Here is a 72,089-nt window from a genome sequence, read left to right on the forward strand (position 1 = left end):
GTTATACTGGCATATTGTGAGGGCAAAGGCATGAAAATGTGCTGGGAAACGAGTATATGTGCTCTTGATGATTTGCATCTTTTGGATTTTTTCAATCCAATTGCAAACTGTCTTTTTTTTTACTCAATTTTTTACATGTTGTGTGCTGTATAATTCCCCCAATTTAAACGACTATTCAAAAAGATTGGCTGCTACATTTGGCACCATCCCATTGTTTCTGCGCATTGTGAAAGACTTAAGCTTTGACTAAAAAAACATAGGAGGTCATTACAACCCCGGCGTTAAGGGTTAACGACGGCGTTAACCCTTAACGCCGTATTCCCACTTTAACGCCTGCTTTTGGCAGGCGTTAAAGTCCATGGCGCTAACCCGCCATGGTGCTAATTACGCCGCCGTAATTTACGGCGGCGTAATTAGCGCCTTCCCCACTCCCATTATGCCCTATGGGGCAAAAATGGGAATGGGGAAGGGAAAATGGGAAATGGGGATTTACCGCCCCACTCACCTTGGAATGGGGCGGTAAATCCGCCATCCACCATGGTGTAAACCTAGTTTACACCATGGTGGCAAAGTTGGTGCACTTAGCACCAAGGTTGTAATGACCGCCATAGTTTCATATTTTACCTAGTGCAGTGCACAGTGTGCCCCTGCCTCAGCATGGTCATCATGGGCATTGCACATGGGTGGTGGTCCAGGCCAGCCCAGAGTGTGAAGCAGCCCCTGCTTTGTTGAGGAGGTTGAGGGTGGAAAATGCACAGGGAGCTTGGTTGCAGAGGGCTAGACCCTCATTGCAAACCAATGGGACAAACACACCAATCAGAGTCCAGGGTCAGGCATGGAGGCGGGGCGGAACAAAGGTACAGTGGGTAGAGAGGGAGTCAGGGAAAGCAAACGCTGGGCCGCAGACAATGGACAAAGATGCCTCAGAGGTCAGGGGAAGCAACTCTCACCTGATGCCTGTGGTGGAAAAAGCACAGGGAGTTCGCTTGCAGAGAGATAGACCCTTGTTGCAAACCAATGGGACCAACGCACCAACCAGAGTTCGGGGGCAGGCATGGAGGCGGGACAAAGGGATGGTGGGGAGAGAGGGAGTCGGGGAAAGCAAAGGGTGGGGCGCAGGGATAAAAACAATGGACAAAGTTCACTCAGAGGGCAGGTGAAGTGACACTCACCTGATGCCTGGGGTGGAAAAGGCACAAGGAGCTTGCTTGCAGAGGGCTAGACCCTTGTTACAAACCAATGGGACGAACGCACCAATTGGGAGTCTGGGGGCAGGTCTGGAGGCGGGACAAAAGTACGGTGGGGAGAGAGGGTGTCGGGGAAAGCAAACACTGGGCTGTAGGGGTGAGAACAATGGACAATGTTGCCTCAGAGGGCAGGGGAAGCGACGCTCACCCGATGCCTGCGGTGCAAAAAGGCACAGGGAGCTCACTTGCAGAGGGTAAGACCCTTGTTGCAAACCAATGGGACCAACGCACCAATAAGTGTTAGGGGGCAGGCCTGGAAGCGGGACAAAGGTACAGTGGGGAGAGAGGGAGTGGGGGAATCAAACGCCGGCCCGCAGGGGTGAAAACAATTGACAAAGCTGCCTCAGAGGGCAGAGGAAGCGACTCTCACCTGATGCCTGGCATGGAAATGGATTTGGATGTCATCCTGAGGGGATCCCCTTCCCATGAGGCCCTGGGTGGTGTACTCAGCAGGAGGATCTCATGGGGAAGGATCCCACCCTATGGGACTAGGGATGACTATCCAGGGAGAACGTAATATGCACACTGACCACCGCACCCTCTCTAACCCTCCTCAGACACTCTTGTTACTTCAGTACCTCACACTTCCATGTGCATGTATAAAATAGGAAACTGAATTTCCTTCTTGAAAAGTACTGAGACGAGGAAGAGCGTGCAGACTACACATTTGACACAGCCTCAATTACTGGAATGAAGAAGAATCCACATGACCCAGTGAAGAACCACAATGGTAATGTTGGGACGAGGGAGAAGTGCAGTGCCCTGAAGATCAACACGGGAAACAACTAGAGCAGCGGTCCAGTTGCTAAAAAAAATCAGTGCAAACCACAACTTAAAACGTATGAGCGGTCGACCTCTGGTGTCATTCTGGCCCTGAAGGATCTTCAAACAGGGGAGCACAGCAGCTCTGACAGGAGACGCTGCAGACCAGGACACGTGCAGCAGAAACGTGGCGTCCAAGATAGATGGAAGAAAGAATAGTTTACTAGAAGGTTGGAGAAACAGAGGAGCAGGGAACCAAGCGGTCTTCAAGAGACCCGACGTTTGGGGAGAGACCAGTGTGGCAAAGCCCCCACAGCACGAGAACGTATTGCAAGAGCAAAGGGGAAGCCAAGGCAAACCACAGACACCAGATGATACTGGAGGCCCCGCAAACCAAGCCAAAAGGTATGCCCAGGAAGGTGCTGGGGAATTCTGAGGACTCTTGCCAATCGAGGGAGGAAGAGTGGAGAGATTTTCCTTGCCCCTGCGGGGCAAACCAAATCTTAGAAAACGAAAGATACCTGGTGAGAGGTCATCCTCATGAAAAGCTATCAAGAGAAACCAACCATACTTGGCTGGAGAGTAAACCAAGTTAGTGGAGCTTGGGAGAAGAAGAATACCCAAAGGCCTTGAGATTTAAAGAATGGCCAGAGGAAGGGAGACATTCCTTCTGGACCTGTGAATTGTAAAGTATACTGAGAAGCCTGAAAAAGGCCAGGGGAAGGGAGTAATTCCCCTGGCATTCTGAACTGCTTTAAGACATCTTATAAAGGCCAGGGGGAGGGAGTCATTCCTCCTGCAACTTTGAACTGCCATGAGAAGCCTGAAAAGGGCCAAGAGAAGGGAGAGATTCCACCAGGTATTGAGAATTGTGAAAGAGAGCCCAAAAAAGACCAGGGGAAGGGAGTCATTCCCCTTAGTGTGGAGAGCGGGTGCTACTTGAATACCAGGAGAAGGGAGACATTCTCCTGGAGCACCTAGTCCAGGGCGAAGGGAACCATTCCCCCTGGTGGTAATAAATCAAGAGGCGAGAGAGGAGGTGTTTTCCAGGAACCCAATAGGGAAGAACATATGAGCCATAAACAATGGTGATGTTCTGAACTGGAACTGGACCTGTTGAGAATGTTACTATTTTGGAGCTTCCAACCTGGAACTTTGTTTTGTTCTTTTGAAAAGGGATTGCAAGCTGGGTAAGGGAGTCATTCCCTCAGAAACAGTACCGCCTAACCATTGGAACTATATCCCACTGTCCAGATGAAGGGAGTTATTCTTCTGAACCAAGGAGAGATACCACTTCTTTAGTTTAGTTATAAGTGTAAGGGAAGGAAATAGTTTTTTCAGACAGGACGGTGGACTCTTGATTTTATTTCATTTATTGGGTGTTTATAATGCACCTATAAACAAAGACGCAACAAGATAAGAGGGTGGGGAAACAGGGAGGACAAAAACAAAAATGATCCTACTAGGCCTTGTGACATTCGGATCATGCAAGTGCAGTAAAGAGAAGTGTAGGGGAGGAGGGGGGAGTGGCAATCAGGGCGGCAGGGCCCATGAGGAAAGGTGAGTGTCAGGGGAGACCAGGTGGACAGAGCCAGGGGAAAGCAGAGAGTGCCGATGAAAGAAGGTACACAAGCTAATGGCGAGTTAAGGGGGTGGAAGGGCTATACCGGTGGAGGCCCAGCCAGGCTAGTGCAAGGGTAGGGGCCCAGATGGGCAAGTGCAGATTGGGGGGGTAGGGGAAACCAAGTGCAGGGGTATAATGGATTGGGGGGGTATTAGAAATGAAGTGAGAGGCCAGAGAAGAACAGAGTGCAAGGCAAGGCAGAGGAGAAGTGGAGACTGTAGTAGGGTTGGTGAGATCCATCCAGATTTTGAAAAGTTAAGTCGTGTTATTTGTGGCCGCAGAGATGCAGGCTTGGATATAGGCCCTCTTCTAAGAGCAGATGGAGAGTCTGTATTGCCTTTGGAGCAGGAGGCAGGCCAGTTTCTCAGAGAATGTACTCGATGCCTGCCACTTCCACTTAGTCTCTCTGGACTTGCGTTTAAAAGCGGCCAGGTCGGAAGTCATACCAGGAGTTGCACTTGGAGGCAGGTTTGATGCAGATCTTCATGACGGGGGCAAGGATGTCCAGATTGTTGGAGCAGGAGAGTTGAAGGTTAATTAGGGCTTTGTCTGAGTGAGAGACAGTGGCAGGAGTAAGATGGGGAGAGAGGATGGCAGCAAAAAGGGGAACTGACACTCCCTTCATAGGTCGAATGACAGAGAATGAGGTTGGCAGTGCCCTCAGAGCTTAGCTGGGGGACCCAGGAGGTCCGGATGAGAGGACAGACGAGCATGATAAGACCATAAGAGAGGAGGAATGAGAGGGTTGGAGCCCTGAGGCAGCATCAGGGGAGTTGAGGTGAATATTGACATCTCAGAGCAGAAGAAGCTTGGAGGAGGAGGCAAGGAGAGAAGAGGTGAGGTCAGCCCTTTCAGAGAGAAAGTGGGAGACCTGGCTAGGGGGCCTGTAGATGGTGGCCAGATTCAGAAAGAGGCCAGGAGAGACTTCAAGCATGCAAACAAAGCATTGTAAAGAGGAGTAGGCCTGCAGGCATATGATAGTAGCAGGGACCCACTCAGGGAAGATCAGGGCAACTCCTCCCCGGGACAGTTATGGCTGGGTTTAGAGAGGATCTTGTACCCCTCAGTGAGGAGAGTGTCAAAACATGTTACAGAGCTAGCAGTGAACCATGTCTCGGTGAGAGCGAGCACGTCTAGGTCGAGGTCTTCAAGGAGGTGGCAGATGTCAGAGGCATGTTTGACAGCAGAGCAAGAGTTGAGGGTAGCTAAGTGGAGTATGTTGCCACTTTTGAAGGTCTTCAGAGGAGGGGTACCGGAGTTTGGTACAGCCATCGGAGGTGGTAGAGGGGCCCGAGGGGTGGCAGAAGGAGTAGTTGCAGGAGAGGTGAGGGAGTTGATGAGAGAGGGAAGTCACCTTTAAAGAAGGCATAGGTTGGGCTGAGGGCTCTAGGCCATGACAGTGCCATTTAAGTCGACATTAATGAGATCCCTAGAGGACAGGAAGGATACCAAGAGTACCTACAGCAATAATGGGAGAGGAATGGAAAGGGCAGAGCACAGAGACCATAAGGGGAATCCAAAGGTTCGGCGAAGGGACGACAAAGAGGATGTCAGTGATAGTCTGCCTGTAAGAAGCATTGACATAGGTGTCAGCGATGGGCAGGCCTGGATTGGAGACCAGGAGATCCTTGTTGAACTTTTTCTTTTCAGAGGGGCAGGATAGGAGATAGAAAAGCAATTAGAGAAGATAGGGTCGATTGAGAGCACCATTGAGGGAGAGTGCAGAGAGAAGGAAGGGGGAGAGAAGGCGGTACTGCAGAGCACGACACCAGCTGCAACCAACAGCACTGACACAATCTAGAGTCAAGTGTCTGGGAGGGGAAAAAAGGCCTACGTTACAACATATAGCAGAAAGCATGACACCTAGAAGCGAGGGAAAAGCCTAATTATAAACACAGCAGCAAATGCAAGAACACTCAGATTCGACTTTCCTAGAAAAGATGGAAAAACCTAATTTTTAAACCCAGCAGCAAATGCAAGAACATACAGAGCCTCATTACGACCTCGGCGGTAGCCATGCCGCTATTGGAAATCGCGTCTGGGTCCGGGTTCCCAGAATGAGGAATTACCGGGCCATTCCGAGTTCGGAGTGCCCGGTAATTCCTCCCTCCAGGAACGCGGGCCCGGACCTTTCCCATTCCCATTTCAGCCCTCATAGGGCTGAATGGGAATGGGAGAGCGAGCAAACAACGGGCCGATTACGAGTGGCCCGTTGTTTGCTCCCTCTTCCCCTCGCGGGACGCGGTAACGACGCCTGGTTTTACCAGGCGTCCTAACCGGGTCCCGCGAGGGGACCTCGTAATGTGGCGGAACGGGTTTAACGGGTCTGCCTCCTTTTGCGGAGCCTGTTAACCCGTTCAGCCAGGGTCGTAATGAGGCCCACAGATTTGTCTTTCCTAGGAAAGAGGGGAAAAGACTAATTTTCAAACAAGGCATGCAAGAACTCACAGATTCGACTTTCCTAGAAGGAGTGAAAAGCCCTCAGGTTAATTAAGACAAATGACTGATGCCAGAAAAGGATATCATACAACTTCCAAGTGCAGCAGACTGAAGTATTAGATAATAGCAGTAATAAGATAGAAGGACAGTTAAATAGGGAGCTGTAATGGCTGTTCCCCTGCCCAACCCTTTCTTACCTTGTCAGTCGCTGCTGGTGGACGACTGCACTGCATACTTCCACGGCAAACACCGGCAACAGTGGGAGCTGCCCTTTTCCCTGGGGCCCTTAGCTGCAGGGGGACTGCACGGGCAATTGGTTGCCCTAGGATCTTGACTTAAGGGGCAACTCAACCAATCAGGGCTCAGGGCTGGCAGGGAGGAAGGTAACCGGAAAAGGGCCCAGTCAGGGAGCCAAGCCAAGACACATCTAGAAGGCTACTAATGGAATATTTTAAATCAAGAATTCTGGCACAAAAAGCAGGAGCTCCAGACCTTACCACGAGGATGGTGGCAGCATAGAAAGCGGGCCGCTCCTCATATCAAGTAATTAACACAAGGTTCAATGGAGCCTGGGTGAACCAGTCACAGGTCAGAGCAGGCTGGGAGGAGGGCGAGGAGGAGGGAACCTGGAAAAGCGCTCAGGCAGGGAGCGAAGACAAGCAGAGAAGGCTACTAATGGATTTCATGGACATCCTGACATAATCCTTAGTGTTTAGTTGAGGCAGAGAAACCTGTCTTAGAAGTTAGGGACACATAGGGTTTTCTATTTATTTTTGGAATGAATAAAATACTCTAGCCAATACCATGCCACTTGTGTGTCAGTCCCTTCCTTCTGCACCCATACAATACATAAAATGTAAGTAAGGGAGAGTGGACAAAGTGCAACTTTATGAGGTTTAGGGGACAGGGAAAAGTACAGTGGCCATTGCGTGGATAAGTCAGGAGAGAGGCACAATAGGTGAAGAGATGTTAGAACGACTCCACCCCTGACAGTAGGAGGGCATTTAGGTTGGATTTAAATAGTGGTAGAGAATGAATTGAGCGGAGTGGCAGAGGAAGTCCATTCCTGAGTAAGGGAGGGAGAAGAGATGGAGATCAGAAATGAGAAGGAGCACAGAGGGGAGAAGGAGTGGCGGCCAGATGGTGTGCCGAGGATGATCTTAAAGGGCGTGGGGGATTTAAAGGGGTGAGGTGGGCAGTTAGGTAAGGAGGGGCACTGGCATTTATCATTTTTAAAATGATGAGAAGAGATTTGTGTTTAGCTCCAAGTTCCACCAATTAATTTGGTGGCGGGACAAGGAGGTAGAGGTAAATCAAGGAAGGTTCCAAAGTGTGTGGACAGCAAAGGTAAGGATGTTGTCCAGTGGTGAGAAAGCATAGTTGGGAAGGCCATGAAGAAGGCTAGCACAGTAACCCATTTTAGAGAGGATTAGGGTGGTTATTATGTGTTTGGCAGTGTGGAAAGAATGGAGATGGTGTATTTTGCTGATACAAGGTCTAGTCTGGCAGCCGTAGCAGATTTCAAGATAAAGAGAAAAACATTGTGAAGTGGGTCAAATACAACACCAAGGTTGTGAGCAGAAGGAGAGTAAGGATGGTAGTCAGGGGTGTGAAATAAGGGAGGGGGAGAGTGGGGGATTGTGTGTTGAGTAGTTAAGTAGATAACTTTGGTTTTTGTGGAGTTGAGTATGAGCGAGTAAGATGCTTCCAATATTGTATGGCGGTGAGAGATGCTGTCTCTTAGTTTGTCAGATAGGGAGAGAAAAGCTAAGAATATCTGGGTGTCATCAGCGAAAAGCTGATATTTGAAGCCGTAGAAGGAGTTGAGAGCACAAAGAACAGAGGTTTAGAGAGTGAAGAGAATAGGACCTAGGAGTGACCCTTGGGTAACCTCAACAGTGAAAGTGGTGGGTGTGGAGGAAAGGTTATTCCAGGACACATGAAAGTGCCTATGGGCAAGGTAGGAGGATATCCAATCAAGGGATTTATCTTTTATACCAAGGAAAGACAGTTTGGCTTGGAGGTCAGAATGGTTGTGTCAGACCTGAGTATCAGCACTCTAAACCCAACTACAAAAGCTGCATGCACACAACCCTCCCACCTTGGTTGACAAGAGATGTCTATTTTGAATATACTGGCCACCTCCATGCAACCAATTGGGGGAAGAGGGTTAGGTTGAGGTTGTGGATGTGTATGGAGAAGTTAGTGTAACCAGAAAGAGTGTTAGGAGCGGTAAATGGATAGGCAGGGGGGGAGTAGGGTAAATACATAGAACACAAACATGGAATTACACTGAAATCCTGTCTCACACATTTACTCTGTTGCCTCACTTTTTTCCGGACCTTCCTTACACCTAGCCACCCTATGCATGTCCTTGCAGTATACAGTGATTCATTTGACCTTGGCCAACGTGCTCTTCTTTAAGCCAAATTCACATAGAACTCCCAACCAGAGTATACATGACTACCTTTTTTAACTCCTGTTCCTTAAATGTTCTACTCATTTCCCAAACACTTGCACCCCACATTCCCCTCTGTTGCCAAATTCATCCTACAAGCCCCCAACCTACCAGCACTGTAATGCCCACACGCCATGTATGATCCACAGTCAAACAAGAAGCCTTTGCCCCAAAAGAAATCAAAATAAAGTTGTCATAATTTTCCCTCTTTTACATTCAGAAATTATAACGTGCACTGGGTGTGAAATGCCTCTTAACTGAGACCCCTCAAACCATGCGCGAGTCCAGGGGCATGGGTGAAACAGTGTTGAACATACAGGCTACCCTAGTCCTTGTGCAGAATGTTTGAATATGTTGAATACTCCAGCATGAACTGGCCAATACATCACCGTTACTACCAATCAAGATTACCTCATGCGCGAAGTTCCCTCGAAAGTCTTTTCCATAACCAAGTTTAACATTTTGGGGTCTTTTGGGGTATGGCCCTCCACCTAGGCACATGCAGCAGGCATCACCAGTGAAATATTATTCTCTCAACACAGGCCCAGCACAGGTGATTACTTGGTTTATCACCCTTCCTGTCTACAAAGCTCCTTTAAACATTTCACAAACGTAATGTTTACTTAGGTTTATACAATATTTAAATGAGTGTACACCTTGTTTGCCAATGTTTTACAAAAATGTAAACCACATGCAATACCTTGCATTTACAATGTTTGCTTTTTTGTAAACCTAACCAAAATTATGGTTCGAAAGGGTTTACACATTTTCGTGTACCATTTAAAAAAAAAGGTATGCAACATCGTTGTAAACTGCTGTACATGTTTTGTTATTGGTTTGCAAAACTTTTGTAAATCTTTCAAACCATGGGTTTGGTATGGTTTACAACCAAGTAAACAATTGTAAACACAAGGTTTTGCACATAGTTTACATTGTTGTAAAATGTTTGCAAACAATGTGTACACTCATTCAAATGTTTTGTAAACTTCAAGTAGACATTATGTTTGCAAACGATTTACAATAGCTGTGTAAACTGTTGTAAAGATGAGGTTATGCAATGGTTTACCAATCTGAGAACATTTGTAAACTATCATTTTCATGCAGTGTGGGGGCGCATATAACAGCTGCCCGCCAGAACGGTCAAGGGAGCGAAAGTGTGACTTGAGCACTACGAATGTGCGCTCCACTATGCCCCGGGTTGCAATATGGGCTGTGTTGTATCTTACCTCGGGAGGCGTGATGGGGTTCCGAATTGGCGTCATCATGTGGGTCCTCAGAGGGTAGGCACTGTCCCCTGGTGAGGAGGTGATGGGTATCATTAGTGGGGTAGTGACATAACTCTGCATCTGACATGCATGCATGTGCAGTGGCATTCATACTCACCAAGCAGCCATGTATCGCCATGCCGCCCAGCTTCTAGGTCCCGGCTTAGGGTAGACATCTGGTAAATGAAGCTGTCGTGGGTGGACCCTGGATAGTTGGCATATACTGAGGTGATGATTCCCTTGGCATTACATACTACCTGCACGTTGATGGAATGCCAGAGTTTGCGGTTCCTATAGATGTGCTCAGATGCCCTGGGGGGACGTAGTGCCACATGGGTGCAGTCAATGGCACCTAGCACTTTTGGGAATTGTGCCACACCGTAGAAATCCAGGGCGGCAGCCTGCCTTTCTGCAGGTGTCCTGGGCAGGTATATGTGCCTGCGGACTGATGGGCGTGCAGTGATGATGTTCAAGACCTGGTGTAGGCAGCGTGACTGCGTGGCCTGTGACACCCCACCCACTATGGCACTTGTCCGCTGAAATGATCCAGTGGCCAAGAAGTGCAGTACATTAAGGACCTTCTCCAGGGGGCTGAGTGCTTGGGAGCACAGGGTGGGTGATGTGAGGTCATCCTCCCACTCACTGACTAGGTCCAGTATTATGTGTGGTGGAAACCTGTACCTCCCATACACCTGGTCATGAGGCATCCCAAAAAGGCTGGTTCTGGGAGTGAAAATTCGGGCCCTCACTATCCTCCTCCTCCTCCTTTGGTAACCCACGGCCACTGCTGCTAAGAACGGTATATTCATCCTGGCGTCTGAGCTTGTTTGTTGCTTGCGTTTACTTTTATGCTGCGCGGGTCGACGTACGCCTGCTTCATGCTGGCGTACGTGTTTCAGGATTGGACCATTTACTTTTCAGCGCGTTGTAGGCGACCGTGTGAATCTTCCCGCCCACCCCAGGAATACACGTAACACGCTCTCCCAGGCCCAGTCGCGAGCAAATATTCCCGCCCACCCCTGGAATACACGTACCCCACCCTCACAGGCCCAGTCGTGTGTGGAAGTTCACGCGCACACCGAAATACATGTACCCTGCAAAATCACGTGTGAAACTTCACACGCACCCCGAAATACACATACCCAGCGCAATCGCGTGTGGAATTTCTCGCCAACCCCGTAATACACGTAGCGTGCTGGTATCGCGTGGGAGACTACCCGCGCACCCCAGGAATACACGTACCCAGGCAAATCGCACGGCTGGGGGGTGGGGGTGATGGGAGACATGAGTGGGGGCCTGGTGGAGGGTGCCCCTGGATGCTGGTGGGTGGGGGTCCAGGGGGACATGAGTGGGGGCCTGGTGGAGGGTGCCCTGCACTGATGGGGGGTGGGGGTGATGGGAGACATGAGTGGGGCCTGGTGGAGGGTGCCCCTGGATGCTGGTGGGTGGGGGTGCAGGGAGACATGTGTAGGGGGCCTGGTGGAGGGTGCTCTGCACTGCTGTGGGGTGGGGGTGATGGGAGACATGAGTGGGGGCCTGGTGGAGGGTGCCACTGGATGCTGGTGGGTGGGGGTGATGGGACACATGAGTTGGACATGAGTGGGGGCCTGGTGGAGGGTGCCCTGCACTGCTGGGGGGTGGGGGTGCAGGGGGACATGTGTGGGAACCTGGTGGAGGGTGCCCTGCACTGCTGGGGGGTGGGGGTGCAGGGGGACATGAGTGGGGGCCTGGTGGAGGGTGCCCCTGGATGCTGGGGGGTGGGGGTGCAGGGGGACATGAGTGGGTACCTGGTGGAGGGTGCCCCTGGATGCTGGGGGGTGGGGGTGCAGAGGGACATGTGTGGGGGCCTGGTGGAGGGTGCCCTGCACTGCTGGAGGGTGGGGGTGCAGGGGGACACGTGTGGGGGCCTGGTGGAGGGTGCCCTGCACTGCTGGGGGGTGGGGGTGATGGGAGACATGATTGGGGGCCTGGTGGAGGGTGCCCCTAGATGCTGGGGGGTGGGGGTGATGGGAGACATGAGTGGGGGCCTGGTGGAGGGTACCCCTGGATGCTGGTGGGTGGGGGTGCTAGGAGACATGAGTGGGGGCCGGGTGGAGGGTGCCCCTGGATGCTGGTGGGTGGGGGTGCAGGAGGACATGAGTGGGGGCCTGGTGGAGGGTGCCCCTGGATGCTCGGGGGTGGGGGTGCAGGGGGACATGTGTGGGGGCCTTGTGGAGGGTGCCCTGCACTGCTGGGGGGTGGGGGTGATGGGAGACATGAGTGGGAGCCTGGTGGAGGGTGCCCCTAGATGCTGGGGGTGGGGGTGATGGGAGACATGAGTTGGACATGAGTGGGGGCCTGGTGGAGGGTGCCCCTAGATGCTGGGGGGTGGGGGTGATGGGAGACATGAGTGGGGGCCTGGTGGCGGGTGCCCCAGGATGCTGGGGGGTGGGGGTGCTGAGAGACATGAGTTGGACATGAGTGGGGGCCTGGTGGAGGGTGCCCTGCACTGCTGGGGGGTGGGGGTGATGGGAGACATGTGTGGGGGCCTGGTGGAGGGTGCCCCTAGATGCCGGGGGTGGGGGTGATGGGAGACATGAGTGGGGGCCTGGTGGAGGGTGCCCCTGGATGCTGGGTGGTGGGGGTGCTGGGAGACATGAGTTGGACATGAGTGGGGGCCTGGTGGAGGGTGCCCCTGGATGCTGGTGGGTGGGGGTGCTGGGAGACATGAGTGGGGGCCTGGTTGAGGGTGCCCCTGGATGCTGGTGGGTGGGGGTGCAGGGGGACATGAGTGGGGGCCTGGTGGAGGGTGCCCCTGGATGCTGGGGGGTGGGGGTGCAGGGGGACATGTGTGGGGGCCTGGTGGAGGGTGCCCTGCACTGCTGGGGGGTGGGGGTGCAGGGGGACATGAGTGGGGGCCTGGTGGAGAGTGCCCCTAGATGCTGGGGGGTGGGGGTGCTGGGAGCCATGTGTAGGGGGCCTGGTGGAGGGTGCTCTGCACTGCTGTGGGGTGGGGGTGATGGGAGACATGAGTGGGGGCCTGGTGGAGGGTGCCCCTGGATGCTGGTGGGTGGGGGTGATGGGACACATGAGTTGGACATGAGTGGGGGCCTGGTGGAGGGTGCCCTGCACTGCTGGGGGGTGGGGGTGATGGGAGACATGAGTGGGGGCCTGGTGGAGGGTGCCCTGGATGCTGGTGGGTGGGGGTGCAGGGAGACATGTGTAGGGGGCCTGGTGGAGGGTGCTCTGCACTGCTGTGGGGTGGGGGTGATGGGAGACATGAGTGGGGGCCTGGTGGAGGGTGCCCCTGGATGCTGGTGGGTGGGGGTGATGGGACACATGAGTTGGACATGAGTGGGGGCCTGGTGGAGGGTGCCCTGCACTGCTGGGGGTGGGGGTGCAGGGGGACATGTGTGGGAACCTGGTGGAGGGTGCCCTGCACTGCTGGGGGGTGGGGGTGCAGGGGGACATGAGTGGGGGCCTGGTGGAGGGTGCCCCTGTATGCTGGGGGGTGGGGGTGCAGGGGGACATGAGTGGGGACCTGGTGGAGGGTGCCCCTGGATGCTGGGGGGTGGGGGTGCAGAGGGACATGTGTGGGGGCCTGGTGGAGGGTGCCCTGCACTGCTGGAGGGTGGGGTTGCAGGGGGACACGTGTGGGGGCCTGGTGGAGGGTGCCCTGCACTGCTGGGGGGTGGGGGCGATGGGAGACATGAGTGGGGGCCTGGTGGAGGGTGCCCCTAGATGCTGGGGGGTGGGGGTGATGGGAGACATGAGTGGGAGCCTGGTGGAGGGTGCCCCTGGATGCTGGGGGGTGGGGGTGCAGAGGGACATGTGTGGGGGCCTTGTGGAGGGTGCCCTGCACTGCTGGGGGGTGGGGGTGATGGGAGACATGAGTGGGGGCCTGGTGGAGGGTGCCCCTAGATGCTGGGGGGTGGGGGTGATGGGAGACATGAGTTGGACATGAGTGGGGGCCTGGTGGAGGGTGCCCCTAGATGCTGAGGGGTGCGGGTGATGGGAGACATGAGTGGGGGCCTGGTGGCGGGTGCCCCAGGATGCTGGGGGGTGGGGGTGCTGGGAGACATGAGTTGGACATGAGTGGGGGCCTGGTGGAGGGTGCCCTGCACTGCTGGGGGGTGGGGGTGATGGGAGACATGTGTGGGGGCCTGGTGGAGGGTGCCCCTAGATGCTGGAGGGTGGGGGTGATGGGAGACATGAGTGGGGGCCTGGTGGAGGGTGCCCCTGGATGCTGGGTGGTGGGGGTGCTGGCAGACATGAGTTGGACATGAGTGGGGGCCTGGTGGAGGGTGCCCCTGGATGCTGGCGGGTGGGGGTGCTGGGAGACATGAGTGGGGGCCTGGTGGAGGGTGCCCCTGGATGCTGGTGGGTGGGGGTGCAGGGGGACATGAGTGGGGGCCTGGTGGAGGGTGCCCCTGGATGCTGGGGGGTGGGGGTGCAGGGGGACATGTGTGGGGGCCTAGTGGAGGGTGCCCTGCACTGCTGGGGGTTGGGGGTGCAGGGGGACATGAGTGGGGGCCTGGTGGAGAGTGCCCCTAGATGCTGGGGGGTGGGGGTGCAGGGAGACATGTGTTGGTGATCAGTAGTGCAAGGTGACATGTGGGTTGGCTGGGGGGCATGGCCATGGTGGATGGGTTGCCTGTGGGACATGAGCAGGGGTGCAGGGTAGTCCCCTGTGGTGTGGGCTGCCTGCAGGGGCCGTGGAGGGTGTAGAGGGAACACCTGGGAGGACCCACACTGCCAAATCACGTGTAGCACTCCCCGGCACCACCGAAATACACGTACCCTGCTGAAATCGTGTGTGAATCTTCCCGCGCACCTCGGAATACACGTACCCTGCTGAAATCGCGTGTGGGACTTCCCGAGCACCCAGAAGTACACGTACCCAGGCCAATCACGTGTGGAACTTCCCGTGCATCCCGAAACACACGTACCCAGGCCAATCGCGTGTGGAACTTCCCGCGCACCCGAAGTACACGTACCCAGGCCAATCAAGTGTGGAACTTCCCGCGCATCCCGAAGTACACGTACCCAGGCCAATCGCGTGTGGAACATCCCGCGCACCCCGAAACACACGTACCCAGGCCAATCGCGTGTGGAACTTCCCGCGCACTCAGAAACACACGCACATGCTATTTTTCACACAGCGGGTGTCCGTGTTTGTCAGTACCCCTTTGCACCTCATTTGTCCTAGAGGGCCACTGTATGGACCATTCATCATGGCTGTATATGGGTGCTTTTTGTTAGCGCACATTTTGGCGCACATTTATTTCAGGCGCAGGGACGCTACCGCCTGCTTTCTTGTGGCGTACTTGTTTGGCCCTGTGCGCGTCTTTCACTGTGCGCTGGTTTGCCCTATTCGATTCCATGAATACGGGTTGTAGGCGAGCGTGTGGGCGTTCCGCGCACTTGCCTCCTGTACTTCCCCCGTGACGCCCATATTTTCACGCGTTGTTCTCCATTCCGAGTGTTACGCCCCGTGTTCCTCCTACTTTTGTGATGTGCGCCGCGCTATGTGCGATTTCGCAGTGGCCGTGGCGCACGCTGTTGGATGATCTGTGCGCCGGCGTGCGCAGCGCACTTTTTCAGCGCACATACAATGTTTTTCTTGCGCACGGACTTCCATGAATCGATGTGCGCTGGTTTCCCTCGATTTTCGCACTTGCACTGCGATTTTCGCACTTTTACTGCGATTCGCATGTTTTGGCACCTCTGCGCAGGAATTTTCGGCACACATTAATTCCATGAATCGACACCTATATTTCTATAATCCGGTGCATAAGACGGTTGGCCTACGGCCATCAAGTTACGTCTGTAATTCAAATGAAGGGTATTCACTTTTCCAGATTGACAAACCCTCCTTTTGGCCGTATGCCAAACGTCTTATTCATTCATTTTATCCACCTCCGATAAGGATAAGTCTGGGATATCTATGTCTGAACCTTTCATGCTATTATCAGCATCATCTTCATCATTAATGTCTATAGCCATGAATTGTTTTACTGTTTTTGTTTCATCAGTGTCTCTGTTATTTTGGCCATGCGTTTGTTTTCCTCTCGACACCATGTGAACACATCCCTTAGTACATCCATCAGTTATTTCAGTGCAAACTATTGGTAAGCATTGTATGCAACAGCATCATGTTATGAATATACCAAGTACCATCATTAGTATCGAAATTAACTTCCATCCCCAAGACCGCAATAATCCCCAAAACCAGGATCCTATCCCCCAACCCCCTTCTTCAGTAGAGAGCGTGGAACTTAGGACATGTAATTTCCGGATTGCTTTAAATATCGTAGGGGAGTAATCATCTATATACACACAGCATGCAGTTTTTACGAGTTTGCAAACTCCCCCACGATCAACTAATATTATATCGAGAGCCATCCTGTTTTGGAGTGCCATTAGTCTTATTCCTTTTTCTTCTAACGTCATATTCAATAAGATATCCGTTGTTGAATCTATTGTATTTTTTAATATCCTAGACAGTTTTCTTATATTGTAAGAATTTTCTATTTGGGACAAGAATGGTATAAATGATTTGGCTATATCTATTGCTATCATTCCGTCCACGCTACTCCTTTGAGTTCTACCTTTTGTTCGTCTAGCTACTTCTGCTGTCTCCAAGAGGAACACTCCTGGAAATAGTAGACCTAGGTAGCATGTACCTCCCCAGTTCCTAGGTAACCATGGATATGCTTTTTTCCCACATATAAAGTAAACAGGGTCCCCTACGTACTCGGGTGCTATTTCGTGCTTCAAAACCACTGTGTTCAGGCCGTTACTAAACGTTCCTACTTTATAGGAACCCTTTTTCTGTAAACATAGGGAGCAGTTTCGGGGCTGTGATCCACTGTATAGGCAGGGGGCACAGCATCTTTATTCCATTCATCCCTCATCCGAAATGTCATTACTGATGTTTCTTCTGCTGGCGGGGTTGGTCTATTTTGCCTATGTAATCTATCTAGTCTTGTTGTCTTTCGTGTATTCTTCCTTATGGGATCTGGTGAAAACACGCAAGCTTTATGGAATATGGAACAACCCACAGGTCTCATGATCACTTCCTCAAATTCATTCATATTGGTCTCATCTAGCTGACCCGTATTACTCTTGTTCCATTTCCCAAAGAACATTGCACTCAATGATACTTCACATGAATAAACCAATGGTAACGGTTGTACATACCAGGCTATCCCTTTCCCACCGTGCTGTGGTAAATGGGCACAAGCCCAACAATCTTTTTTCTTTAAAACCGCATGGGTCATGTTCATGATGAGCAACAATGTATTGTTGCCGTATCCTTCTCTATGTCTTTCTTCCATTGGGGGCAAAGTACCAGTGATTACATGAACCGGGCTTTCAGTAGCTGCTTTTGGCAAAAGTGTTTCTAATGGGTGCATGTACTCCAGGAACCATAGTGTAATAGCTCTTATTGTTGGTACACCATACTTAAGAAACACAGGACCAATGTCCAAATCAGTACCTTATTCCTTTTACCATGCTTTTTCCCTAAATTTACAGTCTCTAAATCTATCATCTTTTCAGCAGGGGTGCAGGAGGAGGCTGAAACTGGTCTTGATTTGTTCTTCATCGTCCTTCTTCTTGCTGGCAAAGTTTGTCGCAAATGTCTCTCGTTCTTGATGCCAGAAGAAAAGTTCAACGAAAAATGTCACAGTTCAATTCTGCCAGCCCTTTCACAGCCTAGATCACTTAACCACTCCGAGCAAGATTAGTTGTCTTTCTCCCACTGCTCAGACGATTTCTGAGCAGTTCTTTATTGATAGAGTACTATGTGCATCCGGCTTGTCCTGCTCTGGCTTAGGACACATGTACTCTATCAGCCTTAGTACTTATGTGCGTCCAGCTTGTCTTGCTCTGGCTCCTGACACATGTACTTTTATAAGCGCACCGAGGAGCCGTGAGACTTGAATTGTCCGACTTGCACAACTCTCACACTTCTCTCCTCTATGCCCCTGGCTCCTACTCCGTCCGTGAGTGGAACCAAAGGCAAAAGAAAAGCACCAAAGATCTGTGGATCACTTTGCCTGTCGAGGCCGCAAATTATACCGGTTCACTCCTGGTATTGTATGATCCGTGAATAGTGCCGTTGCACTTCCAGTATCAGGCTCAGTGTCAGCCTGTGGCACAATGATGGGTAGCGATGAGCGCCGTGGCAATGATGTAGTTTCTTTCTTTGGCTTTGGTGCATTTGTAGAAACTGGTGGGCGGCAAAGGGGTACACGCGTTGTTTCTGCTCGTGTTTGCAATGCAGGGTTTGTGTCTCTCGGCAGTGATGTTGTTTCTGCTGGGCAACGTTGGGGCACTTTTCGCCCTCTCCCCTTATTGGCAGCCTCCTCAGGCTCTGTTCCGAGTTTCACTTCTCTCTTGGGCTTTGTTTCAACTTTCACTTCTCGCTCAGGCTGATGCTGTGGCAATGGACTGGCAACGGTTTCTTTCGTTTCCAAGACTGTTTTCTTTCTCTGGTCGTCGGAAGTTGTCAGCAGTCCTGGGAATCTTTTGGCATGTGTCGCGTGGATCCATGCCTTCCGTCCGTCTACTCGGATGGCCGTTTGCGTTGCCAAAAGTACTTGGTAGGGGCCGCGCCACCTGGGTGCTAATGCTGTCTTCCGCTCAAAGTTCTTTATTAAGACCCAACTTCCAGGCTCTAGCGAGTGCCCCGGTCCGGTATATCGCACTGGTAACGCCTCCTGCACCTGCTGATGAATCAAACGCAAATTCTGCATTGAGAGGTCACAGTACGTGCTTAACATAGGATGCTCGACCTCACATAATCTTTTGGGCTGCGGTGCGCACCACACATTTGCCGGTCTCCCCATTATATTCTCATAGGGGGAGAGCCCAGTCTTAGCCTGCACAGACGTGCGCATGCACAATAGCGCTAGGGGTAATGCATCCACAAAACTCAACTTGCTCCGAGCGCAGATTTTAGCTATCTTTGACTTTAAGATTCCGTTATGTCTCTCCACAAGCCCGGCAGAACTGGGATGTCTGGAACTGTGGAATCTCTTCTCTATCTGCAGACCTGCACAGATCTGTAGCACTACTGCGTCCACAAAGTGTGGGCCGTTGTCTGACCACAGGACACGGGGCAACCCAAACCGGGAGAAATATTCCTTCAACATTACTTTTGCCGTTGACATGGCAGTACAGTCTTTTAAAGGATATGCCTCCACCCACTTGCTGAATGCACAAATCACCACTAACACATATTTGTAGTTCTGGCACCTTTCCATTTCTATGAAATCAAAATGGATCACCTCAAATGGCATAGCGGGTGGGCCAAAACTACCTACTGGAGTCACGGTTCCCTTCCCTACATTGTGTTGCAGGCACGTAATACAATTCTGTACTAGCCTTTCTGCATTCTTTTTTATGTGCTCATTTTTCCATACTGTGGATAAATGCTATATCATCTTCTTCGCGCAAATGTGGGTAGGGCTATGCGCCATTGTAACCATTGCGGTTACGTAACAATTTGGCAACATCCAGTTCTTGGTCTCTTTGTCCACCCAACATCCCTCCAAATCTAACTCAGCAGAGCCCTCAGCCCACCCCTGAATCTCTTCGGTCGTGGCCTCAGCCTGCATTTCTTTGACTGTGGCAACTCCATTCTCTATCATACAAGGTACTTCCTCAGTCTGTACTGTCATCATTTTATTTCCCAAATCTGTGGCTGTTTGCTTCGCAATCCTGTCTGCAAATGCGTTTCCCTCTCCCACTTTACATGTTACCTTTTTATGCACCTCGCACTTCACTATAGCTAGGCGCTTTGGAAACGTGAGTGCAGACAACAATCACACAATCAAAGGGCCATGCTGAATCCTGGCCCCATGTGATGTCAAGAAACCCCTCCCCGCCCAAAGTTGGCCAAAGTTATGAACCACGCCAAAAGCGTACTGGCTGTCAGTATAAATATTCACGTTCAAATTCTCAGAGAGTTCACAGGCTCGGGTCAGTGCTATTATTTCTGCGGCTTGTGCCGAATTGTAGGGGATTCTTCTGCTTTCTACAACACTCTCTAGGGTAGTAATTGCATATGCGGCCGTTGATGTGCCATCAGGTAATTTAAAACAAGAGCCGTCACAAAATAACTCCCCATCTGGCTCTTTCTGTGGGATGTCGCTCAAGTCAATTCTTCCCTTTGTTTCATCTTCAGTGACCATTAAACAATCATGGGGTGGTGATTCGTTGTCACCAATTTCTGCTATGGGCAGTGGCATTAATTCTGCAGGATTCAATGCGCTACACCTCATGATTTGGATGTGGGGTGCAAACAAGATGAGCTCATATGTTGTCAGTCTAGCTGAGGTGAGGTGTTGCGTCTGTGTCCTATTTAATAGAACGTCTATACCACGTGGCATCATCAGAATTAAAGTGTGCCCCAATACCATTCCTTCTGTTTGTTTCACTGACGCAGCAGCCGCCGCGACAGATCGCAAACATCGTGGTAGTGCGCGCGCTACAGGGTCCAGCACGGAAGAATAATAGCCGCACGGCCTATTTCTTCCACCTTGTTCCTGTGTCAAAACCGCCAATGCACATCCTTCACTCTCACTCACAAATAGTCTAAAGATCTTTTTATAGTTAGGGGTGCCTAAAACTGGCGCAGCACACAATGCAGCTTTCAATTGCTCAAACGCTTTCTGACATTCCTCATCCCACTGTAAAGGCATCACTGCATCCTTTTTAGTTAACTTTATCATCGGCTTTACTGATCCACTGCCGACAATAAGAGACCATGGCCCTCATTACGACCCTGGCGGAGTGGGTTTACGCCAGTGGTATTCGCGGCGGACCCGTCCGCCCTACTACGAGTTCCCGTAGCGCCATGGAGCCGTTTTCCGCCTGGTTTTTCCGGGCGGAGAAATCCATGGCGCTACGGGACCTTGTTGTTAATTACGCCACCGTATTTTACGGTGGCGTAATTAACGCCTTCCCCACTCCCATTATACCCTATGGGGCAAAAATGGGAATGGGGAAGGGTAAAATGGGGAATGGGGATTTACCGCCCCGCCAAGGTCGGAATGGGGCTGTAAATCCGCCAACCCCCATGGCGGTATCCACAGCTTTCCGCCGTGCTCCATGGTGCATATTGCACCACGATCTCCGCCAGGGTCGTAATGAGGGCCCATGCCTATTACAGCTCTCACTCCTTTTTGAGTTTTTGGAATAGGCATACTAGAAATACTTTCTATGCGTTCTGGTGTTAATCTTCTCCCTTCTTTCGAAAGTAGGTAACCCAAATAAGACACCTCCTTCTGATTATACTGGAATTTATTCAAACTTGCCTTGTGACCATGGGTCGCTAAGTGTGTCAATAGTAATATAGTACTTTCTTTGCAGATCTCTTTTGTGTCAGCAGCTAGTAATAAGTCATCTATGTACTGCAAGAGTACGCAATCTTCGGGTAATTCTAGCATGTCTAGCTGCTCTTTTAGCGCTCTGCTGTAAATGCTCGGGCTTTCTGTGTACCCTTGTGGAATGCATGTGAATGTGAATGATCGACCTCCTAGAGTGAACGCGAACAGATATCTACTGCTTTTATCCACTGGAATGCTAAAGAACGCGTTCTTCAGATCAATTACACTAAAGTATTCTGCAGTGGCCGGTGTCATTGTCAGTATCGTTGTGACATCTGGGACCAAAGGGAATTGTGGGTCTACCACTTTGTTTAATGCACGCAGATCAATTATGAAGCGATAGGGTACTTCATTGCCTCCTTTCTTGTAAACTGGAAGAATCGGGCTGTTACACGTGCTACCTGCAATTTCTTCAACCACCCCCAATCTCACCAGGTCAGTAACAATACTTTTTAATCCCTTCTCACCTTGAACAGAAATTTTATACTGGGAATTCGTGGTAGTGTGACACCTTCTTTCAAAGTTATTTTTGCTGGCTCTATTTTCAAGCATCCTACATCGTTATCATGCATTGCCCACAGACAGGTTGGTACTCTACTTAGCTCTTCTGGTAACGCTTTTGACATAAATTCCGTCACCGGTGCATCGTGAGGCCACATCGTGAGGAACACCCCATCTGCCGTACAATGTATGACTGCCCTCAATTTTCTCAACAAATTTAATCCTAGCAAGTTCTCACCACAATTTTCTGTCAAAAGAAATGGACACTGTTCCGTAAATGGTCCTATTGTAATTGGGACAGCTTCGGACATGGGGTTAATTACTGGTGTACCTGCGAACCCTACAGAAACATTCTTTTGCCCCGACAGTGGGATCTCCGGAACCAAGTGGTGGTCTATCAAGCACTTCTGTGCCCCTGTATCTACAAGGAAACGGTGCTCCTTATTCCTGACTCTCATTTCTACAAAGGGTCCTCTCTGATTCACGGGAATAGACACTGGTTCCGACCCCTGCCGTGGGCTGACCTATCGCGAAAATAACACATCGTCCGATGTGTAGTCACCGCTGCTGCTATAATACGTGTTTGGCTGTGTATCAAAAATATCCCCATTTCCCCCTCGGTGTCCTCCACTCTGATCATTTCTCTGTTGGCCCTGCCTGCCCTGACTTTGGTTCGAAACACTTTGGTTCAATGCCTGGTTCTGTTGCGCTTGGTTTTAACCATAGGATTGGTTTTGAGTACCTCCATTGGTATATCCCTGCTGCTGCTGCATGCTATTTCTGCTTGGGCCGTTTGACCCCTGATGTCCTCTATGAGGCCTTCTCTGACCAAACCCACCTCTATTCTGTAGGTGCGGGCATTGCGCTTGCCAGTGTCCTTGCTCCTTACAGTAAGCACATTGATTTACTCCCAATGACACCCCATGCATATTATTCAAATTTCCCCTGCCTTGTGCATTTCCTCTACCTCTATTGTATCCAATGACCTGCTGCAGTAACACTCCTACTATCGTTAGCATTGCTTCTTTTCTCATCTCCAATGGGTACCCATTACATATCTCACTTACTTCCTTCACTGACGTTCTTTTGTTCGACATCCATCGCATTGTTTCCCCCACCCATACCTGCAATCTTTGTTTATCACCTATTTGTCCCGGTACCGGCAAATGCTTTGTCCCACCTGAAAAAACTCTCGGCCACGATTTTTGCATATACAACCTCGATGCCTCCTTCCTACCTGTCTTAATACACTAACTACTATATTCAGGTGTAGCGAACATCTCAGCATATTTGTCTTCCATTTCATTTTTCACTTCAATGAGTTTGTGCACATGTTTTCTTACATCCTCATCTTTTTGCTCACTACGTGCTAACTTATTAAAATCTAACAATCGCTGTGGCGGTAAATTCCCAAGTATCTTTTTCCATTCTCCCACCAAAATTTCCCCCATGCATTCCAACACTACCTGTCTCTCGTCGCTTCTTCGGTACCCATACAATGAGGCCAATGCTGCCGTCCCATCGTTTCCTTCTATGTACATTTCTGCCTCTTGCCGTAATTCAATCTTTCTTTCTTTGCTGATCGCGCTTTGAGTTACCCGTCCAAATCCTGTTCCTTCAGCCCCGCCTCTCGCCTCCCCGGTCTCAATTTCGACTTCGGGAGGGGCGGATGGTGCTGAATCTGTTTCTGTCAAAAGAAATGGACACTGTTCCGTAAATGGTCCTATTGTAATTGGGACAGCTTCGGACATGGGGTTAATTACTGGTGTACCTGCGAACCCTACAGAAACATTCTTTTGCCCCGACAGTGGGATCTCCGGAACCAAGTGGTGGTCTATCAAGCACTTCTGTGCCCCTGTATCTACAAGGAAATGGTGCTCCTTATTCCTGACTCTCATTTCTACAAAGGGTCCTCTCTGATTCACGGGAATAGACACTGGTTCCGACCCCTGCCGTGGGCTGACCTATCGCGAAAATAACACATCGTCCGATGTGTAGTCACCGCTGCTGCTATAATACGTGTTTGGCTGTGTATCAAAAATATCCCCATTTCCCCCTCGGTGTCCTCCACTCTGATCATTTCTCTGTTGGCCCTGCCTGCCCTGACTTTGGTTCGAAACACTTTGGTTCAATGCCTGGTTCTGTTGCGCTTGGTTTTAACCATAGGATTGGTTTTGAGTACCTCCATTGGTATATCCCTGCTGCTGCATGCTATTTCTGCTTGGGCCGTTTGACCCCTGATGTCCTCTATGAGGCCTTCTCTGACCAAACCCACCTCTATTCTGTAGGTGCGGGCATTGCGCTTGCCAGTGTCCTTGCTCCTTACAGTAAGCACATTGATTTACTCCCAATGACACCCCATGCATATTATTCAAATTTCCCCTGCCTTGTGCATTTCCTCTACCTCTATTGTATCCAATGACCTGCTGCAGTAACACTCCTACTATCGTTAGCATTGCTTCTTTTCTCATCTCCAATGGGTACCCATTACATATCTCACTTACTTCCTTCACTGACGTTCTTTTGTTCGACATCCATCGCATTGTTTCCCCCACCCATACCTGCAATCTTTGTTTATCACCTATTTGTCCCGGTACCGGCAAATGCTTTGTCCCACCTGAAAAAACTCTCGGCCACGATTTTTGCATATACAACCTCGATGCCTCCTTCCTACCTGTCTTAATACACTAACTACTATATTCAGGTGTAGCGAACATCTCAGCATATCTGTCTTCCATTTCATTTTTCACTTCAATGAGTTTGTGCACATGTTTTCTTACATCCTCATCTTTTTGCTCACTACGTGCTAACTTATTAAAATCTAACAATCGCTGTGGCGGTAAATTCCCAAGTATCTTTTTCCATTCTCCCACCAAAATTTCCCCCATGCATTCCAACACTACCTGTCTCTCGTCGCTTCTTCTTCGGTACCCATACAATGAGGCCAATGCTGCCGTCCCATCGTTTCCTTCTATGTACATTTCTGCCTCTTGCCGTAATTCAATCTTTCTTTCTTTGCTGATCGCGCTTTGAGTTACCCGTCCAAATCCTGTTCCTTCAGCCCCGCCTCTCGCCTCCCCGGTCTCAATTTCGACTTCGGGAGGGGCGGATGGTGCTGAATCTGTCTCTAGAGCGGGAGGTGCGGATGGGACAAGTGACACAGGTGGCATCTGTGAAGGGCCTTCCTGGGTGCTGGGAAATTATGTTGCCGCGGTCTGTGCTTGTGGGAGGGCTCGAGCTGTGGGTGGGGCTTGGGTTAACGCTTGCGTGAGGGGAAGTGCTTGGGCTACGGGAGGGGGTACGAGAGCTACTGGTTGGGCCTGCGCAGTCACTACTGGCGTGTTTGGTTTTGATTCTGGTTTTGGGCCTCGACCCGTGTTAGTTAACAAATGTTCCATTAATTCGTCTGTTATGTGTAGTTCCCGCTGTGGGTATATTCCTTCTATATTCATTTGGTCACGTCTCCCTTCCCATCTTAGACTTGCCGTCCACTCCTCCTCCTCCTTTTCTTCTGCTACCTCAAGCTTCGTTTTGTGCCTACGTGCATGCTTCTCTCTACTCCTAAGTCGGAGCATTGCTTCCCTTCTCCAATCTTTGACAGTCTCAAAAGCTGCGGGTCGCGTTATTTTCCTAATCAGCACCCTTTCTAGGTTATCTATCCTCGCAATCTCAAAGCTACCATTAATCGGCCACTGATGGTCGGGTTGCTTTCTAGTTTGCCTATGCCAAATTTCACAAAATATTATCGCACCCACACCATATTTTGCATACATGTCATAAACTGGCATTCCCCGAGGTGGTGCACTTTGGCCATATTCCAAGGACTGTCTACCTCAGCTGAAAAGCCCTGCTAAAGTGGACAGTACTCCAGGCATGTTTCTTTAACTTTCCCCTTTGGTTAGCTAACCTTTACCTGGACGTTTGAATTTGCAAAATCAACACTCTACCAAAAATCAGGTTTTTATTTGAATCGGGGAATGACTCACCTGATAAAACAAGTTGCCTGTCCTAACGCAACCTCTCCCAATGTCGTGTCTGCGCTTCTCTGGCTTCTGCCTCGTCTCGGGACCCTCGCCTGCTTTGCCCTCTGGCCCGGTACCTCGATCAGGGATCAGATGTGTGCAGATCTGCGGAAGGAATCTCTCCTCACTTCTACAGGGCGCCCCGTACACCTATTGATCCCGGCTCGACTGTCGCGCCCTCGCCATTCTTCCGCCTTTACTCCGTTACAACGTATACGATGGGGCAAGTGGTGGAGGTTCCCTATTCGGGCGCCATCTTGAAAGGGGCCCCTAGGGGTCCCTCGTGCTATGGAAACAAGGCAATAACCATACACGAAAAGATGCGCCAGACACGAGGTTCAAATTCCCAATGCTAGGGTTTATTGTAAGCAAAAATAGTCCCAATTCCCAATTCTGGTCTCACGCTCCACAACGTGAGTTTCCTAGACCTCGAGGGACGCAAGAGAGCGAATTACGTACATCAGTTACATATATACAAAATGCATATCATACAATCAGCTACGTCATGTTTAACACCCTCCTTTATTAAGTTTCTTTGAACTCGGGATGACGATGGACATTTCCGATGGGTATGACAATTATGACACTTTTGATGTCTATTCTAGTAACAACGTGCAATTTGGAAAGTGCGGAGGCATCTTTTAGTTGTTGAACAGAACACGGTGGTTCTGTTCTTGGAAGCAAGCTGCACACGGGGGAAGAGCCACATTCCATGCTTTGCTATCTATGAGGTACTATTCGTGTCCTGGGAGCCGACACACTCTAAAGGGTTTTGCGAAGGGGGCCGTAGGAAGAGCATAATTCAAGCCTTTAGCTGTTTTATTCTAACATATTCTACCGTCGTACGAGACTGGCTGGAAGCTGTGAAGTGATTAAATGCCCTGCAGCTCTCCCTCAAGGCTACAGAGAGGGAGCGTGGGCATTCCTTTCTAGGCTACTCATGAGGAGTTTTCAACGAACTCCTCAGTTCTGCGACCTTGCCCTTTTCATATTCAGACAACAATGTTAACAGTTGAGCAGAGTAAGCAGAAACCGCAAGAATTGCAAGCTGCAAAGCAGTTTTAGACAGAAAGCAATGAGCAATGGTTAACAGGCAAAAAGGCGATTCTGCTACGTTTAAAATGGCCGCTTGTTGGTCAAGCATAACAGTCTATATTTCTATAATTCGGTGCATGAGACAGTTGGCCTACGGCCATCAAGTTACGTCTGTCATTCAAATGAAGGGTATTCACTTTTCCAGATTGACATGGTTATGCATTTAGTCGAGCAGAATATTTATGATCTTTCGGCATCTTCTAAAAGTAACCTCAGAACCTCCCAAAGTGCTGCAGGATTATAGTTCAGTAGAAATGATGCTGCTGTTTGCTGTGAACTAAGACAATTCACTCTTCTTCGATGAATTGGTAAATTTGCGCAAGAAAGTGCTCAGATTTATTGCACTGCCTGGAACGGAAGAGCCAAGCAGACAAGTGGCGGTAGAGATAGGTTACCATAGCAACAGTCTGTCCAATAAGAGAAAGAGACTGTGTATGGAAGGCATTGTATCAAAAAGAAAGACAGACACAAGTGATCACAGTTCAAGGGTGTATATTGAACTTAAATTGGGTTTGAAAAGCGCCTATCTAAACCTAAATCTAAAGATGGGAGCAAGCTACAACCATCAAATAATAATAACGCAGTCCTGGTAGGGTCTTGTCAAAAGCTCCTATACTAATAAACCTATTGCCAATCCTTACTTCTAAATACAAATAGTGTGGGAAACAATGGTATGCAAAAGAAAAGTGTTGAAGAAATGATATGCCAGGATATTCAAGCCGTTGACTTCCTTTCCTCATGTTTTCAGCACAGGACAAGGTTGCATAATCAAGCTTAGCACCGTCTGTGGCTTCTCTAGCACGAGGGTGCAGCTCAAAACTTCAACATCATGGCCTTCCGTGCCAAAGTCTCTTTGCCATTCAAAGTCTCTTATTCAGAGGGCCTGGTGCAATACGATGAACATCAAAGTTCCTTTCTTCTTAGGATTTCACACTTACACATTCTCAGGTGATTTTTGCTTCAGCCCCGGTCCCCCTCCACTGGGCTCTGACCCACTTTAACACAAAAACCTTCTGAAGTTATTTTCGCTTCACCCGTGGTCCTCCTCTGCTGGGCTCAGACCCACTTTAATACAAAGCTTTCAATTGATCTCCTTCTGCTGGGATCGGACCAACTTGATCAACTTTGCCACAAACGTTTTTTACTGTATCAACATCGATTGCTTTCAATTGTGCGTGGGATTTTGCTTGACCCGTCGCAGGGGCACTTTGATTCACAATTCTGTACAACGCTTTCACTTTTCAGCTGGATACCTTACAAAGACCTTCCATTGAGCACACAGGTGATGCCGGACCATTCTGTCAAAGGTATTGTATCTTTGTTTCAAAGTTCAATCACTCATCAGCAGTTCAATTTTACTTGCGTCCTTTATCACATCTATTTCGAACAATGTTCATTCCAGCGCTCGCCATACAATGTTGCTGCTTGCAACCTTGGCTTCAAAACAGATCGGTCTTGTCTCGGTCTGCCCAACTCACCGATTGTGTTGATTTCACTGACAGTGGTTTGTTTTTGGAGACAAGGACAGTACCACGACGGCTGGTAATTCTCCCCACCTTGATTATTCACTTGGGAGGGCCCCGGGTATCTCTGACACACAATGTACGATTCTTCAGCCTGTTTTCCTGGTCTTACGCTATCCAATCTCGAGGGCTCATGAAACAACGGTTCCTTGTCGAAAAGGTCAAGGGATCTTCCCGCCTTGCGATCCCCTTCTGTTTCGCCGTCTTTCTCCTCTTGTTAAACTGCCATCTTGGAACTGATGTTCCCTCGGGTGATTTGTCTCTCTCTGAGTGTGCTGTCGTGCTCTGGCTTTTATCTGTGTGGGGAAGCTTAATGGAAGTCAGGTGTGTTTGATGGTCAGTAATTGCCTGACCTTGCCCGACAATTGTATTGGGACATGTCAGGTATACAGGTGTTAGTCCGTGTGCTCTCATAGCGGGCTGTCTGTCAGAAAGTGTGTTGTAAAGGGGCAGGGCTGGAGTTGCTAAATATCCTACTTGTTGGGATGGGGGTAAAGGTGTTATAAGGAAGGCGATACCGCTTCCCACCATCTGGTGTCCCACTCCCCAAAGACCCTTCACCCAGGGGATCCTCCTGCACTGGTCCAACTTCAGGAACTGGATCCAAAAGCGATGGCCGTGTCTTGGCCACCTGGATGACGGAACCCTGGGAACTAGTGTGTGAGTGTCGCTCGCAGTCGCGGCCGTGACTGGCGATGTCTTCCGCGTTGGAGTTTTGAGAGGACGCAGAGGAAGGTTACTTTAGTCCTTTTTCTGTGTTCGCAGCCGCAGCTCCAAACGCGGGACGCAACGCTGCCGGGAGTATTTAAATCCCTGCCTCCCGGCAGGTCGTTGCGTTGCAAGCCCCTCTGTTGTTTACCTTTCGACTCTGGGTCCTTCGCTCTTCCTCTGCACTTCACTTTGGAACTACTCAGGGGTTTTTCTTTTCTCCCCGTGGTTACTCTTCTCCACCGCCTTTCCTGGGTGGCTCTACCTGTGCCTTTTTCTCTGGCGGTCTCTCTCTCTCTCTCTCTCTCTCTCTCTCTCTCTTTCTCTCTTTCTCTCACCCGTTCTTCTTCTCTTGCTCTTTGAGTCCAGTCAGCGTGGGGTATTCTCCCGTGCTCCTCCGCAGTGCTTTCTTGGAAGATTTCTACCTCCACCTCAGCCATTTCAGCTGCTGCCTTCTCCGCCTGCTCTTCAGGCCTACTGCTGCCGTTGGACTTGGACGTTTTGTGGCCACACCCTCATTGTTGGAGATCCTTCGCTTCCTTCTTTCATCTGTTAACAACTGGCCTTCTGAGACAAGACTTGACACCTCTTAGCAGGGTTTTTTCCCCTTGCAGGTTTTTCCCTGTATTTTCTGGCTTGGTTCCGGAAAGGAGGTCACTGAGCCGCTGTTCTCACCCAGCGGCCACAGTGGCTTCTCTCCGTGACAAGCCCACACACCAGAAGAAGGAGAGAGACTACCTGGCACGTCGAGGCCTGCAAGATACCATCGACTCGGAAAGCTCAGGTGAGGAGAGCGTGTGTACAGGGGGAACTCAGCCAAGGGTACCGTTCAAGTCACAGATTGCAACGCCAAAGAGTATCACGATGTCAGCTGAGGAACAGGTCCAAGAGCTGTGGAAGGCTTTCCAGGCCATGTCCCAGGAGCTACAAGGGGTCAAGACTGAGAACGCTTTGCTTAAACAAATGATTGCGGCTAGGGAACCGACTCCCTCAGAATTGCCACCCATGGCGCTGTCCTCTGGGAAATTTGATGGCTCCCCCAAGAACGTGAAGGAGTTTCTTGAAGCATGCCTGGTTCATTTCACATTCAGACCCCGTACCTTTGCTACAGATCAGGCCCGGGTGGGTTTCCTAATATCCAACATGACTGGAAACGCTCTGTCCTGGGCCACCCCATTGGTGACTAGCGGAAACGCCATTCTGCAGGACTATTCGGGGTTTCAGAATCTTCTCAAGCAGACTTTCGAATGACCCGAGCTCTCCTTTACAGCCTGCGAAGACCTGTTGGATGTCAGGCAAGGCTCGCTAGACGTTTTGTCATACATCTCCTCTTTCAAAACATTAGCAGCCGGAGCAGGATGGCCCGAGACAGCACAGTATGCCATTTTCAGAAGAGGACTGAAGGAGGAGATTAAAGACGAGCTAGCCAGATCTCCTCGTTCTACTGCTTTCTGCTGCCCTTCATATAGAGTATCACCTTCAAGAGAGACGAGTTGAACGTCGTAAGCAAAGAACTCCTGGCCATACCTCAGACCCCTCTGTAACCTTTCTCCCTGATTGCTCTACTAACATTGTTACCGAAGAACCCATGCAGATCGGTGCCACCAGGGCGCCCTTGTCCGCAGCTGAAAGACGTCGCAGAAGAGAGAAAGGACTGTGTGCCTACTGCGGATCAGAGCAACATCTTCTCAGAGACTGTACAGAACTGTCAAGCAAGAGGTCGGGAAACGACTACCCTCGGCGTCAGTAGGGACAAGCGACCGAGGGTCTTCGAGCAATCTTCATCGTCCCTATGTCTCTCTGTCAGTGACCTCCTCCGAATCTAAGGAGGTCTCCAGGCTGATGGTCATTCCAGTACAACTCAACCTCGGACACCATCAGGTGGAAACATTGGCTCTATTGGACTGTGGCGCGGCTGGGAACTTCGTCAACACCCTGTGGGCAGACAAGGTGGGTCTCCGTCGGATCCCCCGGGCAGAAGGTCAGAAGGTGGAAGGTGTGGACGGTTCGCCTTTGTCCTCAGGTACCATCACCCATACCACTGAAGATCTCTCCCTGACGATCAACCAACATAAGGAAGTTTTGAGCTTTGATATTATCAGGGCTGCCCATTTCCCCATCATCTTGGGCATTACCTGGCTCCGTCGACATAATCCTCTGATTAACTGGACCGAGAATCAGATAAGTTTCAGTTCCCCGTATTGCACAACCAACTGTTTTTCACTGGAAGGTCGAGCTGATCTTCAGCCAGTCAAGGTGTTTCCCAACAACCATGTGGGTATCCATGCTTTACCCAATTTCTGCTCTGGGTTTTCAGAGGTTTTTCAGGAGTGCCTCCATGCCAGACTTCCACCCCATCGGCCAGAAGACTGCACTATCGATCTGGAGCCCAATGCCTTGGTTCCATTCGGACGGATGTTTGCTCTCACCCAAACCGAGAGACAAGTTCTTCGGAGATACTTGGATACCAACATGGAAAATGGTCTCATCCAACCTTCAAAGTCTCCAGCAGGAGCTCCTTTGTTTTTCATTAAGAAAAGAGATTCCGCCGACCTTAGACCCTGCATCGACTACAGGGGCCTAAATACAGTGACAGTCCGTGACCGGTATCCTATGCCCCTAATCACGGACATTATTGAGGCGGTGCAAGGTGCTCGAGTCTTTACCAAACTGGATCTTCGCAACGCATACCATCTGTTGCGGATTGCCAAGGGTGACGAATGGAAAACCGTTTTCGTACTCCTCTGGGCTTATTTGAGTATAAGGTTATGCCGTTCGGTTTGGTGAACGCCCCAGCGGTATTCCAGAGGTTCATGGACCGAATGTTCTCTGACATGCTTTCCATCTCGGTCATCATCTATTTAGATGATATCTTGGTTTTTTCCCCTAACATGAGAGATCACATAGCACAAGTACGACAAGTTTTGGAGCGTCTTAAGGAGAACAATCTACTGGTCAAGGAGGAGAAGTGCCAATTCGCTGTACCTTCGGTACATTATCTGGGATATGTTCTATCAGAAGGAGGGATCGCCATGGATCCTGACAAGGTGCACGTTATTCTTGACTGGCCGGCCCCGACCTCCGTCCGAGAGGTCCAGAGGTTCTTGGGTCTTTCCAATTACTACAGGAGATTTATTCCAAACTTTTCGGAGGTGGTATTTCCCATCACCCGCCTACTCAAGAAGACGGCCTATCCTTTTTCCTGGTCTACTGAGGCGGAAAGAAGTTTCTGTCATCTGAAAACCCTTTTCTGCTCTGCCCTGATTCTGCAGCATCCCAACCAAACCCTTCCATTTATTCTGGAGACGGACGCCTCCGCTATAGCTGTCGGGGCGGTGTTGCTTCAGTCCTTCAACTTGGTGGAACATCCTGTCGCCTATCTCTCTAAGACTCTTTCTCCCAGCCAACTCAACTACTCAGTTCTGGAGAAGGAATTGTTGGCGATGAAATTGGCTTGTGAGGAATGGAGGCACCTTCTCATGGGTGCCCGTCATCGGTTCCTCATTCGCACCGACCATAAGAACCTAAAGGCTTTACAGGACATGGAATGTTCGAACTCCAGATAGGCTAGATGGGCCTACCTGTTTTCGCAGTATGACTTCCAGATCACGTACATCCCTGGGTCTCTCAATCGTCTGGCTGACGCTTTGTCTCGCAAGGATTCCCACTTGGAAACGGTAGCTGTCAGGTCTGAGCCATTGTTCCACAGAAATCGGATCCTAGCCACGGTGAGTTCTTTCCTTCAGGAGGTCAAGGCTGCGGTTGCACAAGAGGCTCCTCATATCTCTTTTTCCGCTGATTCCCCTTTCCAAATCAAGGACGGTTGGGTCTTCTACAAGAAGAGGTGGTATATCCCTGAAGGGTCGCTGCGCCGGAAAGTTCTTAAATGGTGTCACGACTCACATCTAGGCGGACACAGAAGTGGAAATGGTACGTTGGAACTTATCTCGAGGTCGTTTCTTTGGCCCAACATCAGGAGAGACGTGTTCAACTACGTAAAGACCTGCCCGACCTGTGCCAGAGTCAAATATGCCTCGTGGAAGCCCCTAGGACTTCTCACCCAAGTGGAGATGCCGACTCGCCTGTGGGGACTCATCTCCATGGACTTCATAGTGGAACTTCCTGATTCCGAGTCATGCACATGTATCATGGTTACGGTGGACTCTCTAAGCAAGCTAGCACATTTCTCTCCTCTTCCAGGACTCCCTTCTGCCACCAAGATGGCAGAAACATTTGCCCGAGATATCTTCAAGCTTCATGGCCTCCCCGACAAGATAATATCCGATCGAGGCAGCCAGTACATTTCCAAATTCTGGACGGCTTTATGTACTCGATTGGGAGTGGAAAGGGCCCTTTCCTCTGGGTTTCACCCACAGAGGAACGGCCAAACGGAGCGACTCAACGCAACCTTGGAGCAGTACTTGCGATGCTTTATTTCCCAGCATCAAGATAATTGGGTTTCTCTACTCCCTACTGCGGAATTTGCTTACAACAACTTCAGGCACACTGCCACAGGCATATCCCCCTTTTTTTGTACCTACGGGGTTCACCCGCGTTATTTAATGCCCGAGGTGCCCAGTTTCTCCAACTCTCCAACTGCGGAAGAGGTGCTAAGAAATATCAAGGGGGCCAGGGACAGTGCATTGCTCAGTTTGGGGGATTGTAGACAGCGGAATAAGGTTGAAGCCGACAAACATCGCAGGGAAGCACCTTCATGGAAACCTGGGGACAAGGTGGGGTTGTCCACCAGATTCCTTCCCAGATGGACAAAACCTTCTAAACTGTCTCCACGTTTCTTGGGACCTTTCCCCATTCTCTCCAAGGTCAATCCTGTTGCCTATCGTCTACAACTCTCTCCATCTCTCAAACGCATACACCCTGTCTTTCACACCTCTCTTCTTAAACCCTACTATTCAGATCCACATCGCCGGCCTCTCAACCGGTATCTTCCTGTCACTGCTGCCGATCAGGATGAATACGAAGTTTCTGCCATTCGTGATTCTAGATTCCTTCGTGGTCGGTTGGAATACCTCCTGTCCTGGAAGGGCTACCCGGTATCGGAGGATTCCTGGGAGCCAGCTTCCCAAATACATGCCCCTCAGCTGTTGGCCAGGTTTCATCGCTTGCACCCGGGTAAGCCTGGGTTGTTGCACTCTAGGGGGGGGCATACTGTCGCTCGCAGTCGCGGCCGTCGCCGTGACTGGCGATGTCTTCCACGTTGGAGTTTGAGAGGACGCAAAGGAAGGTTACTTTAGTCCTTTTTCTGTGTTCGCAGCCGCAGCTCCAAACGCGGGACGCAACGCTGCCGGGAGTATTTAAATCCCCGCCTCCCGGCAGGTCGTTGCGTTGCAACCCCCTCTGTTGTTTACCTTTCGACTCTGGGTCCTTCGCTCTTCCTCTGCACTTCGCTTTGGAACTACTCAGGGGTTTTTCTTTTCCCCCCGTGGTTACTCTTCTCCACCGCCTTCCCTGGGCGGCTCTACCTGTGCCCTTTTCTCCGGCGGTCTCTCTCTCTCTCTCTCTCTCTCTCTCTCTCTCTCTCTTTCTTTCTCTCTTTCTCTCACCCGTTCTTCTTCTCTTGCTCTTTGAGTCCAGTCAGCGTGGGGTATTCTCCCGTGCTCCTCCGCAGTGCTTTCTTGGAAGATTTCTACCTCCACCTCAGCCATTTCAGCTGCTGCCTTCTCCGCCTGCTCTTCAGGCCTACTGCTGCCGTTGGACTTGGACGTTTTGTGGCCACACCCTCATTGTTGGAGATCCTTCGCTTCCTTCTTTCATCTGTTAACAACTGGCCTTCTGAGACAAGACTTGACACCTCTTAGCAGGGATTTTTCCCCTTGCGGGTTTTTCCCTGTATTTTCTGGCTTGGTTCCGGAAAGGAGGTCACTGAGCCGCTGTTCTCACCCAGCGGCCACAGTGGCTTCTCTCCGTGACAAGCCCACGCACCAGAAGAAGGAGAGAGACTACCTGGCACGTCGAGGCCTGCAAGATACCATCGACTCGGAAAGCTCAGGTGAGGAGAGCGTGTGTACAGGGGGAACTCAGCCAAGGGTACCGTTCAAGTCACAGTGAGACACCTTCTGGTTTCTCACAGAATAAGAGTCCATCTTAATTCAATTGATTACCTACCTCAATGGCAAAGTAAGAATGCAATATCAACATTAATTGCCAACCTGGCTCAGGAAAAGCATATGAAGCTGCTGGTGATTAACATATATGATCCTCCAGTGGGTGATATTACTGGTGAGATACACACATATATACATGTGCTCTTATCTCACTGGAATAATTATGATAAATGGCAATTGTTTATGGTGTTGGGGGATTTCAATGTGGTTTGATATAATAATCCCTCTGTAACGCTTGATCTACCCTGTACCAAGCGAAATGGAGCTATGTCATGGTCCATGTTCATGAGTGTCTTTTATTAATCCCAATGAAGAAACTGATTGTCGTAAGATTTGCAATCATCACACTTGGCGTAGAGGTGATATTAGTTCCAGGCTTGAATATATATATGTATCCTACCCATTAGTTGATATTGTAACTGATTACTCTACTGCTATTACCAGCAGAAGCAATCACAATTTCCTTAAGGTAAATATAGAAATCCAAAATTGCATCAAACATAATCTATTGTTTAGTGAAGTTATCTGTAACTCTCAGGGGAACGACTAAAATTGTTGCCTGTTAACATTACATTATTTAACACTCTGGTGTATTGGTATTTGGAATACTTTGCCCCTGATCTTGAAAAGTATAATTCAAAGGATGGGTATTGGATATGGGCAATTTCACATTGTATATATCTATCAAAGACCCATATTAAGAATAATTATATTAGGGTCAACCCAGTTGTTAAGGTATATAACAGCAACTTTGATGTTAATATGGCTGAGAGAAGGTATTTGTACAGATCTTCACTCAGAAAGATTAATAAAGGCATGCATATAGAACCTTTAACTAAAATCAGAGCACTTGCAAATCAAAAAACTAGGTATAAAAACTGGGGTAGGTCTTATTAACAATCTCAACACGATGTTAATTGGGAGATTATGTTCGAGGCCTTACAACCTAGACATACTAAGAAGTTCTGGTCCCATTATAATAGGCATGCATGTGGCAAATAATGTTATTGAGTCTAATAACATATTGGATGGCATTTGGATTGCGTATTTTAAGAGTTTATAATTTAAAAGCGATCTGTTAAATGTTAAAATGTCTACTGAAAGGGTGGCTTCCAATAAAGTTTGGTGTTATGAGTGTAACAGTTTTTTGTTCAAGTATGATGATATCCTGAGAATACTAGGTAGATTGAAATCTTCTCGAGCAACAGAGTCTGATGGGCTACTGAATATCATTCTGAAGGAGCAACCTGAAATGTCGGTGGATATTTTGTATAGGCTGTTTAAGGACATAGCTAAAATGGGTACTATGCCATGTTCTTGGAAAAAGGCTGTAATGGGTCCCATATTTAAAAAAAAGTTTCTGGAATCAATCCTAAAAATTACAGGCTCCTTGCCCTATAAGATAGTATCTCAAACCTGTTTGCTACCTGTTTATTAGAAAGAGTAAACAGATGGGTCAAGGATGTTGATATTTAACCCCCCCACCCAGCAAACAGTTTTTAGAAAGGGGATGTGAACATTGTTTAATATATTTATTCTTCTTTATTTCATTCAATCCTGTTTGGCTTGAAAAGATGTCAAACTATATGTCTGTTTTATTGATTTTAGAAAAACCTTTGACACTTTGTCACGTAGTCGATTAAGGGAAACAATTATCAGATTGGGTTGTAATAGATCTATTTTATATATGTTGAGACAACTTTATCAAGATATGACTGTCAATGTGAGATTGGATCATAGTGGGACCATCTCTGCTGATACTGGAACTGACAGTGGGGTAAAATAGGGGTGTGTTTTCGCTTCCCTTCTTTACAACCTGTTTGGGGCAAATATGCCCCTCTGTTTTAAGGGATGCTGCATTTGTCCACCTTCTATCAACCAAAGCCCTCTTGGCTGGCTTGCTTATGCTGATGACATGATGCTTATGGATTGCACCGCTATTGGATTACAAAGAAGCATAGCAGCCTTAGAGAAATACGAAATACTCCAAATTGAATGAACCAGTTAAAAACTAAGATTTTGGTAATTGGAAGTGAAAAGTTGAAGGATATAAAATGTGTATGGAGACTTGGCGAACTTCCTATTAAGGTTACTGATAAATGTGTTAATCTGGCTGTCCCTATTCATGGGAGGCTATGCTCAGATACCCGGCGTGAATATGTCTATTCGAAGACTGTGAAGAAAATGCATGTAATGAAATCCTTTGTGTCACATATGGGTAGTTATTCTGTCTTGGCCATGGTTAAGTTGTATATATCCTGCTTGGTTCCTGACTTTCTTTACGGATTGGAAACTTATTTTGAAAAGGAGTGAAAGTGGCTTTATCAACTCGAAGGGTATGTTTGGAAATACTTCTTGGGGTTGCCATAATGTGTTCCTATAGAAATGGTGATCTAGGACTATCTTCCCTATTAACTTGATGGAAAAATCAATAGAGGAATCTTTTCTCTTAAATTGCTTAATGTGAATGGCAAAGATAAAATCTTGCTCACTTTTTGTCCATGGCCGAGGATGCGCTTGCAAAACCCTTTATATTCCGACAATTTGAAAATGAAGTATTGGAGTTTCTTGAGGATGTTGATTTTCAAATAGCTATGCCCTTAATATTGGCCCTGTCTATTAGAGAATTAAAACGTAAAGCCCCTGATTGGGATAAATTAATTACTATTGGCCATTTACCATCTAAAGTTAAGTTTAAGGATTATGTCAAGCAGGGATTTAATTTTCCACAGTTGAAAAAATATTTGCTGATGAGTAAGAGTAAGGCTGTTTGTGACTTTATACTGCGGTTAAGGTTGAATCAGCTACCCACACTTGTAGTGACAGGGTCTTGTCCAGGACGGCCCTATAGTGAGAGGCTTTGTAGACTCTGTGGTGCAGCGGTAGAATCGAGTCGCCATATTCTTACTTCCTGTCCAGGATTGTTTGAAGATTATATAAGGGGCTATGGGTCACTTCTTAGCCATGGTACTAACATTGCCACAGACCAATTTTAGAGTATGCTATTCTCAGGGGATATTAAGATAGTATTGGCAGCTGCTTTTTATATATGGAAATTGTTTTTAAAAATTGCTGGAGTAGAAAAGAATGGAATGAATGGTTTTTATTGCACTGATATTTGCATTGTATTATGTATTGTATTTCATAACTTTTAAGGAAGTTTAATTGTTAACTGTATGGTATTGTCGTTGATTTTAAGTGTTGTTATGTGATATTATTGAAAGTGATGAATTTGCAGTTTGTAATATGTGTTTAAGGATTATAGTAAACCAAAATACACAATACATCTTTTAAAAAAAAATTGAAGGGAAAATTAGAGTTTACATAATGTTAAAATACAGACCAGCTGCAGGAGTTAATTGAAACTAAGTGAGGATAGGAGCATGTGATAGAGTTTTATGAATTTATAAATGTAAATGTAGAGAGTAGTAATTTTACATTTGTGACACTGGAAAGGTATGTGCATTTGTTGCACAAGTGAAACTGCACAGTGCAATGTATATAATCAAACTGATGTACACAATTGTCAATGTTGAACTACACAGGGGCTCTAAGTGATATAGGACTAGCAGCACAGCTCTTGTGAGTCATAGGGCTATTACATGACAGCTGTGTGTGACTGTGTGTGTGAGAATGCTGATGCATAGTAAAGTGTAAATTGGAGTATAGTTGCACACTGTGTCTTCAGACAAGTTACTATACAAAGGGCTGTGCAAGTTTGTTTATTTTTGTCCTGTGCCAAGCATTATTTGCATCACGCAATGTTCACTATTTCATGGCTGTTTTGTAGGGAGTGAGTTGCCCACTAGGAAGACTTCTCAAAAGTTAGGCAGATGTGCTACATTTCAGATACCCTAGAGCATGATGTAAATATGTTTTCAACTATGGGATGGTCAGGTGTAAAGGCCTTGCATGATTCCTAGTTGTCAGTGTTGGTGATCAAATGCACAGTTGAGTGAGTTCCCTTTTCGTGGAGCGGGTAGGTAATAGATTCAGGAAAGCTGGATGAGGGTGGTGTGGAGTACCGGAAGGAAGGCTTGGACCAGAGGACATATTCAGTTTACAATGCTTTTATTTAACTTAAAGAAAACACCTTACTGACCCTACTGCTAATGGGGAATATCCCTACTTACCAAACTAAATGAAGGGTGGTCGTCAACATTAGTCAACATATGAAAGCTTGCCCCAATCCTAAATTCTAAACTGGCCCTACCACTTAGAAAAATAACCTAAAAGGGAAAGTGGGTGATATAGGTTGCCCCCCATGTTCTTTACTCTGCTGTGTCCTAGTGGTTTCATGAATCTCTCCTAGTGTCCCATTGACAAGATGGACATTAACTAATAGACTTGAGAAAACCCATCTCCTTATAGGAAACTCTTCGTCTTTATTTGTTGAACTCTAAGATATATCTATCCTAAATTCTCAAGTTCCAAAGAATGTCAATTATCTCAAAGATCGTAGATGAAGGGCTGTTTCCTTAATCTTCCTCCACCAGCTACGTGGGTCCCTTTCAACGAGAGTCCAGTGTTGCTTGATTCTGATTTCCCCATGGGCTAATTCTTGCTTTGTTTTATGTGGCCCTCAGGGCTCCCTTGACTCTCTTGTGTCCAGCCTCTCACTCAATCCAAAGGGATATGTGTATCTCCTCGAGGGGTATTTTTCCTCTGGTGTCTGTGTGTGCCTTTGAGTCATTTGACTGATTCTTTGGCTTGGGCTTTCAGGGTTACCTGGTCTCTGGTTCCCCTTCTGGGCTGGCTTTATACTCCTTGTTATTTCTTCACTTGACTGTGTTTGGTCTCTGTGCTACCTTGACTGGCAGGAACCTGCATACCTTCTCTATAGCAGGTCCTACTCCCACGTGGTGGCTCTGGTCTGCTGATGCTGGTGTTCTCAGTGGCTTCTCTGTGTCTTCTCTGGTACGCAAGCAGGAGTGTTTCTTCGCTCACCTCCTTGTTCCTCTCTCTCTCGTTTCTCGTGAAGAAGAATATTCAATTATGAAATCCCGATTTGAAGATCGACTCTTTCCAACTGAACTTATAGACAAGGCAATATTCAGAACAGAAGGACAGACCAGAACTGACCTATTGGCTACTAAACCCAAGGAAACCAAAACCAACTTGATACACTCACTGAAATACTCCACTCAAAGTTTTCAGATAAAAAGGATAATTTACAAAAACTGGGACAGTATCAAATCAGACCCACAGCTCAATCAGCTGTTCCCAGAACCACCGATGCTCGCCTACAAAAGGGGCAGGAACTTTGGAGACAAACTGATTAAAGCTGAAAAGCGGAAGATTCCTAATCAGACCTTTTTAAACAAACCAAAAAATGGTACCTTTCCTTGTCTGAACTGCCAGCATTGTTCAAATGTGATAAAAGGAGATCACATTAGACATGTCAACACAGGTTAAAAAATACTATCAAAACAATATACCTGTGACTCAAAAAATGTCATTTATGCCCTACGCTGTCCCTGTGGACTGTACTATGTGGGAAAAACAGCCAGAAAAGCAAAAGAACGTTGGACGGAGCATAAATCAAACATCCGTACCAAAAATACAAAATCCCCAGTATATAGACACTTCAGAGACCACAAACATAATGTGGCCCAAATGAGAGTTGTAATTCTTGAAATCGTACATCCTCTCCCAAGAAGTGGTGATCTACAAAAAATGTTGTCACAAAGAGAATTATACTGGATACACTGCCTTGATTCTCTTACCCCGTTAGGGATGAATGAAGAGTATTACTTAGGCCCTTACTTATAATTTAGCATCTCTTTACATTGTTGTTGTTCTGCTGCTGTGATATTATGCACATTTCAGAAATTGTGTGTACCATGGTCCAGTCTACATAATTAGAATGTGCATCCACTTGGAGCAGGAAAAAATATACATCCATACTGATTTCTTTGCTGATGTAACACAGACTGATTGATATCAACAGAAAGGTCAAGTTGTACACCTATATAGAAATTCTCACATCCATGATTAGACCAATGTTTTTTTCTGTTTATATGATTATGCATTCGGCTCAGATTGACTTGTTGACTCCTTTTAGCATACTACACCAATTATTGACTATTTCTTCTCCTCTTATGCAAAACAACTTTCCTTTCTTCTGAGTCCATTACGCGACTGACGCTGTTTGTCTAGAGAATGCCACACCATCTTAGGTTAATAACACTATTTATCATCTAAACAGCATCCAAGTGCGTTTACTGAACCGTACGGATTTTATAACATCCAGTCTATAATTTGTACTACAGCTTTATTTTCGAGCATCCCCTTGCTCGCCTTTCCATTTCTCTTTTACTTTGTTTACCTTTTCTTGAGAAGCGTGAATGGGACGTCACTCGGCTGACGTACATAACGCAACACCTTTGTTCTGGTAAAGGTCAGTAATCATGACAAATCCTATCTACACATGCGCATTACGACTATCTGCCGCGCATGTCATTTTCCAAACAAACGGCATTACCGTCAGTATAAAAGGAGACGTTTCACGGGTTGGACGCATCTCCAGACCGGCAGATGCGACCATCCGAAGAACGCCTTCTATAAAAGACTCGATGTAAGTACTTGCCGCCACCAGGCGTCTTTCAGATTAGTTGAAGGCTATTTCTAGATACTTACCTCCACCTTGATCTTTTTGGTTAACAGTAGTTTTCCGACTTTGAGCGCCTCCTACAATCCGTCCGTGTTTGATGACAGCGACCAGATGCACTATGCATTCACTACACTTTATCGATCCTTTTAAGACATGTAAGTTTTCGCTCCAGTATACTTCTTCACCTATCACAACATAAAACGCTTTTTAAAGGCATTTTTGTACATTGTATTACTTAAAATGGTTCTAGATACAACCGCAGCAACAAAATCTTTTTAAAGAATTTATGATCTGGTTTAAAGTAGATAAGTTTAGCTGAATAGGAGCTACATTTTTCTTTTCTTTTGTGTAAATCAAGAACATAACTATGTGTTTTCCAAGGATTTGCTTTCAAATCAATATATGTATGCCCACTACTTCCCAAACTGTTACTATTTTTTGAAAATTGTCATCATGTGTCTAACGAAATCGCTACTTGTTTTATTGAGTTCAAAACAGAGACAAGTTATATGAATTGTTATAATGGACCAAAAAATATGACTTATGTCCTCTTTTCACTTTGTAGAAAAATTGAAAAAAATGGTGCCGTTGCCCCTGAAGAAGAGTTGATTAACTCAAAATGCGTTGGGCATCATCATGTACTATGTACAATAAAGAAAGGATACTTTCACCAAAATCTTTGTTTCTTCAAAATATCTCTTACTTGATTAAGAAAAATGGTTTATGTATTACAAAAAATGTTTGTCAAAATTACTGTTGGCCAAATTTTGCCTAAAAGAGTATGCTAAACAAAAAACTCCAAAAAACTCCTTTGAGTTATTGATCTGATTTTTCAGATATTCGACAGTGTGCAGGGGACGGGAGTTCCCAAATAATTTTTGGGAACAACCATACTTGTTCTATTTTTCCAACCCAGATGCAAAGGTTGAGCCTTTCTCCCCCCGCACCTCAAATACATCTTCAATTTCCCCACTTCATCTAACTAGTTTTGATGAGATAAACATCATAAACAGGTGTGCCTTTAGGTTCTATATATCTTTCTTACACTTAGAATGAGGCCCAATGTCTCAGTAATAGGGCGTTAGTTACTGAAATGGGTGTCCCTGTCCCCTGATGGACTGTCACTCGTAGTAAGATCCCGCTTTCTCAAAACACTAGGGAGGGTTTTACTTAAAGGGCTCACCTCCCTTTCCTTAAAGGGGTGGCTCGCCACAGGGAAGAAGGGACAAAACCTCCAGATTCATCACAGAAGACTTTGAAATGTAGCTTCTCTGGGAACTGACATGGCAATATGTTAGGCAGAAAATATCAGGATGCATATGGGGTCCTAACATGGTCACATACAGTATAATTTGCATCTTCCAGCACACTAACCATCATCACACACAAAATTATGGCTCTGGAAGACAGTGGGCCTCATTATGACTGAGGCGGTAGCTGTGCTGGTAAATGCTGACATGGCTGCCGCCGGAGTCATGAAATTACTGGCACCCGGCAATGGGGATCTACCGGGGCATTCCAGCCCCACTAGCCATGGCCGGCACTTGTCTTCGTCCGTGTCCACACCACTAGGGCACACTATCCATGGCCTTTGGCTATGTCCAATGGCCACAGCCTTTCACCATGGCCTCTTAACATGTTACCCACTAGGTGCTGTGTTCACTGTACATGTTCCCCCAATATCTTTGTTTCTGACCCACCAGGTGGCCACGGCCAACTATACATGTCTTTTGGTCCCACTAACCACGGCCTATCTTTTAAAACACTGCCTTCTTTCTCGCTCACTAGCCATGGCCTTCGCCCATGACCATTGGCCCTCCGTTCAGCCATGGCCCCTTTACATGTTGCCCCAATAGCTTTCTTCTGGTCCCACTAGCCATGGCCTTGGGACGTGGCCACTCTACACATTGCTCCAATAGGTCACCTAAACCGGCTCCACTAGCCATATCCTTTGGCCAGGACTAGTGGCCCCGCCTTCTGCTATGGCCACACCACTAGGTTTCTTTTTGGCAGACTACCCATGGCCTTTCGCCGTGGCCCCTTGTTATGTTGCCCACTAGGTTGCGTTTGAGGCCTCTAGCCATGGCCTTTGACCATATTGCACCATTCGGTTCCTTAAAGTAACCCAGTAGCCATAGTCTTCGGCCGCACCCATTACAACCCACATCATTGTAGCTGTAAAATTCCCCTTCTTTTTGTCTTAATCTTAAAAAAGTTTTCCCCATAACCCTGGTTATCAATGTACTACAGATAACTGCAGTTATTTGTAAACACACACAAATGACCATGGTTATCTGTCAAAAGCACACAAAACCCAAACTCTTCTCTGTCCTCCCAGGAACTCATCAAATGCCCCACCTCCTCATGTCATGCTCCCTCCCACTCTCATTAAATTCCCTTTCCCTCCCTCTCCCATTCCCACCAACACTCTGCCTTTTGTCTGACACACTTTCAATCCTGATCTAGTTTTCTATCATAACCGCAGTTATCCCGCCAGATAACCCCGGTTGTGCAAAAACCTTCAAGCTTTGACCCTGGTCCCAGCCTCCACTCACCAACTCCCCAATATCACATGGTGTCCTCTTCCCCCTCCCCACCTCTAGTCTGATGCCATTTCATCATGTTTCCTCCACCAAATGGCATTTGTTCACCTTTTCGTTTTTTGCTAACCCCTGTTATACATGTTATAACCGTGTTTGTCTCTCGCATCGAGCACAAAATTAAATTGCAGCCTTTTCATTTCTGAAAAGCCTTGCTGCTGCATTGTGGGACACATATATAACAACACTTTTGGTAGAAGGGGATATCCCTGTCAAATATTTTAACAACTACTGGATGGAATAACCCCAGAACCCTCCCAGAAATTTGATTAGTCTCTCTCAACCTCTCAGCCTCTCTGCTGCAAAGCACAAGACCGATATAAAGGTTTTAAGATGCAGAAGGCGCCCTGGGCTTTGTTTAATATTTTAAAAATGAGTGGATGGTTTTACCTCATACCCGTCAAGGAAATTAAGTCAACGCTTTATGCCCAAATTGTTTATTATTTGGTCCAAATCTGCCAAGCGGTTTTCACGCTATGGCTGCTCCAGAACGGCACTTTTTCTTTATGGGAAGATGAATCCGAGTAGGCTGAAAACAGCATTATTATGTTTTCTTAATAGCGTCTTCATTCTCTAATGAATCGTTCCCAAGATTTCCAGTTTAGTGGGGCTCTTTATAAACCATTTGTTTGGAAAATGTCATCCCAATCCATCCAGCAAGTCAAAGGTCATTAGCCTTGCTCAGCCTCTCTGCTGTAAAAAGCACCAAGTTAGATATAAAGGTTCTAAGGAGCAGGGGGCACCCACTTCTCTGTCAAATATTTTTAAAACTACTGGATGGATTTACCCTAAGTCATTCAAGAAATGTAAGTCAATGCTTTGTTGCCAAGTTGTTTCTTAGTTTCACGCTACGACTTTCCAAAAACTGCACTTTTTCTGTGGTGTTTTGTTTTCTTAATAACTCTTTCATTTTATAATGTATAGTTCCTAAAATGTGCAGTTTGAGGGGAGCCTTGACAAACGTTTGGTTTTGAGAATTTCATCCAAATCCATTCAGCAAGTCAAAAGTTATTAACAATAGAATTTTGGGGGAAAATGGCTGCTTTTTCATTTCTGAAAATCCTGTCGGCTTCTGCTGCAGAACACCATGGGACATAAGCTATAATTTTGGGAGAAGGGGGTGCCCTCTTCTCGGTCAAATATTTGAACAACTACTGGATGGAATAACCACAGAACCCCCACGTCCCAGTAACCGAGTCAACGCTTCGTGCCCAAGTTGTTTTGTATCTGGTACAACTCCATCCAATTTTGACCCTTTTTTTCTATGGGAAAATGAATGGGGACTAGGCCAAAACAACATTTATTTGACTTTCTTAATAACTTTTTTATTTCTTAATGAATCTTTCCCAAAATCTCCAGTCTGTGGAAGGGCCGTGAGTACAATTTTGTTTGAAAAGTGTCAGCTAAATCCGTCATGCATGTCAAAAGTTATTAGCAATTTATTTTTCAGGAATGCTATGGAACTCAATGTTCAACTTAACTATAGTGCCTCAATTTGAACCACTGTGTAATATTTAGCTGCATTCTCTTGAGTATAGCCACTCTGATATAAATAGCTGTTTTTGAATATAGACACTGTTTAGAATTTAGCTGCATGCTTTGAACTCACCCTTTCTAAATTTAGCTGCATCTACGAAACCAAGAGACCGCCCAGGACACATGGGTACGTATCACATTCCATGCTTACCCACATGCTTCTGCTATCATTCACTACTCTAAGATACACAGCACTATACCTCTGCCATAAGAATGCAGCTATCCCCCATGACAAAAATGTGGTCTAGCTGCACTCATAATGAGCCTCCTGCTCTTGCATACTCTTCAGACTACTTCACAGCACCCATCCACATGCCGGCACGACATGGGTTGCTAGCAGGGACTTGGCCACCCCTACCTACCTTCGTATTGGCTAAATTGCACACACGCCTCTGACACATTTCCCATACAGAGGGCGTTCACCTACAGTGCTTAGAGACCATACCAATAGGGAAAGGTGCTATACAAATGCAATTACATTACAGACATGTAAAAGTGTTATTGAAGAGCCATCATGCTGGGCAGCCCATGACTGGCAGAAAATCTGAGAATTATTACAGCAGCAAAACAGGAACAATGAAAAGGCCATTAAGAACACACCAGAAAGCTTTTATGGTGGAAACCCAGTCATTGGCACTCTGGGCCCAACATAATGTCTGAGACATTCTTCACCTAGTACCAGGATAAACAGAGGGAGTGGCAAGGGGGCTGCACATTATTAGTGCACTGCTCCAAAAAATGATGTCTGTTATGTCCTGCTGCCATTTACAACACCCTGCTGTCAAACAGACGAAGTGCAGGGACCAAACCGCATCTTTCATGAGTTGAGGGAGACGGGACTCCCCCTTGCCCACCCTTTTAGTCATGCCTTTAGTATAGATCAAGAATTTCAAATACAATAGGTGTTTAATGAAAATGTAGGGAGACAGAATTGTGGCACATAAACAGGATATTCGTTTGTTTTAATCCTCCTAGTAACAAGCTGGGTAGACATACACTGTCTACAAATGTTTCAACAATTACACGTTAATATAAGACTCCCTCACATCTTCACCGGGACAAACATATTGAATCAATACCAGTATCGAGAGAATCCCTTTTGTGAGAAACCAGAAGGTGTCTCACCAGCTAGTCCCCAGGTGTCTCTCTCTCAGGTGGCCAGGGCACGGTCATCGCCTTTGGATCCAGACCGTGGGGGTGGATGAGCGCAGGAGGACACCTGGGTGAGAGGTCTTCGGGGAGTGGTACACCTGATGGCAAGACTCTGTATCCCCTTGGCTGTAACACCTTTACCCCATCCTACCCGGTAAGATATTTAGGAACTCTACCCCCCTTTCCCTACATGAACACTTTCACACTGACGGCCCGCTCTGGCAGAAAGCAGACTCACACCGAGCATTGTACCTGACATGTCGCACTACTATGGTCAGGCAAGGTAACCCCACACACCTGACTTCCATTCAGCTTCCCCACATGGTTAAAAGGCAGAGCACGAGAGCACACTCTGTACGAGGCAAAGCACATGAAGCAACAATGTTTTCAAGATGGCAGCTGAATGACGGCAAACCAAGAAGGGTGCTCCAGGAGGGAGATGCCCTTGACCTTTACGGCAGAAAACCGTTATGTTCTAAAGTCCTTCGGATCAAAAGGCCTAAGGCCAGGAAACAAGACTGAAGAATCCTGCATTGTGTGTCGGAGATACCTGGGGCCCTCCTGCATGGCTGATCAAGTCGGGAGGAGCATCAGCCGCTCTGGTACCATCCTTGGCTCCAATATTAAAGCAGCGCCAGTAAGATTAACACAGTCAGTGAATTGGGGAGACCAATGCAAGACTGGTCAGTGTTGAAGTCAAGGTTGCAAGCAGCAACATTGTATAAAGAGCGCGAAAAGGAAGATTTGTAACGCATGTGATGAAAGACGCGAGGTAAGCTGAATTGCTGATGAATGTTGAACTAAGTGAAGAAAGATACGACACCCGTGACAGAGTTGTCTGGCACTGCAAGCTCTCTCTAAGGTATCCCGCTAAGAAGTAGAAGAAATGAAAGCCGGAGATTGATAAGAACATTGCGTGAAGTGAATTGAAATGGTCCTGCAACGGTTAACGCTAAACCCATTGCACATTCGAAGGTGTCCGATTTTTGATATCAAGAGGAAAACCTAGAAAGTGATTGCGTTGTCTGAGCCCGAACGAGGGAGACCAAATGTGAATATTGTGCTAGAGGGATCCGAGCCCGAAAGAGGCGGATCCATGGTCCGAGCCCGAACGAGGGAGACCAAGTGTAAAGATTGTGGTAAACAGGGGTCCGAGCCTGAATGAGAGGGATCCATGATGAACACTGGAAGCAAGAACGTGTGCATGTGAAAATCCTGATAAGAAACAAACTTTGGTGCTTGTTTGTTACGACAGGCCCTCTACAGTAAGAGACTGTTATTGGAAAAGGGGATTTGGCAGAATTCGCTGATACCTATGCTTTTAACTGTATCCTTGTGACAGAGAAGCCAGAGTGTGTGCGAAGTTTGAACGTGCCGCTTTGCCCCGTGCTGAAAACATGGGGAAGGGAAGCCAAATGCTCACCTATCCTGAAATATTATTTCCTGAACACTTTTTCCTACACTATTGTCCCACACCATTTTCTATTTAGAGGTAAGGATGGCAATAAGTTTATTAGCATAGGCCCTTTTATTTTGACAGTGACTCGACTAGGACTGCGTTATTATTATTTGATGGTTGTAGCTTGCTCCCATTCTAAGATTTAGGTTTAGATAGGCGTTCAACCAACCCATTGAAGTTCAATAAACACCTTAGAACTGTGATCACTTGCGTGTCTCTTCACTGTTTGATACCGTGCCTCCCTTACACTTAGCTCTAGACAGAAAATGATGAAAATGATAAATACATGGTGTAGTCTGGTGTGGATTACTCTTCTCACATTCAAACTAGCCATTATTAAATTACTTCTACATGATAAACTGAGATTTGTGAATTATTTTCTCAGGCTGACCCTTACTGCCCCGTTCTTGGTGGCACAGGAATGATTCAAATGAGCACCTTGTGAGCCTACAGTAGGGCATACCCATAAATAGGCTACTCATCCTTGCTGGGGTAAGACCAGATGCGTACTCATCATTCAAAAATAGGCCAGACAAATTGTTTGTCAGCGCACTACCCTGCATCGATGGTTATATCATCCTGTTTATATAAATAGGGCATGTATTCTTCGAGATTGCTAGGGCCACCTATTTCCCCCAATATGTGGAGTTGTTACAAAAAAACGTATTACCTTCCTGATAATCAGAGATGTTATTTCTGAATCTGAGTGAAAACCTGAGTCCTTTGTAATTATATGGTGTTTGACCTAAGTAGACAGTTATATGCCTCACCATCAATGAAGGGATCGTATGCAAATAAATTGAAAAGGGAAGACAAAAATAACCCCATGAACTCAGGATAAACAAATGTGGCTATCCCAACTGACCTAAATGCCTAGGAGATAGCCCTCATAGGGTAGAAATTCGCTGATGCACCCACCTACCTCAACAGTTGCTCATCCATAGCAAAAAAGAGATGTTCTCTCAGTGTACACGCAAGAGGCCAGTCAAAATATGTGGCTGTTGCACTGTATTTAAATTAAAACTAAATCATAAACAAGCAATTCGAACATGTCTGCATAAAAACATTGGGCATCATTCCAAGTGTGCCGGTATCCTGGCAGATCCACCAGGTTACCAGCAAACGCAACTACTGTTTCCTTTGCCTGACATCCCAGCAATAATGGGATATCACAGGTGGCGAACTTCCAGTAAATCCCCATTTCATGGTGTCCCATTTGCTGGTATTTTCGGCACTGGCAAAACTGGTGCTGAAAATACTGGCTGTTTTATGCTGGTGGGGGCCTGAGTTAACTCCATCTCTAGGCTAGAGGTAAATCAGTATATTTAAATACCAGCACATTTTTACAGGACTAGCACGCCCATAATGAGGCCCAATGTCAGAACGTCCTGGTCTGTGGACATCATGACCCCGCATGGACTGTGTACATTAGTGTGGTGCTTCGGTTTGACTAATGCTGATACCAGGAATTGAAGCTTAAACTGCTGGCCCTTAGAGAAATTACTACATGGTACAAATATATATAGCCTGGGAACACAAAAAGTGGTGGTGGGCAAATTACTACTAACAAAATTGAATATCAAATAATGAATTCAACCATGCTCTATTGGGCAGATGGAGATAATCTAGTACTGCTCTTTTTGGGCAAGAATAGTTTCCAAATTGAGGAGCACTCTGACAATCTCAGGTCTCTGTTGCTGTGCCCAGCAGAAACATTGTTCCACTAAACAGGTGCAAGGAAGTTTGGCACGAATACCTGCAAGATGTTCACCAGTCCTACTAATTATATGTCTAGGGGAATGGCCAACATAAATTAGGCTGCATGGGCATTGAAGCTGATGCTCTTAAAATTTGAATGAAAAAGCAGCACTTTTTTATGGAATGCTATGTCCTTAGATTCCAGCCTAAGTGCACATAAGACACATGTTCTGCATTTATTATGTTCCTGTATCAAGGATAACCTTTATTTGGAGCCAATGGTTATCTCTTCGGGTCCCTGGTATGGGTGTTTCAAGTTTTAGCCCAAAATGTTCCCTTTCAGTAACATAAATAAAAAGGTAATCAACAATTTTCAGTGCTCATTGCATGTCAGAACTAACCCTGGACATCTGGATGACTAAATACCTGTGTTAGAAAACTTCATTTCTCTTTAACCACTTGGACTCCCATTGCCCCAAACAGTGATAGCAGTCACATGAATGCCACCTTCTTGACACTGCCATGCTGGGTGTCCTCCAAACTGACTATGCTACCTTCTTAGACTCCTCTCGACAAAATATAAAAGGCAGTGATGTTGGTATCTTGATCTACAAAGATTCTGATTAATCTCCTCTTCGCCCTATTTCACTCCTCCATCCTTCAAAATCATTCAAAATCACATCTGTCTGACTTCCTGCTCCCACCCCTCTCCACCCTTCTCATCTACTCCTCACCCTATTACTTCAATTTTTCCTAGACTATATTTCCAAATGCAACCCCTCCAATATGAGAGAGACCATTGACTCCTGGACTCTACTCTCTCCCAACACTACTTGGTTAACCTACATAACCTTCCCACTCCTACAGATGGCAACTCTATAGATCTCATCTGCCTATCATCCTATCTCAGCCACGCTGCTCTGTCTGTTGAATCCTCACACTTTGAACACTCCCTCATCCACTTCACCATTTCTGTTCCCATCTCCTCCCAAATATCACCAAAAGGAAATTCATGCTTGATACCATAGCAACTTATGTTAATCAAGTCAGAACGCCCCTCCAGGTCCTCTCTCCCACACGTGCCTTTTGTATTGAACTCTCCTTAACTGAATTCAATATTGCACCAGTTGCCCCCTTTGACTCTCACAATACAGCCTGCCGCTTCATGCCCTCCCACCCATGCACTCAACCATGGATATCACCAGCTATCCAGCAGCTGATGATTAGTATGCATCTTCACTTACTCCACCGGTGCTAAGCTTGCTCTCTACTCACATTACTGCTTACACAGACTGTCCCCGTGCTGTCACCTCCACTCATGCGTTTTCTCTGATTGTACCTTTGCAAGATGTACATTATGTTCCAGGCAAATCCCCCCTATAAAAAGACTGCGTCCTTCTCACTCTCAGCTTATGACTTTACCTACTAACTATCCTCTTTCATAACTATACTATGTTACACCCTGTCCACACTTCTATTTCTCCAACTCATCCCTGAACTGCAATCAGCAAAAAGGTTTGCACCTATCACCTATTCTTACCTCTCTTCAACTTCCCTCTTTCAACAGGCATTTTCGCATCCTTGTATACATTTGCCAAGGTCTATCTATGTTTAAAAAAAAACTCAGCTGACTCCAATAAAACTATTTCGACAGTCCTATCTCTTTGCTGCCTCACCACTCAAAAATCCTTGAGACAGTGGTCTTTATTTGCATCATTAACTATCCTATCGTAGACCCTCTATGCAACCACCTCCATTCTGGATTTTCATATGAACCACTTTAATGAAACATCTCTCACCCAAGTCCCCAATTTTCTGACCACTGCTTATAACGTCCCCCTCTAATCCATCAACATTGTTCTTTATATCTGTTAACAGATTATAGCAACTATATTTGAATGAGATTGAGAGGTTTATTTGTCCGTATACTTGGTCCTCTAGGGACAGATGCTCCTGTATTGATTAAATATTATTTTCAGCCTCAATGACCAAGGTTATGGACCAACTCTGTGTTATTTCTACCGTGGCTAGTGTGAGTAACCTGAAGGTGTCTCATCCACTAGTCCCCGGGATTTGTCATCCAAGTGGCCAGGACACGGCCATCGCTTTTGGATCCAGTTCCTGGGGGTGGACCAGTGCAGGAGGATCACCTGAATGAGAGGTCTTTCGGGGAGTGGAAGAAGGACACTGCAGGGTGAGTAGCGGTATCCCCCTCCCTGTAACACCTTTTCCCCATCCTGCCAGGTAGGATACCTAGGAACTCAACCCCCCCCCCCTTTCCAGACAGGAACATCTTCTCACGGACAGTCCCAACACCAGTCAGGCAATTACGGATCATTACACACACCTCACTTCCATCACACTTTCCTACACAGATAAAAGGCGGAGCACGAAAGCACATTGTGAGCGAGGCAAGACACACGAGGACCCAGCAGTTCCAAGATGACAGTTTAATACAGGGAGAAAGACGGTGAGACCGGAGAGGGTAGCAAGGAGGGAAGTACCCTTGACCTTTAAGGACCGTTACTTTCGTGAGCCTTGGAAAAAAAGAAACCTAAGACCAGGTATTAAGGCTGATCAAACCTGTACAGTGTGTCGGAGGTACCCGGGGCTCTCCCGTGTCGATAACCAAGGCGGGGAGGAGCGATTGCCTCTTGGTACTGTCGTTGGCTCCTACAACAAAGCAGAGTCAGACAAGACAGCTCAACCGGTGACTCGGAGAGACTGATATCATACCAGCTTGTATTTTGAACCAAGGTTGCAAGCATCAACATTGTCTAAAGTGAACAGTGTGTGAGACGTTTGTAAAGAGCGACTCGAGTAATTGGAAGCCAAAAGGAGTAGCAAACTTTGTAATTGAACTTTGGGAGTCCAAGAAGAGATACCATACGCAGAGTGGTCCGGCGCTGCGTGCGCGGTCATTCTAAATTCTCTGTTAGGTATACAATTGATGCTGAGTGTGAGAAAAAGGAATATTAAGATCGAAGTGGTCATGCAATGGATCAAGCCAAACCCTGTGCACATTCAAAAGTCTTTGATAGTTTAATGTACATCACAAATGGTATGAGCCCGGCTGAGGGAGACAAATTGGCTGAATCAAAGGGGTCTGACCCCGGAAGAGGGGGATACACCATTGAACTTTGTGGTTTGAAAGGGATCTCAGCCCAAAAGGGGATCAAACATTGAACATTTTGGTTTGAAAGGGATATGAGCCAGACAGAGGAAGATCTACTTGAACTTTGTTGTGCTTTGTAAGGGAATTGATCCCGGCTGAGGGGGATCCAAGGTGAACACCCAAATTGAACAAGGAAAAAGGAAAAGAACGTTTGTGTGTTATTATTCTTTTGTACACCAGACCCTCTGAGTCAAAAGACTTGCAAGAACTAAAGATACTTGGACAAAGAAGGTTCTGAACTGTGAACTTTGGGATTCCAAGAAGAGATACCATACGCAGAGTGGTCCGGCGCTGCGTGAGCGCTCATTCTAAATTCTCTGTTAGGTATACAATTGATGCTGAGTGTGATAAAAAGGAATATTAAGATCGAAGTGGTCATGCAGTGGGTCAAGCCAAACCCTGTGCGCATTCAAAAGTCTTTAATAGTTTAATGTACATCACAAATGGTCTGAGCCCAGCTGAGGGAGACTAATTGGCTGACTGAAAGGGATCTGAGCCCGGAAGAGGGGGATCCACCATTGAACTTTGTGGTTTGAAAGGGATCTGAGCCCAAAAGGGGGATCAACCATTGAACATTTTGGTTTGAAAGGGATATGATCCAGACAGAGGAACATCAACTTGAACTTTGTTGTGCTTTCTAAGGGAATTGAGCCCGGCTGAGAGGGATCCAAGGTGAACACCCAAATTGAACAAGGAAAAAGGAAAAGAACATTTGCGTGTTATTATTCTTTTGTACACCAGGCCCTCTGAGTCAAAAGACTTGCAAGAAGTAAAGAGACTTGGACAAAGAAGGTTCTGAACTGTGAAAACCGAACTGTATCCTCGTGCCGCAAAAGACAGATCTTATGCTTTGCTCGAGTGACCCGCCTTGCCCTGTGTTGAAAACGTGGGGAAGGGAGGCCAACGGCCCGAACGTCTTGACTTACATTTTATGAACACTTCTTTCTTCTTCATGAACATTACCCCACATTATTTGTAAATTATTGGTAAGGATTGGCAATAGTTTTTTTAGTATAGGCCCTTTTATTTTGACGACGACTCCACTAGGATTGCATTATTATTATTTGATGGTCATAGCTTTCTCCCGTCTGTAGATTTAGGCTTAGATACACTAGCGACCATGTGGTAAAGAAATTCACCATCCAATCGAGTTATAAAGAGAAAGACAATATCGTTGGTGAATGGACTGTGAATTGTGCTGGCAATAGAATTCACTGGTCTGTGAAAAACATAGAGAGATACATTGTCATGTTTGATGAAATAGTTCATAGTAAATGTTGGGATTTTAAACTTGGGCGTAAGAAATTATAGAGATGTCTAAAGAACACATACAAAATTATCCCGAAAGGGTATCTTCTAAGGATTCGATGAAGAGTAAGTCATTCGACATAGTACTTGCCAAAGAAAAATGAGTACATCATAGGGAGATTAATTAGCTTATCTTTATGTAACCTTGTAAGCCTTGTATCTCCTTTGCTGCACCCTGTTACCTCCGGGTCTGGTGCGTATTAGAAATTCAATAAACAAACAAACAAAAAAACATTACATTTTTAAAAAGATGCATTACTGACAAAAATCTTCTAAAGAGGAAAATAGTGAGCCTTTAAACAACATATAAGTACTTTGTTAAAGGGCATAAAGCACCTGAATCCTCTAAAAATTACTTAATTTACAAAAGATTTTAAGAACTACTGATGCCCGCAGATTTGGGGATTTGTATAAGTCACATAGTACGAATACCAATGAGATGAAAAAGAAAATCAATCCGATAACCGAGAAGGTATGGATAAATCATATTCGACAGTGATACTTAAGTACAAAACTGCCATTTAGAAGTAAAGTGCCGTTATGGGATAAATATTGTATTATTAACTTATGTAGAGCAGCTAGACAGAATTATTGCCAAATCTAAACCATCCAAAGCCTGGACGGAATCCCAAATTTAATATATAAGAACAACACGCATCTCTTATTTGTTCCATTCAATTCTAACAACTGGATTTATTCCAGTAAGCTGGAAAGCATTATACTGAACCCTGTTTTTAAAAAAGATGTTAGAGAACATCCTAAATATGATAGATTGCTTGCAATGACAGATGCTTGTTCCAAAACCTTTGCACAATTGATGTTGGTAGAATTGAATATTTGGATAAAAGGTAACCTATTCCCCAAACAACTGACGGGATTTAGAAAAGGTTTGGGCATTATATCAAACACTTGGACTTTATTACACTTGATACGTGAGAATACGAAAAAGAAAGAGGGTGCTCTGTACATATGTTTTATTGATTAAAATGGAGCTTTTGACCCTGTTGACTGGCATATATTATGGGCTAAACTCAGAGAAGGAAATTGAAGTCCCATGTATTACATTTTATTTAAGAGCTATACACTGAAAACATGGACCAAGTTCATTGTAAACAAGGCTGTCCACTGGCAACTACACTGTATAACTTATATGTCTCCTACATGGGTCCTTATTTGAAAGACAGTTTAAATGTTCCCCCCAGAATTAGTCAACAGCCGATTATTTGGCTTGTGTATCCTGATGATACCCTCTTGATGGATAGAACCCCTAAAGGGCTCCAACATAGCTTTGATAAACTTTGTCAATACTCTAGAAACAACAATCTCAGTATCAACTACAACAAAATAAAATAATGATAATCCGTCCTCACAAGAGAAAAACTCTGAAATGTACATGGAAAATGGATGAGGAGGTTATTGAGGTTGTTCATACTTATGTATGTTTGGGAATTTGTATCTCTGACACCCTGAAGGTTGCATCATTTGAAAGCTGTTTATGTCAGAAAATTGAGAAGACATTTATCGCAGTGTTCAATTTTTAAACGATACAAAGGTGGTTACTCTGTCGAAGGTTTGGTTAAATTGAATAAAACATGTCTTATTCTCTGTTTGCTTTATGGACAGGTTGGATTAAGAAACTCGAAGGACAATTATGGCATACAGCTATATGTTTACACAAAAGTACTCTGGTGGAAGGGATAGAATGCGAACTGGGACTGACTTCATTGAATACACAAAAGAGAATAAATAAGGTGATCTTTTATTGACGTATGATGTCTAAGAAGAACAACTCTGAGTCAATATTTTATTATTTTAAAACTATTATGGATTTCACAGTGCAAAATAGTGCACTTATTGAATTGGTTTTGTATGGATAAGGATGTTCCGATTACTGTTCTGGAAAAACAAATAAAAAAACTTGCTAATATATGGGCTCGAAATGCTAATACGACCAAACTAGGCAAATATAAAAAATATGAGAGGTATGTTAAGCAAGGTTTCTTGGTAGATAGTCCCTGTAATTATCTAACCAATCACTTTGATAGTAAGGTTAGCCGATTCATAATGATGATTAGATTGGATTTTCTCAACTCGACTTGGTGCCTGTAAAGGGGTACTTTATACACAGTGATTATGCAGGATATGTAACATTGAAATTGAGACTCCAAGACATCTCTTAACAGGATGTGAGAAATTACATGAAATATATAAAAAGTGATTTCTCAATTTAAGATATAAATTGGAACAAATTTAGGACCCGATTCATGGAACATTTGCCCTGTGCAAATTGAATTTGTACTGCTGAAAAGTGACTTTGCACTGCCGACACAAACCCTAATTTATGGAACCGTGCAAAGTGTATTTTTGCAGTGCAAAGTCCGGACAGAGTCTTCTTCTCCTTTCTCTACTTCAACGTGGGTATCCACCACCTGCCCCTTCGCCATCCTTCACTGAATAGCTTTATGCTGTCTGATGTTCTAACCTCCACCAAGACGGAGGTCACCTTTCTCTTGGCTTTCCATGTCACACTCATTCACCCTTGCTCTATCTCCTTTTCATCTGATCTCCTCACTCAATCACCCAATGCTCGGAAACTCAGACATGGGTCCTGTGCCTGCTGGGCCTAGAGACCCAAGCTACTGCTCCATGATGAGGCCCAACAAGGCCAAAACATGTTTGGGGATGCTTGTGGTCTCATGCAGAAGGGATGTGACCAAGCAGTTTGGTCTGGCCTCTCCCCCTTTTCTGGTGGGACAAAGTCAGATTTGCATGTGGTCTTTCCCCTTTTGGAATGGCTTGAAAGGTAAAGGACCATGGTCTGGAGCATTGCCCAGATCAATGCCAGAGGTTAAGATAGATTCTAAACCTTCCAGCCATCACCTCTTTTGTTTTTCTAAGTGGGACGGGTATGCCCACACGTGGGTAACGTGCCTGCTGGCCTAAAGACCCAATCTACTCCCCAATGATGAGGCCCAAGGCCAAAACATGTGTGGGAGTACGTGTGCTCTCGTGCAGAAGCGATGTGACCAAGCAGTTTTGGCTGGACTGCCCCTTTTTGGGTGGGACCAAGCCTGATTTACATATGGTCTTTCCCCTTTTGTAATGGCTTGGCAGTTGAAGAACTATGGCCTGAAAGGTTGCCCAGAGCACAGCCAGAGGTTAATATTGATTCTAAACCTTCCAGCCATCACCTCTTTTATTTCACCATCACCATGGACAGGATCAAGATCCTATGCTACAGACATATAACAGTATGGGGATCCTGTACCACAGAAAGGAATGAGAAGTGTTCCTACTGGAAAACCAAAGTAAAACATTGAAAGAGTTTTTGAATATTTATGAAAGGTTAATTAACTTCAATTAATCCTCTCTTAATTCCATTTTTCTAAACTTAAAGAATCTGACAATCACTACTTAATCATCAATCTCTTAAACTTAATTTACTATCTGTACATAAAATTAATCATTATTTAATGAAATTCATCATTGTATTACAAATGTAAAAAACAAGATGAAAATACATATACTGCAACATAAAACAAGCGGGACACAATGGTTTTAAACTTTTAGGTTTATAACATTAGAAGTCCTCTCAAGATAATGTTGGTTTTAGGTGGGTGTGTCACTATGTTGTGGCGTAATCTAATCCAAACTTCTTCATCAGGACCACAATGCAATTCCTCAAAATCCTCCCCAAATGTAAGATAAGGAGTTATGTGTCAGTAAAACCTGAAAACTTACTCTGTCAATGTTCTCAGAAAATAGTGTGCCAGAAAAGTACTTAAATGAGGTTGCCAAACTCATTCTTATAAATAATTAGTTGTAGTATATGTATACGAGTATAGACGTATTTGTGGCTAAAGAAAAGATATATAGAAAAAGATCTGAGTTACAGAAATGGAACTAAACAAACATTTATAAAATACTAGTGGGAGCATCTGATTCTTTATTGGAACCCATCTGTTAATGTGTTGATTATTTTTTTAAACCACTTTGTAGCAAACCCGAGATGTATGTGCAATATATACCACCTTCATCCTTAATATCATTGAAAATATGCCCTTTGATAGTGAGAAAACTTCTAGTTACACTAGTTATTTAGACACTATTCACACACATTCTGGAACTAGAGGCCTTTCAGTCTTTACATACTATTGAGGGATGTGAATCAAAATGTTGATATGTACAAGGGATTCACCATTGATCTGGTATTGTTTGCCAGGCAGAATAACTTTTTCCAATTCAAGGATGATTTTTTCTTTACAAACTAAGGTCACTGCTATTAGTGCTGATTTTGCTCAGAGTCTTGCGATCCTGTTCATGTATGAATATGAAAAGATACTTATATTAACAGATAATCCATATCTCAAAGAATGTCCCACTTGGAAGAGATGTAGTGTTGATGTGATTATGATTTAGACAGGGGATTTATCCATGTTTGAAGACCTTTTTCTATGGCTGAACTCTTGCAATCCCAACATACACTTCACTAAGACTGTCAGTCATGACCAAATTAATTTCCTTAATATTAACATCTTCCATGTTGATGGTACACTACAATGTACAAACAGCAAGGTTAAACATCAAAACATAGCTTTTAAGTAAGAGGATATGTTTCCTTGTGTGCAAAGTTGAACCACTGTAGATTTATAAAAAGAGATTTGCACTTAATTCAAAGTGGTTCTACAAGGAGTCTGTTCCCCATAGAGTGCACAGGTAACACCATTCATGCTTTTAGTCTGATTTTTAAGTGTTCAAGGACTGGGAGAGGGTGGTAATAAAATCAGCTGATGAATTTGGCCACCCACCTAGGAGCATCTGTGGATCTGTAGCCCCACGGGCTAGGCAGGCCTGTAGGTAGATATTGATGTTTGTTGTAGCACTGCAAGAGCCTTAGGTTCTGTCATTGCAGCCATATCTGAATCCAATGCCACAAGGCTCACTGCTGGAAACAGTGGGCCTCGTTACACGGAAGGCGGTAAGGGTTAACGGTCACCGTTAATGTTACCGGTGACCGTTAACACTTACCGCCTTACTACGAGGTCCCTTTGCGGGTTGGTACTTTAACGCCTGCTTTTTAGCAGGCGTTAAAAACCAACCCGCAGAGGGACCAGGGTGCTAATTACGGTACCGCAATTTTCGGTACCGTAATTAGCACCTTCCCCATTCCCATTATGCCCTATGGGGCAAAAATGGGAATGGGGAAGGGCAATGGGGGAAGGGGGAATTGCCGCCCCGCCAACCTTGGAATAGGGCGGTAATTCCCCTTTCCTCCAAGGCAGTGCCGGTATTTTACCAGCATGGACCAAGGTGCTAATAGCACCTTGGTCCACCGCCTACCGTGTAATGAGGCCCAGTGTCTTTGATGGTGGGAGTCCCTGCTGTGAGTTTGTTGGAAGTTGTCTGCCACTGTGTTGGTTGCTGTGGCCCTTCCGGTGGGTTAACTTGGTGCCTGATGACCATCCCCAACAGTCAGACTAATCTGTAACTCAGATCCTCCTACAAGAGCTAAACTCCATTCTTTAAATCTGACAGATATTTTCCAGCATGTGTCAACAGTGAATGCTGAACTATAAAATCTCAATTATTTGGGGTAAATGTTCCAGTGAATGACTTGCTACTCCTCACTAGCCAGCCTTGCTGCGATTACTGTGAACATGGGAAAAGGAGGACATTATTTTTTATTAGATATATTTAGTTGAAAAGTAAAAACCTTTTCACTTCAATTTAAAACAATAAATCAATGCAATTATTACATTGTCACAGTTCTTTATTATGGCCTTAATCCCCCATTCCAAGGGCTGACACAGGGTAACGACCCAGCAGCACAAGTTATCGGCCCGAGTGAAGTGAGGGTGAATATCGAGGCCACGGACCATTGCCCTTTGTTCCAGCCCTTGGAACGGGGGATTAAGGCTGTTAACACGCTGCGTTGCCAAGCGTCCAGTTGAACAAAGAAAAATGCTTTTCCACAATGGCCACCTTGGAACGTGAAGCAGGGCTCCGAGCGGGGGCGAAGGTATGGCGGCGGCAGGAAAATCAGGTAAGTGGGGGGGAGGAGAAAAAAACAGAAATAGGGGACACAGGGTGGATGGAAGACACCAGGGGGGGGGAGTCGGCTGTCAGGTGGGATGGAACACAGGCTTTCACTGGCGGTTAAAGCCAGCGTTCCTAGCCACCTGATGGGCTGGCTTCCCCTCAAGGGTGCTAATAAAAGTGAATGTTTTTCAGATAGCAACTATTTAACACATGAATATCACCACAAGATAATTAACTTAGGGTAAAGTGCATCGACTATAATAAATGTATTGAGGGTTACAGAGGGTCCTGGAGCGCCTTATATGATTAAGTACATTAACTACAACAAAACGTATCAATATTCTCCCCAGGGATTTTATCTAATTCGATTAAGAATTCATGTAAGATTATTAAAATAGAATAAATATTGCAATTCAACAGTCTGTACCAAAATCTAAAGGCATTCAATGCCTCAGTATAATCGTAATTATGACTTTCTACATACATCTAAAGTGCATCCTTATTCCCTAGTAAGATGTTCTATTGTTTCAAGCTGCTCTTCCTTCTTACAAAGTCTACATTCTGTCTCTATATATTATATATATTAAACCTCTTCTAGGACCTCAACGCTGTGGTATAGGGAAGAGGTTGCATCGACATCACGTATAGGAGGCAGAATCCTTGTATCAGGACAGTGTTGTAGGTACCGTGATATAGTTTTGTATTTCCTAAATATACATTTATACTGCTTATATTGACCATACTTATTTAAGTTGTCATGTTGCTTAGTACAATTGTATAGTTTTGCCATCTTTATAAGCTTACCTTGGTTATTCTGGAGGAGGTCTATATTTCCTCCATTCGTTTCTAGATATTATTTCCTGGGCCCAGTACATTAAGCTTACCAATTCCCTTTTTTCCAAAATTGTTTTAAGGTAACATATAGTGTATTTTCTTCCAGATCGAGGATCTCATGTAGTATCATTCGTTTTTTCATATTGCAGTACAAAATGAATTTGCCCGGACTTTGCACGACAACAATACACTTTGCACAGTTCCATGAATCAGGGGTTGTATCTGCAGTGCAAAGTCACTTTTCAACAGTGCAAATTCACTTTGAACCAGGCAAATATTCCATGAATCGGGCCCTAAATCTCAAGTCGCTGTGACCTGATTCCTCATAGTGTTAGTAATCTAAAGTCCTTTATCCCTCTGTTTCTCTTCGTGCAGAAGAGAAACATAGTACTTGAGATTTCATGTGCAAAGCACACAATAGCGTATCATTATTGTACTCATTTGTGTATAGTGTGGCAATACTATTGCATTTATGAATTGTATAATAAAATTGAGTTTTTTTAAATGAACTAAAAGCTTGATAACTTTGAGGAGTGCAATTATTTGGTAAAAGGAACTTCTGAGAGTCAGATGAGGATTTTATTAGGGACATTTTCTTATGGACCTTTGTTTTGTTTACCTAATGAATCTCTTTATTAAACACCTCCAATATCTGCAAACTCTTCATCGCATCTGCAAAACGTCTCACTGCTTCTTCTACTTCATCTAAATCCTGAAATCTATGTGTCACTAACTTAGGCCACCCCTTTAAAAAACTAACAATCACCTTTTCTATCATTCTCTTTGTAGCTGGCTAGAAAACAGTAAGATGCTTAGTACTTGAAAGAACAGTGAAATGCACATCAGGTTGTGGTGGTGCTAGTATTTCTACACAACAATCCTTCCATAGGAACAACCTTCTTTCTACCAAACAGGATTCAGCTCCCTCACCTTCCTCGCACTCTCTGATTCCAACCAACACTATCTGTCCCTCACCTAGTTTGCTCAAACATTGCAATGGTGTGGGCTACAATGTTTGAACCAAGACTAAAACAAAAATCAGGGGTCATTCCCGAGTCAGAGATGAGGTATCGGAAGGCGTTGTTGGCTGGTTTGAATTCCCATACTTTGTGATGCTTCATCCACTCCCAGTTACATCTTACCCGCGGTTCAGGCAGTATTCTGCTGGCCAACGTGCATAGACCTCTGATTGGCCCATGCGCTGTGAATGACCTCACCGTACCAGCCACTGTACTTCCAGAAATTCCTCCATTGCCAAAGATGTTCAGGTATCCCAGAGTCATTGTTCAACAGTCTTGGAAAACTATTATGTGAAACATCTTCTCTGATTGATATCAATTGGGTGTACCAATATTCTTCACATGCCATGTCCCACTCCAGTTTCCTTCCTGCTTAGAGCACCCCATCCACCAGTCTCTGGAGAGTGCCTTGATAAACTGAATGAAGGTGCCTATAACATGGAGCTTGCCGATACGTGACTCACTTCCTGTAATCTCTGTCCCAGATATGAGCCCATTGGCCTTTTCAAGTCGGTCAACTCGACCCTCTTAAATTTTACCCTTGTCTACACCCTAGGATGCAAGTGCCCCATTGCACACTTTATCCAGTACTTCCCTTTCCTGACGTCCTTCAAACAACTCCTCTCATTTTTGTGCCAATCTTTGTTTGCTTTCCGGGTGACTACACATTACCATTATTGTGCAAAGGAACATTAAACAAAACCGTGGCTACAGTTGCATTTAACACTATCGGCCTCATCACAAGTTTGGCGGTAACGCTTAAATGCGGCGGTAAAGCTATTACAGCCGCATTTAAGGGACCGCCAAATCACGGGTTTGGCTGATTTCCGCCCAGCTCTGAGCCAAACAATCCCCTTTGGGCCCATTGGGGAATGGGAAATTCCTGAATGGGCCCAATGGGGAATGGGGACTTACCTTCCCGCCAAATCCATGATCTGGCGCTAACAGCGCCAGGGGTTTGGCTGTCGGGCTAATAGCCCCAGCGGTAATACCACCGGGGTTAGTGCCCAACTTGTGATGAGGCCCTATATGTCTATAACCAGATCAATACAGATTTGCCACAGTGTTGTAGTAAAACTGTTGATAATATACTTGAGTATACTTCATAAAATCCCCTAGGTCTATCTCTGGGGACTGTGAAAGCTGAATCAAAGTACCTGTTTGATTGCCTAAATTGTCTAAAAACTGGCACTGAGCATCTGCAGAATTTCGAACACACTTTCAAAGACCAATTCAATATAGTTAGTAAATGACACTCCAAACCTATTGGGTGTTCCCTCCCTTTTCCTACTACAGGACTGAGGTCCTCCAATTCACAATACCTTGGCACCACCGCCCGGTGCATAGCCATGGACATGTTTATCAAGTCTAGAGCTTCACTTCCATTATCAACAAGTTCTCTTCAAGCTGTCACCACTGCGGTTCCTGTCTGTTGTTCTTATCAATAGATGAGCCTAGAAATAATTTTGTTTCTTCTCCTAGTAAAAAAGCAAGAATGACAGTAATAAATTAGTTCAGAAACATATGAAGGCTCTTCATGCAATACAGTCAGCCTTTTGGTAACAGTAGTGGGTATGTGCACTCGTTTCTCTATCTCTACGGTTCGAATGGGGCTACACTGTGGTCTCTTCCAATTCAGAGTTCAAGATTTTCAAATAATCTTCATCACTCATCCAATTCGTTAGAGCCTCACATGGATATGGTACTACCCCCACAGGACATTTGGCTGGCCGTGGTAGAAATCCCATCCAAAGGACCACCCACATTCCCAAGCTCTATTTAGATCACAGGCTCTCCCAATGCACTATCCACAATTTTTTATACCACGGCTAGGCCCTGAAGCGACAATGAATGACGAGACTGACCAAGTGGTGCCATGATGATTGCTGTAGACTTTTATTCCAAACACACTATAAAGGCCCGTTACCTATTCTGTTTATGGCAATATATTGACTAAACATCATCGTCAACATGGAGTCACATTTGTACACTTGTGGTTTGAACAATCAAGAAAATATCCACAAGAGGGAGAGTAGATCCTATTAATTTGTATTAAATACATATTTCATCACAAACATCAAAAGTCAGATACCTTGGCATCTTTCTGTCCAGATCACACCCAGACATTATGCAGGATAACTATGGGTCAATCCTTGAGGGTCTACAAAGTAAAATAAGCAGATGGAAACTCCTTCCACTCACCCTCTGGGGCCGGGTCTCCTTATTCAAAATGGTGATTCTCCCCAAGCTCTTATACCTCTTCATGAATATCCCTATTCTACTATCACAACAAATTCTACGACGCATCCAGAGCCTGATACTCGATCTGGTGTGGGCAGGCAAAGTGGCGAGAGTGGCATACTCCACATTAATTCAACCTGTGACTAAAGGCGGTCTTGCACTTCCAGACCCAGAGCGATACTACTGGGCCGCCCAAGCCCAATTCCTGGGCCACTGGTACGCCACAGACTTTATAAGACCCCATGTCCAAATCGAACGAGCGCTGGCAACCCCCTTCCTCCTCAGGACCACAATCTTAGGGAACCTCCATGCGTCACACACCACACTCAACATTGTCGATGTGACCCACACCATCTGGAAAAGGATTGCACAAAGAATCAACATCCAAACCAGGTTCTCTCCCCTGATTCCCACGAGATTCATAACAGGTCTTCCGCTGACCACCGAGGGAACATACCTAAGATGGACAGACAAGCTACAATAAAAACACTAGGAGACCTCTTCTCATAGACGGTGTATTCAGCACCCCCCAACAAGCCAAAGATAAAGGAAGCGAAAACGCCTTGGACCTGTTCACCTACTTTAGACTATGACACACACTGCAAAACATACTACCCACGTTCCCTCAACAACTGCAAACGTGGCAACTACTCCACGGAGTAATCCAATCGCAAGGCAGGGGAGACTGGTATCGGAAATCTACAAGTCACTTCTGGTCGACACAGCATCTACGCCTCAAACACCAAAAAAACGACAGGAAAGAACTCTCTGAACCTCAATAACAGACGAAGACTGGTCGTACATAGTATACTAAACACAAAAATTATCACTCAATACTCGCTATAAACAAATCCATTTTGACTCCATTCATCAAACATACTGTACACCGGCAAAACTCCTCTCACACCGATAGGCGACCCCGGCAACATGTGAAAGATGCAAAGCACCGGAGGCAGATTTCCTACACCTGGCGTGGACATGCCCAGGCATAGCGAGATTCTGGGACTCAATACTGGAAAAGATCTCAGCAATAATCGGAACTCAGCTAGATCCAGACCCAACCCTAGCGCTTCTGGGGTTAACTCGACACCTTCCATCCCCAAGCCGCAAACTAACCGACCTTCTACTGGTGCTGGCACAGAGAAGAGTTGCAATGACGTGGGGCCGAGGTCCACTCCCCAACCTGCAAAACTGGCTTAAAGAAGTAACATACTGCCAAGCGTTAGGAAAGATTTCATAATTGTAGGTAATTTTCCTTCCATGTGGCAACCCCCAAACTTTTTGCTGTTGTTTTACACCCTGATCTAGACTTTGCCAGAGAAGCGCAGCCTTCCGCCGCACTCCTCTGGGCTTTCGCTCAATTCTTCTGGGGAAACTGACATGCCCTTAAGACAGTCAGTACTGGGAGACTTTGTTTCTCTTAGTCCTTCTCTCATGTTGCAGCTTTTGAGCAACATGAAACAAGAGTGCACCGTAACTTACATTACCGCGCTCCTTGGTCTCTAGTCATTCCAAAGGCCCTAGAAACTCTTGCTGGACTTATTATGAAATGTGCAAGTGTGTCACGGACGGGACTGGTGGCAGCTATCGTTTCTTTGTGTTTTGAACCCCTTTTTGCGGCCCACCTCTCATGTTCCCAGTAATACCTGTAAATCTTACTATTGATGGTACAGCAGTCAGGATTCCAGTAAGCATTCAGAGAAGCGTCCCAGGAAAGGTCTTGTTGGGCAATTATCTCCGAGCTTTAGGGCTTGTGGGAGACACTGCCGACAGACCCTGCACAAGGTCTCAAACAAGGGCAGCACTGATCAAGATCAGTGAGCTGCCCCAGCCAAAGGGGAAACCCAAGGCTAAAGGAGTCAGAAAACCAAAGAGGGAAATAAAATATTCCCCCGAACTCACCTACCACTGCGGTGGAGGAAGTTGGTCAATCGCCCGGACTTGACGAGGAGGCGGCGATGCCTGAAGTATTTGACCCCAATGACCATCCTGAACTAAACGACTTGTTAGTAGAAGGTGGTCCTGGCAGGGAAGAATTCAGTAAAGGCCAATGTGAGTGCCCATCTCTGGAAGGCCTAAGGAGACAGGCCTACTCCCAGCTTGAGGGTGAACCTCCTGGGAAGCATCAGATTTATTGGGAAGGTGGACTCCTATATAGTGAGCCCACAGAGTCTACAGAAGGAGACCATAGGAGGTTGGTGGTCCCCCTTTCTGTAAGACCCTTGCTCCTGCAGTTGGCGCATGAAGTGCCCCTTGCTGGTCACCTTGGTATTAAGAGGACCAAGCAAAGGTTATCCATGCACTTCTATTGGCCCAAGATGGGGGTGCAAGTAGAAAGTCACTGCAGGAGTTGAGCCTCCTGCCAGTTATCTGGTAAGAGTGGCTCAACAATCCAAGCTCCATTGGTACCACTCCCAGTTGTGGGAATACCATTCGAAAGGGTAGGGATCGACATCGTTGGTCCCCTTGACCCACAAACATCCTCAGGCAATAGGTTTATCCTGGTGCTGGTCGACCATGCTACCAGATACCCTGAGGCCATCCCATTAAAAACTGTAACTGCCAAGTCAGTTGCAAAAGCGTTACTTGGCATCTTTACTAGGGTTGTCTTCCCTAAAGAAGTTGTGTCTGACAGAGGCAGCAACTTTATGTCAAAGTATATGCAGGCTATGTGGAAAGAATGTGGGGTCACCTACAAGTCAGGCCCTTACACAGTGGTGGAGCCCCTGGTTGAGGTCAACTATTTAGTGAACCTTGGAAGGCCTGGACAGGCTCCAAAAGTGTTCCATGTAAATAGGCTGAAGGCTTTCGTCCCAAGAGTCGAAATCGCAGCGCAGCACTGCTACTTGCTTCAGATGTTGAGGAAGAGGAGTCTGAACCTCTCCCCGACCTGTTCCAAAGCGGCCCTTCAGATAGCTCCTTTGAGGGTGTCCGAGTGGCCCCTCATCTGACTTCTGATCAGCAGGCTGAGGTGAAAAGTTTGCTTAGGCAATTTTCCCCGTTTTCGCAATCCCCTGGTTTGACACCTTGGTGCAAACATAACATAGACACAGGAGACAGCGTACCTACCAAAAGTAGAGGATACAGAATGTCAGACAAAGTACGGTCTTACATTAAGACAGAGGTCAACAAAATGTTAGATCTTGGGGTGATTGAACCCTCTAATAGTCCTTGGTCCAGCCCTGTGGTTTTGGTTCCAAAGGCAGGTACTTCTGAATTGAGGTTCTGCGTGGATTGCAGGGCTCTGAATGCTGTCACCAAGACAGATGCATACCCCTTGCCTTGAACAGATGAGCTGGTGGATACCTTGGGTTCCTCCAAGTATCTCAGCATGTTTTACCTCACTGCAGGCTATTGGCAAATAGCCCTAGCAGAACATGCTAAGGAGAAGACAGCGTTCTCAACTCCAGACGGTCTTTACCAGTTCAGGGTAATGCAGTTTGGGTTGAAGAATGCACCTGCCACTTTCCAGAGGCTTGTGAATCATGTGTTAAACGGGTTGGATGAATTCTGTCTTGCATATCTGGATGATATAGCAGTTTTCAGCGCCACCTGGGAAGACCATGTGAAACACCTCGGGATTGTGCTACAGGCTCTTCAGAAAGCACACTTGACCATAAAGGCTAGTAAATGCCAGATTGGACAAGGCTCCGTGGTTTACCTTAGACATGAAGTAGGTGGAGGGAGGATACAGCCTCTACCCAGTAAAGTGCAAGCAGTACAAGACTGGCCTACCCCCACTACACAGACCCAAGTGAGAGCCTTCTTAGGACTCACGTGGTATTACCGCAACTTCATGGCAGACTATGGTACCATAGCTGCCCCTCTAACTGCTCTCACCACTCCGAAGAAACCCAAGAAGGTAACGTGGACTGAAGAGTGTGAGAAGGCCTTCAATGGCTTAAAAGACTCCTTGTGCCAGGCCCCTGTCCTCAGGGCCCCTGATTATCAAAGACCTTTTATTGTGCAGACAGACGCCTCTGACACTGGGATAGGAGCTGTACTATCGCAAGTAGATGAGAAGGGTAAGGAACACCCTATTGGTTTCATTAGTCGCCAGCTTAAGGACAGAGAGCTCAGATGGTCCACAGTAGAGAAAGAATGTTTCTCTGTTGTGTGGGCCCTATGGAAGCTGAGGCCCTACCTCTATGGGACCCACTTCACTATGCAAACTGACCATAAGCCCTTAAAGTGGCTAATGAACATGAAGGGAGGGAATCCGAAGTTGCTTAGGTGGTCCATAAGTCTGCAAGGCTTTGACTTCACTATTGAGCATAGGCCATGTGTCCAACATAGCAATGCTGATGGGTTGTCCAGAATGTTTAACCGACCCGAACAAGAAACTCATCCAGGGGTGGATTAGTTCCCCCGTCCTTAGTCTGGAGGGGCGAGTGTTTGGAAAGATTTCATAATTGTAGGTAATTTTCCTTCCATGTAGCAACCCCCAAACTTTTTGCTGTTGTTTTACACCCTGATCTAGAACCTCTGGGCTTTCGCTCAATTCTTCTGGGGAAACTGACATGCCCTTAAAACAGTCAGTACTGGGAGACTTTGTTTCTCTTAGTCCTTTCCTCATGTTGCAGCTTTTGAGCAACATGAAACTAGAGTGCACCTTAACTCACATTACCACGCTCTTGGGTCTCTAGTCATTCCAAAGGCCCTAGAAACTCTCACTGGATTTATTATGAAATGTGCGAGTGTGTCACGTACGTGACTGGTGGCAGCTATCGTTTCTTTGTGTTTTTAACCCCTTTTTGCCATGTTAACCGCGCTTCCCGCGTTTGGCCCAAATAGGTGGCCTGGCCTCCAAAATGGCCATTGCATGAGGTTCTTTGTCCTGTCCGCTGACCGTCTTGCCCCTTCACCTTCACCCAGGTCGAGCCGACCCGGGGCAGTCCTTATTTGGGCATGCACTTCCCCACGAAACACAACGCTTTTGCTGGCTTCTGCGTGCCTTGTGTGTGCCTCCAGGATGTGGGCTGGGATGTCTGTTCCCAATACACATCCTGGGTGTCAGAGAGTCTAGAGTGTCCTGAATGCCTGGGACCACCGTGGTCCGTGATAGGTCCACGTATGGTGTGAGTGTTTGTGAGCGGATCTCCCATTGGGCCCTCTCCGTTTTGGCACGAAGGGAACTCTGGATAAGAGGAGGCTGGAAACCCCACTACCATGTTGATCTCCTGAGTTCTCACGAACAAAGGATAAGGAGCCAAGTATCCTGCAACTAAGAAGCTGAGTCAAGGAATCGCTGGTGACCCGCTGAAGGTTTGGCACCCTGCACTGCTGTCGTCCTGCGAGACCACTCGCCCTCTGATCGTACGAGAAGGTCTGCAAAGGCGCTTCGACCCTTTAGAATAGTGGGAAAAACTATTCTCGGCATCTTCACCAAATCCTGTACGTAAGCCTTCGGAAGCGTCCCTGGTCCATCCAGTGGACTGACCAGCCTACACAGGAATCTTGCTCAGTCACCGCCGTCTGGCTGCTGCTAAATTCCGAGTCCTCGGCACTCTCACACGATTCGTAGACTTGGCGTTCCCAGGTCTGAAGTGAGACGTGTCCTTTGGGACCGGAATACATGCAGTTGCCGAGTTGCCCTGCTGTGGTAACAATTGTGCGTGTTCGCTGCATTTGGGACACCCTCGACCCTGACTCCTGCTGTCACGGTATCTACACGGCGTCAAGACATCCTGCTGATCGCATCTGAACCTGCTAGTACCGAAACTGAACCGGAGAAGCCTGGGTCTGCCTGCATCGGGGACCGGTGAGTAGTCAATACCCTAACCGGTCGCCCTCCCGCAGGAGCCAGTGGCTTTCCATCGCTGTTGTAAACAGCAAACCCTTTCCCGCACTCACGCCCCCTGCTTCTGCCCCCAAGTGGAGGCATTGCCTGAGTCACTGGGATTTGTTCACCATCTTTTCGTCCACCTTTCTGAACTACCTGATTTCCCTGAAGAGACTCTCCTTTGCCCGTTGGCACCCGCGTGTGCAGGTACTTTTGAGCACAAGGCTCCACTCTTCGTAGGACTTGGACTTCCTTCTAGTTAGGTGGCCTCTGATGTCGAACTGGGTCTAACGATTACTTGCACTGCCTATTTTCCTCCCCATCTAGGTGGTCTGCATATTTCATGCTTCTAACTCTTTAGACCCTCGGTCTTGTATATATATTGTATTGATTGTGATGTGTTGGTTTACTGGAGTTTTACCGTGATTATTCACTATGGTCGATGTTACAAAGGCCTTGTAATAAATGTGCCTATATTGTTAATATAACACCTGTCTGGAGTAATTTGTAAGCGTCCTTGCTTTTTGTGCTCATTGCGGGCTTTCAGTCACCCTCACCCCTCTTGGGACCTAGTCTTGACCGCCGCCATCGCTACCCTGATTGGTCTGGCTTGTCCAGAGGTTACCCTTATTCCAAGAAACTAGGCTGGCCTTCTGAACCTCTGCCCCTCCAGGACAGAGTTCAGAAATCCATCTTAACACCAAGACATAGAAACTAACTTCTTGAAGACACTACCGCTCCACGCTCGGCCACTTGACATCTGGGGTCCATACATCTCATATCTGATGTCCACCACTGACTCAATCTCATCACAGAACTCATCTCCGAGACCAGCACCCTGAACTCAACGAAACATCACACCCGTCATGTGCCGCACATAAAGTGAATGTGCCTCTTGCAAACTCTGATCATCGCGGAGAAAGTGGGGAAGGGGGGGAGCTGCGGACCGTAATCTGTGCAAGGTTATTTTCCTTTATTTTTCTTTTTCTTTGTTGAAGTTTCTGTTATACAAAACCAAAATAATGTTCTTTTCAAAAAACATATTTTATTACTTCTATTTATTTTTCTTATCAAAACCCATTATTAAAACCATGTAAAGTGTTGTGTGCACAACATGAAGTGATTTGCACAAAACATTTGACAATAATTAGATTTCAACATTCAAAAACATGATTCAAGTTTCAACTATTTGTGTGATAGCCTCCTGGCCACGTTTACATAAAAACAAATAAAAAACCACAGCTAATAATCAAGTATTCTGCTATTATTTAAATAAGCAACAACTGCTTTTGCTCCATCTGATGAATACAGGGCTTTGTATTGACCTTTTTATTTATAACCACCTTAGTGTGGGTGCTAATTACAATGACCCAACATATTTTGTTCCTTATAGAGTAATGTTTTGGGAACTTCTTTGGGGGATTCACATACAATCTGCCTATCTAGAGTGCGGTACACATCAGTCTAACACAATAATACTCCAAAC

Source organism: Ambystoma mexicanum, chromosome 6q (genome assembly GCF_040938575.1).
Source record: "Ambystoma mexicanum isolate Mex_15411 chromosome 6q, UKY_AmexF1_1, whole genome shotgun sequence".
NCBI lineage: Eukaryota > Metazoa > Chordata > Amphibia > Caudata > Ambystomatidae > Ambystoma > Ambystoma mexicanum.